The sequence below is a fragment of the Hydra vulgaris genome, chromosome 10 (assembly GCF_038396675.1).
Source record: "Hydra vulgaris chromosome 10, alternate assembly HydraT2T_AEP".
In the NCBI taxonomy this organism is placed as follows: domain Eukaryota; kingdom Metazoa; phylum Cnidaria; class Hydrozoa; order Anthoathecata; family Hydridae; genus Hydra; species Hydra vulgaris.
In genome coordinates this window covers 30,944,783-31,011,329 of record NC_088929.1, presented here as the reverse complement: position 1 = coordinate 31,011,329, position 66,547 = coordinate 30,944,783, and the positions used below count along the sequence as shown (strand labels likewise).

General features: G+C 28.3%; 3 protein-coding genes, 1 long non-coding RNA gene and 2 other non-coding genes across 10 annotated transcripts in view; 3 read left to right on the top strand and 3 right to left on the bottom strand.

The window, feature by feature from the left end:
- The first annotated feature begins 13,497 nt into the window (after nucleotides 1-13,497).
- On the top strand, nucleotides 13,498-14,184 carry LOC136086558 (uncharacterized). The gene is made up of 2 exons (XM_065808805.1): nucleotides 13,498-13,769; nucleotides 13,930-14,184. The coding sequence occupies exons 1-2, from the start codon at nucleotides 13,533-13,535 to the stop codon at nucleotides 14,083-14,085; spliced, it is 393 nt and encodes a 130-aa protein (XP_065664877.1). The 5' UTR covers nucleotides 13,498-13,532; the 3' UTR covers nucleotides 14,086-14,184.
- Nucleotides 14,185-28,503: 14,319 nt separating this feature from the next.
- On the bottom strand, nucleotides 28,504-31,957 carry LOC136085909 (uncharacterized). 5 transcript variants are annotated; one of them, XR_010641256.1, is made up of 6 exons: nucleotides 31,829-31,953; nucleotides 31,049-31,106; nucleotides 30,062-30,160; nucleotides 29,248-29,406; nucleotides 28,881-28,943; nucleotides 28,504-28,795 (listed from the first exon to the last, which is right to left on the bottom strand). It is a non-coding gene; the product is annotated as an uncharacterized LOC136085909 (long non-coding RNA). The 5 variants fall into 5 exon arrangements; XR_010641253.1 differs by having other exon boundaries at nucleotides 30,062-31,106; nucleotides 31,829-31,957; XR_010641257.1 differs by lacking the exon at nucleotides 31,049-31,106 and having other exon boundaries at nucleotides 31,829-31,949.
- Nucleotides 31,958-34,043: 2,086 nt separating this feature from the next.
- Nucleotides 34,044-34,610, top strand: LOC136086273 (uncharacterized). Its single transcript, XM_065808564.1, has one exon. It carries the CDS (start codon nucleotides 34,044-34,046, stop codon nucleotides 34,608-34,610), a length of 567 nt encoding a protein of 188 aa, XP_065664636.1.
- A 7,123-nt stretch (nucleotides 34,611-41,733) lies between these two features.
- The window catches only part of LOC101238411 (kinase suppressor of Ras 1), a 111,639-nt gene continuing 86,825 nt past the window's right edge, over nucleotides 41,734-66,547 (bottom strand). The window contains exons 15-19 of the mRNA XM_065807764.1: nucleotides 61,029-61,125; nucleotides 60,813-60,952; nucleotides 53,140-53,271; nucleotides 43,048-43,180; nucleotides 41,734-42,813 (exon numbers count right to left, since the gene is read on the bottom strand). Coding sequence (XP_065663836.1) covers nucleotides 42,658-42,813; nucleotides 43,048-43,180; nucleotides 53,140-53,271; nucleotides 60,813-60,952; nucleotides 61,029-61,125 — 658 coding nt within the window. The 3' untranslated portion in view covers nucleotides 41,734-42,657. The remainder of the gene's footprint in view (nucleotides 42,814-43,047; nucleotides 43,181-53,139; nucleotides 53,272-60,812; nucleotides 60,953-61,028; nucleotides 61,126-66,547) is intronic.
- Nucleotides 45,109-45,181, top strand: trnar-ucg (transfer RNA arginine (anticodon UCG)). The gene has a single exon. It is a non-coding gene; the product is annotated as a tRNA-Arg (tRNA).
- trnar-ucg (transfer RNA arginine (anticodon UCG)) lies at nucleotides 45,636-45,708 on the bottom strand. Its single transcript has one exon. It is a non-coding gene; the product is annotated as a tRNA-Arg (tRNA).

Below are 66,547 nucleotides of genomic sequence, written 5' to 3'. Positions count from 1 at the left end.
TTGTAGTTTATTTTTTAATCTTATCAGTCTTTTATTATATCAATTAGGATTATTGATATATAGTTAATAGCTATTGTTATTAAACTCTTTACTTACAAGCGTTTGTTTTTGTAGCAGTAACCTATAAGTTCTTCTACTACGACAAGAGTAATATTTAAAAATATGGGTATTTTATTTTTAATTTTAATGAGATATTTGATCAATTTATTATAGAATATTGTAATAGTTTAGACTATTCTGGCTTGTAAATGGCGTGACTGTTTTAGCATTTTTAACATTCATACATTTCAAAGATTCAAATTTTTCTGGTACAAATTTAGAGTTCATTTTATAAATAAATTCATTAACATAAATTGATCAATGCAGTTGTTAAATACTTTTCTGGCACAAAAGTAGGTATTTATTATTTAAATTTTTTTTACTGCATTTTTATTATACAATTTAAGTTATACTATATTTCTATATTATATAGGCTTGTAATTCCATGTGGAAAATCGAATTTCTTCCAAAAATGTTCAAGTTTCAACCAAGTTAAGTTTTTTCAAAAAGACACAGAAACCATGTTATTTTATTTTGTTATTTATATTGTGTAAGAATTTTTTGATCTTATTCACAAAATAAAGCTTTAGTTTAGCATGAAGTGTGTCGTTTCTTTAATGTCTTTTTAATATAACATAACACCGCTAAAATCATTATTCAACAGTAGTGCAATAGTGGTGTAGTGGTAGAACGCTCGCCTCTTAATCGAGAAGTTCCAAGTTCCACGCTCAACTTGTTTCTCCGCAAAACAGCCTTGTCCGTCATGGTTTGTGTTTCGGTGTTATAGAGTTCAGAGAGGGTTGTAACCTTAACTTAAGTTGCCTCCTCGACTGTAGTGGCTTTCTCGGCCTTGGAAAGGTAAATTAACACACACAAAAAGCTAGACACTAATTAATAAATCCTCTTCTTTTCTTCTGTGAAAATATCAGAATACTTTTCTTACTATTTATGTGCGTGCGATCAAGTAACAATTACTTTTAATCGAAAAACTTAATTGTTAGTGTGAACTTTTCTTTAATTAAACATTAAATTTAAAATAAATACAGTTGTTAGATAGATAACACACTTTTGTTTTACTGAGTAAACGCGTTCTAAATTTTACATTCTAAAATAATGGCAATAAAAAATAAAACAATAGATTTTGAAACGATGCGCTTTAATGTCTTTGAAACCGCGAATAATATTCTCAATGACGCTGATACGCAAATTTTTCAAACGTATAATTTTAACTCTCGATATTTTGAAACAGAAACTTTCAAAACTGAACTTGAAGCTTATAAAAATAATTTTACGATAATTCACATAAATATAAGAAGCATAAATAAAAATTTTGACAAACTTAAACATTTCCTAATTGATTGCAATTATTCATTCAGTATGATTTGCCTAACAGAAACTTGGTGTTCTGATGAATCAATCCAAAATAACTCTAACTTTCAAATTCCAAATTATAAATTATTATCTTCTGAAAGGAAAGCATACAAAAAAGGAGGAGGGATTGCAACTTATGTTCGGAATGATCAAGTGATAAAAGTGAGAAAAGATCACTCCATTTCTAACCCAGATAGTGAGGTCTTTGCAATAGAGATCATCAACTCCAAATTTAAAAATATTATAGTCTCTACCTGTTATAGGCCACCTGAAGGTAATATTAAAAAATGTTCTAATTATCTAGAAGAAATTTTTCTTAAAATCAATAAAGAGCAAAAAAAGTTGTTCTGTATCGGGGACTTAAACATAGATTGTTTAAAATACAATGAGTGTCCGATCACTAAATTATTTTTTGATAACATGTTTCAACATTGTATTTTACCAATTATTAATAAACCCACACGGGTAACCTCGAATACTATTTCTGCTATAGATAACATACTAACAAACTCATTTCTAGATACCTCCTTAAAAGCAGGAATAATAAAAATTGATATAACAGATCATTTTCCAGTTTACTTTACAATAAAACATGATACAAAAATAAATAATAACTCGAAAAAAAAAATTTATAAAAGAAAAATAAATAAAAATTCTATTAAATGTTTTAAAGACGCACTATCGGCAGTAGATTGGGTTAAAGTGTATCAAGAATGTAACCTTGGGAACACAAACTCTGCATATAATACTTTCACAGATATTTTTCTAAAACACTATAATAATCATTTTCCAATCAAAGAAAAAGAAATAAAAGTAAAACATTTGAGCTGTCCATGGATCACCAGCGGAATCAAAAAATCTTCAAAAACTAAACAAAGACTATATGTTAAATATTTGAAAAACAGAAATGAAGAAAACCTATCTACTTATAAACAATATAAAAATCTTTTCGAAAAAATCAGAAAACATTCTAAAAAAGTTTATTATTCCAAATTACTTCAAAAAACTAATGGAGATACCAAAAAAACATGGAACATCATGAAAGAAATAATCGGAAAAAAGTATATAAAAACAAACAGCTTACCAGATAGAATTATTATAAATGAAATAGAACACAACGATCAGAACTCTATTGCCGAACAATTCAACAATTTCTTTGCAAATATTGGCCCTAACATGGCGTCTAAAATTCAAACCGCAAATAACTCCTTTGAAAATTATTTTACTGATCTAAATTGCGAACTAACTTTCAACGGATTAAGCTATGAAGAACTCGAAAATGCAAAAAACTCTTTAAAAATCAACAAAGCACCAGGAATTGATGAAATTTGTAGCAATATTGTAATGAGTATCTTTCCGATAATAAAGAAACCCCTCTTCGAAATATTTAAATCTTCAATTACAACAGCAACCGTTCCAGAGAAATTGAAAATTGCTAAAATTGTACCAATATATAAAACTGGAGAACCATACTTACTAAACAATTATAGACCAATCTCAATTCTTCCTGTATTCTCAAAACTCCTCGAACGAATAATTTATAATAAATTATACCAATATATAACAAACAACAATATCTTAAATACAAAACAATTCGGCTTTCAAAAGCAACATGCAACCGAACATGCAATCGTAGATCTTGTAAATAGCATCAACTACTCATTTGTTAATAAAGAATTTGTTTTAGGAATCTTTATAGATTTATCGAAAGCATTCGATACTGTTGATCATGCTATCCTGCTAAAAAAATTGGAAAAATATGGCGTAAAAAATGTTGCATTACTCTGGTTTAAAATTTTTTTGCTAAACAGACAGCAATGTGTTAATACTGATGAAAATATCTGTTCAAAATTGCTTAAGATTAAATGTGGCGTTCCCCAAGGTTCCATTCTAGCTCCCTTATTGTTCTTAATATAAATTAACGATCTTCCAAAAGTCTTAAACAAACTTGATGTGATAATGTTTGCAGATGATACTAATTTATTTTATTCATCTCAGTCTATTGAAGAACTCTTTGAAACAACGAATATCGAACTTGAAAAACTTAATATCTGGCTAAAATCTAATAAATTATCTTTAAACACAGAAAAAACCAATTACATTTTATTCCATCCCAACCAAAAAAGAAAAAAAATACCTAATATATTACCATTGCTAAAAATAGAAAACAAAAATATTGAAAGAACCTCAATAACAAAATTTCTAGGTTTACTAATTGACGAAAATATTTCATGGAAAGCACACATTGACTATTTAAATACAAAAATAACCAAAAACATTGACGTGCTATACAAAGCTAGACCAATGTTATCCCAAGAAAATCTAAAACATCTTTATTTCTCATTTATACAGACCTATTATACATATGGTAATATAGCATGGGCAAGTACCAATAAATCCAATTTGAAATCACTTTATCGACGTCAAAAACATGCCGTTAGAATTGTCTATAAAAAAGACAAATTCACTCATGCTGAACCTTTGTTAAAACTCCTTAATGCACTAAACGTCTATAGAATAAACATTTATCAAAACTTATTGTTTATGCTGAAATATAAACTCGGGCTTGTCCCATCACATTTCTCAAATGATTTCTTTAAAAGCAATAGAAATAGATATGACACTCGAGAAGTAGGAAACTTTAATATACCGTTTAGAAAAACAAAACTATCGCGTTTCACAATTTCATATCGCGGTCCCTATCTCTATAATAAACTGATATCCAGAAATGCCATAATTACAAAATTAGATAACCAAAATTGTTTGAAAATCTTACTAAAAAAATTCGTTTTAAATATAAACAATTATATGAACTTACACTAAACTAATACTGAAACTAGAGCCAAAATTAACGTTGAAGCGAAAATCCCAAAAAACTTCAATAACAGATATTAATATAAAAAATATATAAATCAAAAATAATTTTATTTATGCCTAATCATATATTTATGTGTGCAAAATCTAGCATTTATCAATTATTTTTTATCTTACATTTTATTATATGTGAATCCAATATAAAATGAACTACCATTATATTTTGTGAAACTAGAAACATGTAAAAACAAAAATACAAAAAATATTACTAGTACAAGCGGTTTCTTGATGACAAGACCATCTGGTCTTCTGCAAGTTTCCCGCGTTCTTTTAATAATAATGATACCCTGCAGTTATATTCTTTGTATTCTATAAAGTTGTGAGATTTTATTTTTTCTCCTACCATCATATATTTTATAAAAATTGTAAATTTGTATCAGTTATATAGATAGAATCACAATATTGTAAATAAAAAATAAAAAAAAAAAAAAAAAAAAAAAAAAAAAAAGATAATTTAACTTGAAACATTTTGCTAAAATGCGCAGTTAAATTATTTAGTAATTACAGTTAATTTGCTCGTGAGATGACTATTTTATTTGATATCATTAAAGTATGTCTTTTATTTGATATCATTAAAGTATACTTATCCAGTATGCAGTTATCCAGTGACCTAAGAAAAGAAAAAAGCTTTTCTTAAAAATATATGTCTTGCCATACTATACTAAAAAGATATAAATTTCGACTAAAATATTTTTCGTGAGTTAAATATTAAAAGTAGTAAACTATCACTATAAAAATGCTGGGAAATAACAATTCGCTTGACTTAAAGTTCGTCGTTTAACGTATGTTTTTTTAAATTTGTTTGTCTGGGTTAACATAAAATGCCTCGACTGTTCAATTTGTCTACTTATTTAACGGTCTACTTATTTTACGTGACTTGATACGTTAAATAAGTATCCGTGAACTAACGCATGCGCAGAATATCATTTTGTATACTTATTTAACGATCTACTTATTTAACGTGACACCGAGTATTTCAAAAAATGTTACCAAATACCGAAAACAGTTTTTTGAATGGGGCTAAAAGTTATAATTATTTATGCAAAAGCGACTTTAGTAGAAAAATTAACACTACAATAATTTATCTGAATCTAACGTGACATTAAGACATAATTAAGACAAAAGCAGTTTCCAATCCGTGGATGGATAAATCACTGATACAATAATAAATAAAAATAAATACTACAGTAATCAAATCATTAAATGCAAATCTGATAATAAGAAAACGTGGTCCACCATTAATGAGATAATGGGAAGGAAAATAATAAATTCAACTTCTTTACCAAAAAGAATTAATATTAACAACACTGACATATTCTGTTAAAAACAATTCTTGGAAGAATTTAACAAATATTTTATAAATATTGGTCCTAATCTCGCTAATAAAATAAGATCTGATTCATTTAAAAACTACCTAAAACCCGCAAATAACGCTATCATGTATGATAATGAATTCAACTATAAAGAATTCGAAGAAGCCTTTTCCTCTTTAGAAAAAAAGAAAGCATCAGGGTTTGATGAAATAACTAGCGATTTAGTTATCTTCAATAAAATTAGTCTAAGCAGACCTCTGATCCATATTATTAAGCTCTTAATAACATCGGGGATCCCTGATGTACTTAAATTAGCAAAAGTAATTCCTATTTTTAAATGCAATGAACATTCAGACATAACCAATTATAGACCTATATCAATACTTTCTGTATTTTCAAAACTTTTTGAACGTGTAATTTATAATAGAATCTATAATCACTTCACTAAAAACAAGTTATTTTACCCAAACCAGTTTGGACTTCAAAAAAACCTCTCAACAGAACATGCAATCATTGAATTAGTTAATCAAATAACTGATGGTTTTAAATAAAACAAATTTACTCTAGAAGTATTTGTTGACTTATCAAAAGCTTTTGACACAGTTGACCATTGCATCCTATTAGATAAACTAAAGCACTATGGTATAATTAATAAAACTTACAATTGGATTAAAAGTTATCTTACCAATAGAAAACAATACGTGTGTAATATACAATCTGGAGTTTTAAAAGTTTTATGTGGAGTCCCCCAAGGATCTATCCTTGGTCCACTCCTATTTTTAATTTATATAAATGATTTTTGCAATGCATTTTTAAAACTTAATTCGGCCATGTTTGCTGATGATACAAATCTATTTCTAACGAACAATGATATCAAGAAATTATACTCAGATATGAATATTGAACTAAATAAAGTAAATAATTGGTTTAGGGCTAACAAACTCTCACTTAACTCAGAGAAAACAAACTATATATTATTCCATAAAGAAACACAAGAAGAAAACCTTCCTCTTAAGTTGCCTGACCTTATCTTAAATGATAACTTAATTAAAAAACAAGCCACTATTAGATTCTTAGGAGTTTTTGTTGATGAGAATTTATCCTGGCTTCCTCAAATAAGATATATTCAATCTAAAATCATTAATATAATTGGTATGATGTATCGAGTTCGCTCATATATCAATAAACAAAGTCTCAAACTAATATATTTTGGACTAATTCATTGCTTCATCAGCTATGCAAACATAACATGGGCGAGTACGCAACCATCAAAACTTAAAAAAGTTTATAGTCTACAAAAATATGCTAGCAGAATCATTTACCCTAAAAATAAGCGTGAACACGCCAAACCTATAATGAAAGATACGAAAATGATGGATATTTATGAAATAAATATCTATCAGCATTTAATTTTTATGCATCGATTCAATAAAAATCTCTCTCCTGCAAACTTTAATAACAAGTTTAAAATAAACATAAATGAAAACTATTATCTAGGAGCAAATATTAGTAACTCATATGAACTGCCTCAAATCTTTAATAAATATGCTGAATATAGCATTGCATATCGAGGACCAAATATATGGAATAGTTATCAAAAAGGATTCAAATGTATGACAAAGTCTTTAAGTTTAAGTTCATTTAAGTTTCTAATAAAAAAGGAAATTTTTAAAATTTGAGAACCATTTGTGCTTAAAGGGATCACCAAGTAATTTTAATTATTTTAGTATTTATTTTATTTGATCTTTTTTTGATTTACTGATTAGCGCAGCAGTTTTATGCCCATTAGGGTTTTTAATTTAATATCTATATTCTATTAAAAATGTATAAAGGGGCTCTATGAAAAGATTGCGATGATGTATTGTCATTTTCATCTTCTTTGAGCCCCTGTCTGTTTAACTCTTTATTTTATAAGAATCATTTTAAAAAAGAACAGTTTTTATTTTTTATTGTATATACAAAAACGGTTGTTGACAAAATTTTGCTGTTTTCTTTGTTTCTACGGACATATTTTTATTTTTTTCTTGTATATATATGTTGATTATTTATTGTTAAACAGCAAAAAAAAATAATAATAAAAAATAAAAAAACATTATTGTAAAAATACTCATTTAGGTGTTGTATTAAAATAATAACTTTAATTTTCATTTAAAAAAATGTTTTTTTATGGATAATTTTCCCAAATAATGCTGAATTTAAATGTCAAGTTATATTCATTGAAAAAAACGCTAATACGTGCTTTTATGAAAAAATCAAATCCATAGGCTTATCTATAGCCAATCTCCAAGGTACTTTACGTCGAAAACTACATCTTTTCTAAATAAAACTACGCTCAACGATTTGATATAGTCACATAACTTTACATTACAGATTATAATAGTGGTTAAAATAATTTTTCCACACAAACCAAATATGTCATACTCTTTGATGAAAAAATTTTCATACATTGTAATTAAAAAAACTAATATTTTAGTTCGAAAAAACGTGTACCATGCCTTAGTTGCATTGAGTACGGATATCAAAAGTTTTAAAAATAATTATTTTTGCGGATTGCTGATTTTTTTTTATATATATTTTTTTAACAGATTTATCCTTAATATAAATTTAAAAAAATTATATTTGATTATTAAGATCATTATTAATTATTAAGAGTATAGATATTTTTTTTTGTCCATGTACTTTATCCAAAGTCTCGATGTCCTTCATCTAAATTTTTCCTATCATAGGACAGAAAAAATTTGACATTGGACATTTATATACTTTAATACTAATATACTATAATTTTAATATTATTATATTAAACATAATACTAATAGTATTAGTAATACGAAGCTCTAATTTTTTTCTAATGTTATAATTATAAGTGGATGAGAGATTTATAACACTCGAATATGAAACTGAGCTCAGTTTCATATTCGAGTGTTATAAATCTCTCATCCACTTATGCCTTCAATTAAATTAATTTCTAACTTTAAATATTAAAGTATAGATTTAATTATAGTATATTATGAATTAACTTATAAAATTAATTTTGTATGTTGTCTCGTATTTTATGCTTACTTTTTTTTTTTTTATAAATAAGTTAAAAGTTATAAATATAAATAAGTTAAAAAAGGAGATTTAGAAATAAAAAAAACTATTCTTTATTCCCACCCCTTTAAATCTCTTTCTTTAAGTTTAAAATAAATTAAAAAGCGTTATAATGTTTGATAAAGGACCCCAATTGCAGGCCGGTGCACAGTGAACCGACTCATACAATCTAGCTGGACCAAAGTCAATTTAAGGAATCAATTAGTAGATATTCCCATGATACTACTGAATACTCCCTAGAGAAAATTTCAAAATATTAATTAGTTCACGCGTTTTTAAGTATTAAATAATTAGCGCTCAAGTGTCACTTAAAGATAAACATAATTTTGTAAAAAAAATAGCTGCAATTTTGCTGTGTAACAATAACTTATAACTAATTTATTGTGAATAATAATGAACTCTGCTGTGATGAATTTTACATTAGAGTGTGTGTACTTTGTATTTTATCGAAAACTTATTTAAAATAATTGGCATATGATATTCTGTAGATTTAATATGGCAAATGATATTCTGTAGATTTAAAAAAACTATGTTAAAATTGCAATTTCTTTTTCGTTTTTTAATTTTCAAAGCATATAACTAATTTTATCCAAATATATCCAGGCTGATTTTTTTATATATTATAACCACAACAATAAGGCGTCTAAATATAAAAATTTGGCTGCCCGCCTCTGCCCGTTTCATTTTTTATTTAATTTTTTTCAGACCGAGTGTATTCTATCACAAAATTGGAGTTATTTGAAGAATGGCAAAAACATATATAGGAAGAACGAAATTCTCTTTTGTGTTAGTTTTTGAAGGATTATACTAAAGAAGATTAAAAAGTTGATTAAAAGTTGGTTAGAGGGCAATAATTTAGAATTTAAAACAAGATTTCATTGGTCCTGTGCTTCCACAACATCTGAAGGAAGTCGGCTTCAAGGTCGGCCAAAGAAAAACTTTGAACGTTTGTCGGGTCAAAGAAACGTACCTACTTCTATTAGAAAAAGTACAGAAACCTTAGAGCGAAGAATATCTACTGATGTTATTTGTGGTAGCAGGCAGTTGAGTAGCGATGAGGCACTTGCTTATTATAAAGATTCTAAGTGTACTTGTCACTCATAAACAAACAAGAAAGTGGTCGATTAAAGCAGGGCATGAAGTGTTTCCGTCTTACTATAATTTATGTAAATCCAAAAGGTTGTGTTAGCCTCCAGAAGAATTTATTTCTCAGAAACACGAGCTGAAATTAAACTTCAAGCCATATTGAACAAAACAACTGAACGTTTAATTGAAACACTAAGTCAATTTCCCAAAAATGCATCCTCTAATTTGTCGCTTACGTTAATAAGCAAATGGAGATATGACGAAGTTCTGGCCACAGTACTTATAAACAAAGATTTGGGAACTCTGATGCTAATGATGAGTTTCTGTTTGTGTTAGAGTTTGTCCCGTTGAGATTTAGATGATGACTGTAATACTATTATTTGGCAAAATCCTCGGCCATCGTCAACACTTTATTGCCGGCCAATTAAATTCATATTTTCAAAAGAAACACAGGAATTTACTGTAATAGAAACTGACAAAGTTTTAAAAGAAACATCTGAACTTCTTTCAACACTGTGTACTGTTAGTGAGTTTAAATTTATTGTGAAACACAATCTGTTACCTACAATGACAGACGGAAAAGTATGCAATGCTTTAACCGATACGCGCCCTACACAAAAATGTTTTATTTATGGCGCTACTCCAAAAATGATGAATGGTGAATTAAAAGGTATGGTTGATAAAAAAGAAAATTACAATTTTGGTCTGTCCACCTTGCATGCTTGGATACGTACTTTCGAATGCTTGCTACACATTAGCTACCGTTTAGACATTAAAAAGTGGCAAGTTAGAGGCAATGAGGGTAAATGCTGTATTAGAGAACGTTCGGAAGAGATTAGACAAAAGTTTAGAAAACAATTGGGACTTATTGTGGATACACGGTGGTTTAATTTTAGGCATTTGCGGACATTTATTATGCGCATGCGTTACTTTAAAAACAACAACAACATCGTAATTTTGATTTTTTTTTGTAATCGTCTTTTACCGTAACCTAATAAAAAAGGTCACATCATTGCTTTGAAGATGTATAAATCAGATATAAACTATAAACTGATAAAATGTGTGGCCAAGGAAAACATATTTTATTTGAAATACTTAATTTATTAATTTTTATGTGATAAAATACGCAGGAAAGTCGAAAATTATTTTATGGTCATCCTTACTACTAAAACTTAATAATTAAGCATTTATTAGAATTTTTATGCTTTAAAGATATATATATTTAAAAAAAAGATGGTTTTAACTTTATAATAAAAAAAAATCAGAGTCCGGTTACTTTTTTAAGTTTAAAAATTTTGTACATCAAATCTTATATTTTAGCAATAAAAAAACACATAAAAATGTCACATGAAACAAAACTAAAAACATTATGCAGAATATGTGGAGAAAGTCTAGATAATGATAGTGTTCTTTTAACAAAACATATTGTTAGAATAGAATTTTGTTTTTTTATCCGAATCGATAAGGACCACCCAAATAAGCATCCTCAAAAAATGTGTTATAGATGCTTTTCAATATTAAGAAATATTGAAAAAGGTTCAAACACTGAATTAAAATTACGATCTTGGCCTGAAAATTGCAATGTAACTGAATGTGTTTGCTTTAAAGCCAATAAAGGAAGAAAAAAAAAGAAAAAGATAAGTGGAAGACCTTTAAGTATTAGTTATAGTGAAAATATTTAAACTAGACACAAAATAAATAACATACAATCTGAACTTTTACCTCAAACAAAATTTAATCTTAAACTGCAAGATATTAACTTCACTTTAAACCCTCATGTGCATCTTTGTGTGTGTACTATTTGCAACGAAATTATGCATAAACCAATTATTATAAAAAACTGTCTTCATTCATTCTGTGCACCATGTCTATTACCACTAATAATTGGCAAACTAATAACAAAAACAAAATGCCCTAAATGTTCCTTTTCAATTCCAAGTGATGGGTTAATTTCATTAACCAATGTCATTGAAGTGATAGAAAATTTGCAAGAAGTATGCAAGCAAGGTTGTGGTAGATTGTTTAAAGTCAAACAACTGTCAGAACGAAAGAAACATCAAAAAACTTGTCAGACAACTCCGATATCAAGTTCAACAACATTATCAATATCATCTTCATCAACTTCACAAATAAACTTTTCAGATATATTTGCATTGCATTCAACAAGTGTTATACCAAGAAATATTGAAGATGCTGCTCTGCATGTAATAAAACAAAAAATGTCTCAAACAAAATCCAATGTAATTGAATTTCCGACAGGAGGATCAAGGGTAAGACTATCTTTACAAAAAAAGGAACTGTAAAATTACTATAACAAAACAAAAATGCTTTTAATTTTATAATAGGAAACTATAGTATGATTTTTTGAATATTTTAAATAAATTACACAACATTTTAGCCCTTATGCTTCACATCAACACCAAGAGCCTACAAAGAAAGCTCAGATGTATGTTTACGCACAATTCGCAGACGACAATTACATCTAAAACATAATATGAGCAAAACATGTGGAGAAGGCATCAGTTCTACAATCAAGCAAACTGCTACTCTTTTGAAATCTTTCAATGAAAATGAAAAAGAAAATATTCTGAGCAAATCAAATATTTCAAAAGCCAAAATATCTGCTGAAGAAATGATCAGTTTAAAAGCAAACATGAGCAGTACTTATGTCAACATGAAAATATTATCTAGGTACACAAGATTGCAATTATTATATAGAAATCTTGAAAAGACAAATTCAATAATTTTAATAGTTATTGATAATAAAAAAAACATTATCATTTTAGGTGGTTGAAAAACAACAATGTAATTTGTGCTTCTAATGCAAAACAAAGAAATGTGGCTAAGAAATGGTCATGTGATGATCTTATTGTTAAAAACGCTCCATTTATGGTTGAAAAAAAAGAGGTTCTTATGAAATCAAGGAATTGCCATGCATATATCGAAAATCTACAAGGACATATAACAAATGTACTAGATAGACTAGATAGGTACAAACAAATCTTTTTAAAAAAATTCAAAAACATCCAACCAATATTTGACATAAACAAAATCATCAACTATTGGTTTCTTACCACAATTGTCAGGATTATGATAGGTTACAGTTTCTTTTTAAAGAAATGTATAATAATTTAATTGTGTTCAATTTTAGAGAAAAGCGGATTCGTGTATTTGTATTCGGTGATTATGAATTCTTATGTGCAATTTATAGAATAACTGGTGCAAATGGTAAGTACATATTTAATACAGATTTCTTTAAAAAAACTCATCTGGGCCAGATACATGCAACATGATTTATTTTGCTTTCTTAACACAAACTTGTTCAACTACTTTAGGTAGACACTCATGCCTGTTTTGCAACATAACAAGTCAAGAAATGTCAAATCCAATTAACGATAACATTGAAATGCGATCACTAAAGAAACTAGATTTATCTCTAGCAAAATTTAACAACCATGGTGCAGATCCCAAGTTTGCCAAGTTATGTGACAATGTTATTGACCAACGGTTGTTCAATGTGCCACTTGATCAGGTGCCTTGCTTTTATTTATTATTCACATTATTTTGATTTTATTTATTAGGAATTCTTCGCAAATTCACATAATCGTTTATTCAATAGAATACAATACAAGTTATTGGTGGGGTAAATGTATATGGTGGTGTATGCAATTGTAAATAATAATATAAACTTTCTTGTACTATTAGATAAGAGTTCCTGCTTTACATATCTCACTTGGTATATGCTTAAAGTTTTTCAACATGTTAGAAGACTCTTGTCACACAATTGACATAAAAATTGCAGGTCGAATGGCAGTAACCAACCAAACACTTGACTGTGAGGAATTTAATGCATATATAGAGCACCAGCGCCAAATAAATCAACTTCAAATAAGTATTCAAGCACTTGAAGATAAAACACGTGTTATAACAGAAGAAAAAATTAAATTAGTATTTGAACGTCACCTGATTCACTTTGAAAAGAAAAAGAAAGAACAGGTAACAACTTTAAATTTTATTATTTACTAAAAATATTTAATTTAGATTGGTAATTAAACCCGGAATAATACAGTTGAGAATCTTATACATTGGAATATCTAAGTTTTGTTTCATTGGTTATATTTTTTTAAATTTATCTCAAGAACATATTTAATCATAGATCTCAGAACTGAAAATACTGCTTGAAGCAGACCATATAAAGAAATCATTTGGGCTACTTGTAAACAAACTTGATAAGGTACTTAACTCATTAGGAGTACAAAGACAAGCATATCACGGGAAAAGTTTTGTTGGTAATCATGTTAACAAAATGTGAAAGGTAAAATAATATCTAATATATATTTCCTAAATTTATAAAATCTACTCTTTACTAAAAACAAAGTTTACGTAAATTTAAATGTATATTACAGTATAAATATATTTGTGTGCGTGTCTGTGTGCGTGTCTCTGTGTGTCTCGGTGTGTGTGTAAGTGGAATAGATGGCTAATACTAACATCATTAGACATAACTAGATACATAATTAACAACAGTTACTACATATAATACATATTTCACAATTATTTTATATATTAAATTAGGAGAAAAGTATCCTTTAACTTTGCAACTCTATACCAAACCTTGTAGTTGAACTTGGGTTCAACGACACTGATATACACAGATAAATAGAACACAATAAATAGAGAAAATTATTTTTGTTATTTGATCTTTACCTTTGTTTTTTTAAATCATTGTGTTATATATATATATATATATATATATATATATATATATATATATATATATATATATATATATATATATATATATATATATATATATATATATATATATATATATATAATGTTAGTGTATTTTACAAATAGAGTGCTCAATGTTCTTAAAGAACAGAACAATAAATTAGTAAAAAACACTTATCTAACTTTTTTCTTCAACTTTAAGTTTCACCATTGCTTGATCATCAGGAAGAGTAGGACTCTTCACGATGATCCAGCAATGGTAAAACTTAAAATTGAAGAAAAAAGTTAGATAAGTGTTTTTTTACTAATTTATTGTTCTGTTCTTTAAGAACATTTAGCACTCTATTTGTAAAATATATATATATATAAATATATATATATATATATATGCATATATATATATATATATATATATATATATATATATATATATATATATATATATATATATATATATATATATATATATATATATATATATATATATATATATACAGATTATTGGTTACAGAAAATCGAATCAAAGATTTCATGAAGTACTTCCATGAAAACTGGCCAAATGCTTCAATCACACCCAAGCTTCATTTGCTGGAGTACCATGAATTACCTTTCATTAGAAAATGAGGAGTAGGACTAGGTACTTATGGAGAGCAAGGTGGAGAAAGTCTTCATGCTGAATTCAACCGCATGAAAAGTACCTACTGCCATATGAAAGGAGTACGTAGATTAAAAAGCATGATGAATGAGCATTTCATAAAAAACAACCCAACTGTAAAAAAATATCAAAAAAAAGCTCAGCCAAGAAAAAGAAAAATTGTAGATACTAAAAATAATACGATAAAATACTGCAAAATGATTTAAAGAAAATAAATGGCAGTATTAAAGCCTATATAAAATTTCTGTCAGTATTTTTAACCTTTCAAATAAAAAGAAAACTTACTAATCTTTAAAAGCATTATATTATCACAAAAAAAAGTAACCGGTTTTTGATTTTTGCTTTAAACAATTCACGAACTTTTATATTAAAAAAAAAAAATCAAGGTAGTCAGTAAAAAATTTAAAACTTTAGAATATAGACTACAATGTAAGCACAAGTTAAACTTCGCCTAAAAAACAGCTTAGTTTCACTTTAGTTCCACTTCTCTCTCTTTGTAAAATTATTTAAATGATAGCTTTGATGACACAGACCATACCTAAAGTATTGTTTTGATATCATTTCTTATAGACTATTTAGAAATATCTACAAATAAATCTAATGTGAAGTTTAGCAACTTTATTAGTAATTCTTTGTTTACTTGCGGACATTATTGTTTACCAACATTTGAGCAGAATACAACGCATGCGCATAATAAATGTCCATTACTAAACCACCGTGGATAGACCGAAACCTCATTATGGCAATACAAATGATGGCAACACAGCTTGCAGGTTTTTTTTAAATCCAGAAAAGAGCGGAGAGATTACAGGATTAGAAGTCGAATTAATTAAAAAATTTAGTGTTTTATTAAGAGCGCTACCTTCTGGCCATGACATTGACTGTGTCAAATTTGAAAAACTTTGTTCTGAAATAAGAACTTTATATTTACATTTATATTCGTGGTATTACATGCCTGTTACAGTGCATAAAATTTTAATGCATAGTACGGAAGTTATAAAGTCGTGTATTCTTCCGATTGGCCAGCTCTCAGAAGAATCTCAAGAGGCACGAAAAAGATTGTAGGAAATTTTGAGAACATCATACTAGGAAAAAGTCACTTCTTTCTACAAATATGGATTTGCTGAATATGCTCTTAATAATCTCTGACCCTGTTATCTCACATAGAGAACTGCCTAGAAAAAGAAGCAAAAAACTGCCAGTAGAGGTTTTGAATTTGATTGATCCGGCTCCAATAAGAAATTGTAACTTGTCCGATGAATCAAATAATGAGTCATCTGAAGATTCAAGTGATGAGTGTTTGGTGGATACAAACGACGAGTTTTCTGATAACTAAATATAAAATTTATAGGATAATATTATGTATCCTTGTTTTATAAATATATTTCTTCTTTTTTACTTCATTTTTTTTATTATAACAGTGGTTGTTGCAAAGAGGGGGATGGGGGGGGTTCCTCCTATTCTCCGTAAAAGAACTTCTAAGTTATTAAAACCAAGGTAATTATTCAATAAAACAACAAAATATTATATATTTCAACCTTTCATGACTAGAACAATGGAATTCGTGAACAAAATATTTTTGTCCAGCTAGATTGTATGAAACGGTTCACTGTGCGGTGTAGCGTTTTTAATTTACTTCCGTTAAAATTTTACTGCGCAGCAAAATTCCAACGTTGGAATTTTACTGCTATCGTTATTATTTTACTGACTTTTTTAGTATACAGTTTTTGGCGTTTATTTTTTCGGCGTTTTCAAGATGTACAAAAATTAACTTTCATGATATCAGGAAATATTTGAATTACAAAAAGTTTCCTGAAGATGTAAACGAGAGAGGAAAAAAGGCAAACTTGAAAAGGCAATGTAAAAACTTTGCAATTTTAGACAACAAACTGATGTATTGCATGGTGAGAAAACCATTTTATTGGATGGTGAGAAAAACTTTTTAACTAATTCAAAATTTCAAAAAAAATTTCGACATTTAAAACTTTTTTTTTTGGTTCTAATTATTATTTTTAATTAAATGTCAACAAATAAACTTTTGTTTCTCATGGTGATTGTGGATTGTAAGAAGAGCAACTAAGCATAGTTAAAGAAGCTCATGAGGGTCTAGGAACTTCAGAGAAAGCTGTTGCATTAGCCAGTCACCTTGGCATTAATGCTGTTAGAAAGCAAATATCTTCAAGATTTTTTTGGCATTCAAAAGTGGGGGATATCACAAAGCATATAAATCAATTTGAGCGGTGTCAGAAATCTTAAAGTCTCTCCTGCTTTAAAACCTGTTAAAGTGTAGTAGTAATGAAGCAAGTAATAAAGCACAAGTTGGTGTGAAGCACAAATTGGTGTGAAAATGAAAACAAGTAATGAAGCAAGTTGGTGTGGATTTAGTTCAGTTACCTGAATCGAATGGATTCAAATTTGTGATTGTTCTTATTGATTATTTTTCTAAATGGACTGAAGCTGAACTTCTATGCAACAAAACAGCAGTACCAGTAGCATCCTTTCTCAATAAGGTTATATGCAGACATGATTGTTTTAAAATACAAACCAATGACCACGGTCGGGAGTTTGTAAACTCTATAACCATTGCATTACATGACATGACAGGTACTCAGCAGCATGTTACCTTGGCTTCCCATCCACAAGCCAATGGTCTTGTAGAGAAACAGAACCAAACAGTTAAGAAAGCAATCAGTAAGGTCTTAAAGGAAAATGTTCATAATTGGGTGTCAGTTTTAGATGGAATCCTTTTTGCTCTACGTGTTAAAGTGCATAGTTCAACTGGGTACTCACCATTTTTCCTTATGTATAACCGATAGCCCTGCCTTCCAATCGATGTAAAATACATAGATACACTCAATGATGATAAATATAATCTTGTATATGATAAAAAGGTTTTACAAAAAGCTTTAGAAATGAAAAGAGGAATGGAAGAAAAATATTGTTTGTTCACAAAAGTAAATATCGTTTGTTCACAAAAGAAAAAAAAAATTGACTATGACAGAAAATATGCAACAGCATCAAAGTATTGTGTTGGTCAGAAAGTACTTTTAAGAAATTTTAAAAGAGATTTTCTCGTGGCTGGGTCCATATGAGATTCTTGATGTTTTATCAAATTCTACATGCTTATTAAGTAACAGTAAAGGGAATAACACATTGCAAAAAAAATACTCTCTACATCATCTTCAACCATTTATTGAAAAAGAAAGTAATTCAAAAATGTCTGAATTATCTTCAGAATATGGTGATAAAGATGAATTTCAACGTCACCTCAACCTAATGAAACATCCCTCCAGAGATATTCGCCAGAAAATTGCTGAAAAACTTGCTCTCAAAATACTTGTTTTGCCAGATCTTATTGATGAAAAAGAAAATGATGTACCTTTGAAAATGCATGCATGCAAAGCTGATGGAAATTGTTTTTTTCGAGCAACTTAGTTTTTGCTGTCAGGTTCTGAATGTCAACATGTATGTGTTCGCGATCTGGTTATGAAACACATGACAACAGAACCTTGCTCTAGTCTCTTATCGTGGTATTTAGGTGAAGACGCGGAAAGTTATCTCACCAAAAGTGGTATGGCCGCAGATGGTATATGAGCTACAGATGAAGAGATTCTTGGTACTGTAAATCTTATTGAAATTGATATAGCGGTATGTTCATTCACAGGACAAAAACTAACATGGTCTATTTTATGCCCCAAAAGTCTTAATTTGATCTGCAAGATGCAATCTCAATACTTCCTTAAATATCTGTTTGTGTTGAATACTCTCTACCGTTCCTATGTCAGTGTCAACAGATCTTATAGCAAATTAAAATTAATATAAATTGACTTAAATAAATAAGCAAAAACGAAAATATTCTAGTCCTAATAGCAAGAATATAGGTACAGTGTTGATTATCTTGGCTATTTATATACTATTTATATATTATTATATATATTAATCTATTATTAATTACTAGCTGAAAGGACCAGTAAAAATATGGGTCTTTTTAAGTCTATTCACAGACCTTTTCCATTCCTTATCCTAGCTTTCCTGATACGTAAACACAGGTCTTTTCTGCACTGACTATTTTTATACTTATCTATTCTACGCCGATCGTTTTTATACTTGTTCTTTATTTACTTTATTATTTTTTAGTAATAGCTAAAAAAAATAATTAATTTAAAAAAATTGCTTTATGAGTAAAAAAAACTTAACGTACGCACCTTTTCCGCATACGTAGAGAGCTTATTAAAACACTTACCCCCGTTTATATATTTTGAAAGAAATATTCTGAACTTAACTACTTCCCGCAAATAAAAAGTTTCAGATTACATAAACAATATGTTAATAAACTTATCATAAATAATAAACTTATCATAAATAATAAACTTATAATATATAATTTAATCATAGATGACAATTGCAAGACATTTCTCATGATGTTTTTCAAAAATTAAGTCTATAATAAAATTTCAACCCTCTCATTAAGGTTATATTTACTTTCAAAGCAAATGAGGACTTGTAAAACGGGTCATGTATCAAATAAGTTAATTTGATCTGTTTTTCTGCAATAAAATTAACAGGAAAAGAAAAATTCAAAGCCAAGCAGTTTAAGCAAAAAAGACTTGACATTATTAGAAAAGTTTTCTTATATTACACACATTCCTGTATATAACGTTATTTAAATGGTTTTTTACATTTGCATATAACATATTTGTTTTTATATATTGTTTATATATAATCGCAACATTATTGTTATGCAGTAAAACCGTGCTTATTTAGAGAACCCACTTAAAAAGTGTAGATTAATTGCAATCGTTGTAAGAGTTTTATAAAGTTATTTGTTTTTCTATGAAATGCATAACTTCGATAACTCAGTGGTTTAATGCGCTGACGTCGGTCATTTTGCGAGGGTTCAAATCCACCCCATAACACAATACATTTTCAATTTTTTCAATCTAGCCGTATGTATTTATAGTAAAAAATTAAATATAGCAAAAATAGAGTTTTAAAGTTTTTGCTAACTATGGGCTATTTTTTTAATTTTCTTTTGCCTCCACAGCAGCACCTTCTGGAGTAGCAGGGTGGCCTTATTAATTTTTTTCCTTATTAAGTTTACATAATTTTTTTTTTCAAACAATTTGCATATGTGGGGGATATCACAAAGCATATAAATCAATTTTCAAATTGATTTATATCCTTTGTGATATCCCCCACTTTTGAACAAATATATAAATACATGGCTGGGGCAAGAAGAAGACAAGTTCTGTCTTATCACCATGCCCCTTTAAATAAAAATGTCAATAATAAAAATACAAAACAAAGTAACTCGTAAAATAAACGTTAAACAAAACGTTGCGTTAAAATAAAATAACGATGAATTAAAAACTAAAAAACATTTTACGCTATATTACAGTGTAATATATCCAAAAGTATACGAAGATTTTTTAATTAATTATTTTAATTAAATTATTTTTTTCCTAACTGGTTTTAGATTTATAAAGCTTTTGAATTTAAATCATAAAATAACAGATAATACACGAACAACAAACAAACTAACAAAAAAAAAAAAACATTTTTTAAAAACATTTTTAGTATGTAATGTGTCTTTTATATATGTAAAGTTTATTATATCAGATAAAAAACAACGTCATAATGTACAAATTGAACTGTATATGGAATATATATTTAAACCATATTTATAAAGAAATAGACAAACGTGATTACTCCTAATCAAAGGCTTCAGAAAAATTTTAATTCGTTGTCATTTATTAAAAGCTTTTGCTTAAGTTTGTTTTTAAATTGTTTGATAGAAGAAATAGTTTTTAACTCATTATTTAATAGCATGTTCCATAGTTTAGGACCTCTGTTAGCAATTGAGAACTTAGTAACAGAGTAATAGGTTTTAGGTTGAACATAATTGTTTTCTGAAAATCGTGTTGGGTATCGATGATATATTTTTTCCAAAAAAGAGTTAAATAAAATAGGTGCTATTTTTTTATTAACTTTGAACATAAAAATAAGAATTTGATAAAGATTTAGTTGAAATACGTTGAGAATATTAAATTTAATGAATAGAGGTTTAGTGTGTGAGAAACGATCTACATTTCCAATAATTCTTAAAGCATGCTTTTGTTTAATTAATAGTTTATTTATTTTAGTCACGTTAGTGCTACACCAGGCAACGTTTGCATAACTTAGGTAGCTATGATAAATGAAAAAATGAAAAAATTACCTGAATAATTGAAAAAATTACCTGAATACATTAATACCACAAGTATTTCGCAACAAAGTTCTCTAGGTGCTTTGATATGTTTAAAAATTTCAAGTTTTTTAAATCTTTATATATGTTATGTATATAATATCTATAGAATTTCAAAAATATTTAATATTTATTTTTAAAAACAGAAAAACATTGTATATATAAAAAAAAATGGTGCAAGTGGTAGGATTTGAACCACAGCAATGTACTTCAGAAACGCTGCGGGCTAACCACTTTGGCCACATAGCCACGTTTTCTGACGAAAGTTTTAAAACGATTTAATAAACAAAAAACTTTATAAAACGGCTAATAAATTCTATAAATCAAAGTTAAGAATTTCGCTTCAATGCATTTTTCAAGTAAAATTAAAACTGTAAAACTTGATATGTGCTTTAACATTACATAATTTGAAGTTTACATAAGTTAGGCATTGTATTTGGGGTTTATTTTATACGAATACGTTTTGATTAAATCAAATATAACATATGTTACAGCAAGAAAAAGTATAGCTATGCCACCAAAAAAAAAAGATTTTTAAGGAGCAATTTTTTAATTCGTATATCTAATTAAATATCAGCGAAAACGTTCAATATTTAATCGAATTATTATCCAAGTTTATTAATAATTATCATAGTCGCTGATTTCCTCATAACGTAACACTACAATAATGTATAACTCATTACACCTTAGAGATTGATTATGATAATTATTAGAACACATCACTCCTTAGCGATTAACTATGATAATAAAAATAAATTATTTTACATTTATTTATATTTTACCCGTTTTAAGTGATTAATCAATACTCGGATTTATAGTCTCAGTTCCGTTCCGCAAATTAATTCTCTTAATTATTAATCAATTAGTTTAGTAGTCATCGTGCGGTGAAACATATTGATATCAACTTAGCCATTAAATTAAAAAAAAGCAAAAACTTTATAAGTAATTTTTATTTATTAAATTACAAATATACCGTAAAATAGCTTAAGTTCGGGTAATATTGCGATGTGTTGATTGGAATGTATACAGCATTTATATAAACTTTTCCTGGCTCATGGTCGATCGAAGAAAAGTTTTTAGTCTACGCAGACTACTAAATGATCGTTCTGCTGTACAAGTTGACACTAGCTAGGCCAGAACTATTATAATAAAACGAACAATTTTCGAGGCAATGCTTCTCTATAGCGCGGATGAAATCTAGAGCTGATCATTTAGCGCGGATGAAATCTAGAGCTGATTGAAAATTTTCTAATTAAACTTTTTTTCTATTAGCTTCGTCAATGAAAAGGTCCTGGTGAAGCTGCATTCTTTAATAATTAGGAAAATCTTCCTTGTAGAAGTTTTTTATGTAGTCGATACTACATTCAGTGTTTTTTAACCCTATCACAAACTCTTCAACTCATGTTAAATGACAAGTGGTTTCAGTTGATTCAAATCTGTTGGTGAGACCAACTAAAACTGCATCTAAACTGGTAAAGTATAACTGCTTGTAGACCTCATTTGGGTCCTTTTTGTTGGTAATAAATATCCCTGAAGTCGAATTCAAATCTTGCAGGTACTTTACTCTTCCTGGGCAGAGCTGCTTTGTCTAAATCCATCGTTTTAGCAGATTCAGTTGCCGCATCAAAAAGTGTTTTGAAACAAGACTTAGCCAAGGCCATCCCGAGAGGGGGGGGGGCGGGTGGTGTCTAGCCTACAAATTTTATTAGTCGGCAAATTGGACACTGGAGTTAGCAAAAATGGATCTATAGTTTGCAGTCGGCAAATGTTGGGAAACGAGAACTTTTTTCTTTTTTTAGTCGGTTAAAATTTTTTTTTTGATTAAGTCGGCAAAAAACAGATACATCACCCCCCCCCAATAAAATCTCTTCGGGACGGGCCAGGACTCAGTACGCAAAGATCTTAAAATTTGTTTCAGGGTCTGATTGATGGGTTCAGCTTTATTTAAGTTGAGTTGGCTTCCCTGAAGTTAAATGCTTGAGTCTTCGAAGATGGCAAAAATGATTCGAAGAAATTCCAATTTAAAAAAGGTTTCATTAAACTGAAAAGAAGACAAAAAGGCCATTGCTTCCACTCGGCATTTGGTAAAGTCAGGGTTGGTGGTAAGATCTTCCTGCCAAACCAGAAGTGATCTGTAATTACTGGTAATAGATACTAGAGATGGCTAGCGCATTATCCATCTGGTTGGGCAAAAAGATCTAAATGATGTTCCATTTTGGTGACCATCTTCGCTTTCATTTTGGTCTTTTAGGCTTGAAAACCAAGCGAGTCTCTTTGGTGAGCCTCTGGTAAAAGCGATGAACTTTCGAACGAGGGACATGATATTTTCTATATCAGTTATGTTTCTTATATCATCTTGTACAACCAAATTTAAATTGTGAGCTCTGCAATTAACATAAAGGGCTTTCTTGTTGAAGAACAAGCCAGCAATTTCAGAACACATGGCAGCAGCTCCGTCGTAGCATTGTCCCTGACAGTTTGCGAGTCTTAAGTTGGAATAAAAAAGCACTTCTTTCATAATCAAAAACAGATCCTTGATTTTAGTAGTGGCTGTCTCATAAAATCCACAAAAATCCTAATTAGTTTGGAACTCATGGTCCACAGTACGGAAGGATATCGATACCGATACAATTTAAAAAATTATAAAAACTATTAAAGTGAAATACAAGGTTTAATGAATTGTTGGTTTAGCTAATAATACCTCCTTTTATATCCAACAAACTAAAAAAATTCAACAAAATTTCATTTGTGACATCTGACATTCACTTACTTTGCTGGTTGATTTATCCATTTTTTCAAAACCAGTACATCCATAGACCTCAGTTCTAAGAGCTGGAATAGGTTCGAAGACTCCTTTGTCTTGCCTCTGATGGCTAAGCCTTGACAGCCGAGAAAAATCAGACTAGAAAAAGTATGGTTGAGTGCTTTTCTTGCTTTCTCGTAGATGTTAAATAGGAAGTTTACTGGAAACTGTAGAATCTAACGAGCTTGTCAAAATCATTTTGTTAACGTAACTTTTGGAACATCGCTTCCTTTTTACTTTACAAAGAAAATAGTGAGTCACATGAAAAAAAAATTATTGTAAAAGCTCCAGTCACAATTGGTTTACTATTTCCAGACTGACTTTTATTCAAAGTTGCTGCTTTTCAGGGTCTATAGACTGTTTATTGAAAAAAAGGCTTTCGGGGTAAGTTGGCAAAGTTTTCACGAGGTAAGTTGGCTCATAGCATTTACTATGGAGAAAAGTATATATTTTTATAAAACTAATTTTTTCTTTTAATTTCTAACAATATTGAAAAAATTTATTCTTACAAAAAAATGAAAAAAATTTTTTTTAGTTTTTTTTTTCACAGACAAAAAGTGGGCTACTGTTTTGGCTGTTATACTTACTAATATTTAGTACCAGCTTAAAGTAATATTAAATTTTTGTCTTAAATTTGTTGCCAAAATTAATAGTAAAAACGTTTTTATTGATTTTGCACTTAATAGTACATTAATAATCATTTTTATAGTTTGCACCAACCTACCCCGTGGTGGGGTAAGTTAGCGCAATTTCTTTTTTTTTTTTTTTTTGAGGGCCTGGGAAGGCCCGGAACTTGTTTTTGGAAATGAATGCAAATTTACAAATTACCCGAATTCATACTTTTTAAGACTATACTTAAATATTTTCAAATAAATGTGCTTTTAGGGTTATAGAGCTCATAGAGTAAATACCGAGCCAACTAGCCGCGGTTTACTTTAAAGCACTAGTATACAGCGTGAAAAAAATCTTAAATTGAAATCAAAAGACTATCTGAAGTTTTATTTTATCAAAAAAACGTATTTTTTATCTGAAAAAAAGATTCCCTCGTTCGTCAAGTTTTCCAAGTTTTTATCTTAACGATTTTTTTGAGTATGTTTATAGCAAAGGATTATTTATTTCTTCGTTTTTTACGGAAAAAGCTTAATTTCTTCCTCTGATTTCTTCCTCTATTTAAAAATAAAAAATCGATATAATATTTATTATAAGATTAGATAAAATTTCAAGGATGGCAAACTAATTTTCAAGGGGGGCAGCCTGGCCCCGTTGTATCCCATACTCTACCCCTATGATGAATATTCATCCTTTTTTTTTTTTTTTTTCTTTTTTTTTTTTTTTTTTTTTTGCCGTTAAATAATACATACAGTTTCGAAGCACATAAATAAAAATAAATATTGGCAGGGCAAGAAGAAGACTAATTTAGCCTTATCACCGAGCCCTATTCTCACGTATTTACAAAAACCGTAATATTTAAATATCTATAGTTAACAAACTATTTATTAAAAAAAAAAAAAAATGAAAGTAAAAAAGTAAAATAGATAACAATTCCTTATCATTTAAAGAAAAACTTAAAGAATAAAACTTTAAGGAAAGAGTAAGATCATTTTTTCAGAATAAGAAAAAATAAATAAGATATTATCAGTTATTTAAGAATTAAAAATTTAAAGTAAGATTTAAAAATAAAAAGTAAATAAATTAATATACACCATAGAAATAACAAAAATAAATTAGTCAACTTCATAGAAATGCAAGTCAACTTCATAAATATGCAAGCAATTTGGTATTAATATGTTGCAATGTATGATCGAGGGCAATAAAATTAAAACTGCACGCCCTAAGGAAGTGTTAGATGCCAATGTCGCCGCAATTTTAAAACAATCTGTCCAATTATGGAATTTAAAGGAACAAAGACTTATATTTAGAACTTTGATGGAAGAAAACATTCCAAGAACAGTACAAGAACACACATAGCATTTTCTTTATTTGTTTTTTTTTTTTATCTATAATTTATGTAATTATTGGGTGTTTAATAGAATATATATATATATATATATATATATATATATATATATATAGAAATAACGTAAATAAATTAGCAAACGTCATAGAGGTAATACCATAATTAAGATAATAAAAAAAAAAAAAAAAAATGTTGATACACTCAGTGACATAATTTTGTATTAATTATTTTATGTATTTGAGTTTTAATTAAAAAAAACATTTAAAATCGGATATATTAAAATCCATAAGTAAGAATGCTTGTTTTGATTCATTTTTAAACTGCTCTATACTAGTTTTATGTGTATTTACAATTTTGGGAAACATTTTCCACAAGTAGGGTCCACGATAAAGAACTGAATATGAAGTTAGTTTTGAATTATATTTTGGGACAACAAAGTTGTTACTTGAAAATTTTGTTGGATATTTATGAACTATTTTGTCAAAATATAATTAAAATATTTTAGGAGATAATCCTAAATTTGTTTTATACATGAACATTAAAACTTGGTGTAAGTTGATTTTATATATATTTAATGCTCCAAGTATACGCAGAAGAGGCTCACAAGGTAGTGTTCTATTAGCTCCAAAAATTATTCTGCACGCGTGTTTTTGTTTACAGTACAATTTTTTTTAATTTTGTATGGTTTGTACTTGCCCATGCAATATTGCAGTAAGTTAAATAACAATGAATAAAAGAGAAATATAAACTTTTCAAAGAACTACTGCTTAAAAATGGTTTAGCCCTATATATCATTGCTAAATTTTTTGTTATTTTATTTTCAATACTTTTTATATGTAAACTCCAGCGTAAATGTTCGTCTAAGATTACGCCTAGAAAGTTTACTGAGTTTTCTCTTTTAATGTTAGTGTTATTTATTATTAGATTAGGCAATTTGATGGGAATATTTTTTGATTTATTAACTTTGTGGAACAAAATAAATTTGGTTTTATCCACATTTAGAGAAAAGCATCCTTTAAGCATTGAACATTCATATCTCAGGCATAAACAAACTTTTTTTCAAACTTTTTAATGAATTTTACTGACAATCATTCTCAATTTATTTTGTAAAAATAAAATAATGAAAATAAAAACTAGCATTAAATACTTTTTAATCCTACAGTTAAATACTTGGTTGTACTTCCTACAGTTAAAGGCCTAAAATAATTTAATTTTTCATTATTTAAAAAACGAGGTTGTAAAAATGCATATCAGAAAAATAAAAGTAACAAATAATAATAATATTTATTTGTATATTTATAATAATTATAGTTATTATTAATCTAAAGTATTTACAACAATGATTATAAAATTTAAAATGAATATTTTTAAAGTCTCTACGAACGAAAGCGCAAAAATAGAATTATTTTAGACTGCTTAAATGATCGTCCATAAAATACGTACGCTCGGATGAGGAAAAGGGGGTCTGCATGACGTATATGAGATAGGGGGCAGGGGTCAATTAAAAAAGTAAAGAGACACTAAATTTAAAATGATGCTATAAAATGTCGGAAGTTTTTTGTCGATTTCATGTAGTTATTTTTATGAAAATAAATTGCTTGTGAGTATTTCAATTGAAATATTATATCTCTGCAACTCATATTTAATATATTTTCAATGAGAAATAGCAGTAATCAAATATTTCTAGATAGTGTTTTGAAAACTATTGTATATTTTTCAAACTATTGACATTATCAATATTATCATACTTTTAACGTTAACACACATACACACACACACACACAAAATGATAAAAATATACATATTTAAACGTTCAGATAACCTAAATTTGAAAAAAATATTTTTGTTATAATTGTTTTTTAAGAAAATCATAATAGCATGCATATAAGTCCCAGCTTCTAATTGTAAAAACAAAGAAAAGTTTACGCACAGAAATGGAAATGCCCTATTGCTAAATTTAATCCTTTCCCAGTAGGCACAGCGACGTGACAAAAACGTGAATTTCACGTTATTTTGGCACGTGACAATTAGGTGACTTTTTGGTCCCCATGAAATGACCAATTCACGTGATTTATGGACGTGTTTTTCACGTTACTTTTGGCACGTGATATTTAGGTGACTTTTTGGTCCTCATGAAATGACCAATTCACGTGATTTATGGACGTGTTTTTCACGTTACTTTTGGCACGTGATATTTAGGTGACTTTTTGGTCCCCATAAACTGTCCAAAAGACGTGCTTTTTACGTTAATTTTGGCACGTAATATTTAAGCAATAATTATGCTTTATAATTACAATTATAAGTGTTTGGATTCGTGTAAAGAAAAGAAACTCATCGTCGAGGAAATATTTAATACGTATTAAAATACATGGTTTTATTAGTCAGTATATTAGTTCTTGACATAAAAATTTTTAATTTGTAATAAAAGCTGCACTTTTGTTAAAATATCCTCCTTATATCCAATAAGTAATAAGTACGAAGTCGTAGATCTGCAACTTACGAAGAGCACGCTTCAAACTTATATATCTATTCTCCCATAAAAGCACGCTTCAAACATAATCTAACGAATCAGTCGATATTTTCTTCTATAAGAGCACGCATCAAACTTTATCTAATGAATCAGATTTAGCTAAAAAGAAATGAATAAAATCTTAAATAATAATATGATTATTTAATAATTATATTAAATCACAAACTTTTATAACAAATCTTACTTTGAGAGTTGCTAACTACTTTTGGCAACAAGATTTTCTAGTGTGTTATTTGTTTTCTTTTATCTAAATCATTAAATAATTTTAAGAAAACAATATTACATACAGTGTAAAAAAATAAAAGTCATTTGCCTTCTAATTTTATACTCTGATTGCTAAAAAAGTAAATAAGTATTTAATAAAAAAGATGTAACAAAAAAGTCGACAGATGATTAAAAAAAAAGAAGTACATAATAAAAAATACAAGTTTAAAAAAATATTTGTTATCTATATATATCTATATCTAATATCTATCTATAGATTTATCTATATCTATATCTATATAAAGTTAATAACTGATGGGCGTGATTAGAAAAAGACCTGTACTCACCTTATGTGATAACATCTGTGTACTATGTGATAACATGATAATTTGTTTACTTTGTTTTCCATCTTCTTATATTTGCATCTGTTTCTGCATTAACTTGTTCATACATTAACTCACTAGATGCAAAGGTGACAGCCCACGAAGTTGCTTTAAATGAGTAATCTACAAAGTTTTGAACAGCATTAAATGTCATTTTAGAATGCACACAAAAATTAAAACAATTTATAAAAATGTAATAGTTATCACATAACCACAAAGCATTATAGTGGGGATTTTATATCATGATTTTCCTTATCCATGGTCAGATTTTCACCTTGAGGCTCCTTTTGTTGTGGAAAGATTCACCATGGCTAAGGAGCCTTATCTACCCCTAATTATATATAATATATTAAGTATAAAACTAAAAATATGTATAATAAAGTATTATCAAATTAGGTCACCAATAAATACAGAGTGCTGAAAATTCAACTCAGAATCAAGTTGCATTCTCCAACAAGATATGAATTAAATCAAATTCTTACTACAGAGTGCGATCAAAAAAGAAGACAAAGAGAGGGAAAAGTGAAATTTAAAGTCAAACTTTAAAAGTTAAAAGGTTATTGGGTCTTACTAAAGAATGATATTCCTAGGCAATAACATAACAATACCATTGGGTCTTCCTTGTCAATAATATTTTATGCAGAACTTATCATTTGTCATGTAGCTTAACAAATTTAATATTAAATAAGTTATAATAACTTATTTATTATCAAATTAATTACATTGACAAATTTGACAGTCTAAAATAATATACAATATGGTAGAAAAAAAAGTATACCTTGTAGTAGGGTTTGATCTTTTGCGTGTTGCAATATGATAATTATCTGCCATAACGTTACACAATTTTGAACTAAGCTTTATAATATATTTATTAAACCTAAATTGATAAAACTTAGTTATAAGATAATATGTTTGGATAAAATATTATATATGTGACATTTTATTTTTGTCAAAAATGCATTGCGGAGTTATAAGATATCTTACGCCCTACTTTTTAAATTATTATAAAATTACAATGCAAAATAATTACATTATTATAAAAGTAAAATAAAAAGTAATTACAATAATGATTATATAAACTACATATTTCATGTAATCATTATATTTAAAATATCCTGAAAAAATTCAGAACATTTCCCCCCTCATTTTTCCCATAATTTTGCATTCAGCCAAGTTGTTTCTCAATTTTTTAAAAACTTTTCTTAGTTTTTGTATGAATGATGACTAAAACAACATAAAAACAAATAGATGAATAATATATACTTGTTATATGTTGTAATATAAGTTGTATGTATGGAACTTGTAATATAAGTTGTATGTATGGAAAATTTTTCGGATATTTGGAAAAAGATAAATTTCAGAAAAATATCTGGTATTCCGGGAATATCCCGAATGAGATAATCCCGGAAACTAAATTATAAAAAAATAGTAAATAAAGAATATCTTTCCAAGTTTCTAATCACAGGTTTTTATTATGAATAAAAAAAGTTCCAAAATACACAATATTTTGGCAACGTAACATTCACGTTTTAATCAAGTAAAATTGTCACCTGGACAAGGTCACCTTAAATATACATGATTGAAACATGAAGAAGGAAACGGGGTAAGAGCAGGCATTAAACTTTATCTAATGAATAAGTCTATATTTTCTCCAATAATAACTCACAACACCAAATTTAGCTCAAAAGAAACAAATAAAAACTTAAATAATAATATGAATATTAAATAATCATCTTAAATCACAAATTTTTAACACAAATCTTACATGGTGAGTCACCAACTGTTTTGGCAACAAGATTTTCTGGTGTTGCTATTTCTTTGATCTAAATCATTAAACAATTTTTAAAAAAGCAATGCTATACTTGAGAGAAACTTGCTTTACATATTGGAAGGTTGTTAACATTGAAAGATAGGTAAAATGCAGTTTCAAATACAATAGCATCATAATTATCTTTTTGTGGGGAAAACATCGAACAAATCCGTGTTAATAACCTGTTTTATATTGTACATAATAACAATAGTAATAAAAGTCATATAATATATATATAATAATAATTTCATATAACTCGAATATATATATAATATTCATATAATATTCAAATAATATAAAAAAAGGAAATAAATAAGTATTAACCCTTTTTAACAAGTAAAGCACGAGATCAAGATGTCATATATTATAAAAAGATAAAGTATTTAATAATAATATATACATATATCAATAATAAATAACATAACACATTTATTTATTGATATTATCTTGGATAAATTCTTTAACCTTGTTGATAAAAACCAAATAAAGAAAATCTATTTTGGGTTTTTATCTAAACGACTCTTGAGTAATAATGTATACAGAAGTTCTAGAGACATTATTATTGCTCAAGAATCAAGAATAAGTTCTGCTACAACTCATAATTTGTCCATGTAGCTTACTTAATTTAATATTAAATTCGTTATAACATAACTTATTTCGTACTAAATTAAGTAAGCAAAATAGACAAATTCGCCAGTCTAAAATATTATATCATAAAGTAGAAAAAAAGCATACCTTGTATTTGAGCTTAATCTTATTTGTGTGGCAAATAGGGACGGCAAACAGGGTACTAATTTATTTAACTTAATTTGATATAATTTAGATATTAGATATTACAACTTAGAATATTTTGTTCTTTTTAGTTCTGTTTTAAATGCATTGCGTTAAAAGATATTATATAGACCAATTTTTTTTTTTTTAATTATGATAATACTACAATAAAAATTAATTATATTATCATAGAAGTGAATAATTATAACTAATATAATGAATACAAAAACTATACTATAAAAAAATAATTAATATAATAAAAAATATTATTTCACATTTCTTATGCCAGTTTTTTTTGAGAATAAAAAAAGTTCCGAAAGACGAGATATTTTGGCACGTAACTTTCACGTGACTTTCACGTAAAATAGTAACCTGGACGAAGTCACCTAAAATACACGTGATTGAAACGTGAATAAAACGTTGCGTGCCTACTGGGTTTGTTCAATGCTTTGGTTATTTTAAATTTCAATCGTATTCATAATTTCAAAACTCTTGTTTTTTAGTCGAATTATTTCAGCAGATTTTAAGTAAACATAGTTTTTTATGATTCTTACACGAAAAGTGACAAAAAATTGGTAAAGTAATCGTATACCGCCGTAAAGTAGCCAAATACCGCCGGTGGCTTTATCGCCATTTCATTTTTTAAAGTTGGCTTAAAGAATATGGCGCTATTTAGAAAACATTGTCTGAACTTCTTAGATAAATCATTATTTAGTTATAAAACATCATATTTTTTGAACTTTCGCCCATTTTATTGTCGTTTTGAGTCATTCGCAATTATTCAGTGTAGAGAGCGTGATTTTAGACCATTCTTTTTTTTATCATTGATCAAAAAAGTATCGTTTCTATTTATACTATATAAACAAAAAAAAAACCGTTTTACATAAAACATTGATATCTGGCCAATATCGCCAGGCTGGAATGGGCTAATAACGCCACATGTTTATTTTGATTTTCGATATTGAGATTTTGTCTATATTGTTGTAATTGCACTCGAAGCTTGTAATTTAACTTTTTTGCTCTCAAATTTATTTTAAACTACTGTTTGTATATTTAATGTTGAAATTTAAAAAAATGAAACAAAAAACGTAAATTTTAAAATTCTTTAAAAATACTGTTTAAGTTGCTGCGCTAATTGCATCAGTTAACACAAAAATGACTGTTTAGGGAATACCTTTTCCTTTTAAATGTACTTTTGTTATTGTTATCTTTTCACAACCTCATTATTTTATTGTTTTAAACTTAAAGATGTTTATAAATGCTTTTGTTGTCACTTAACTAATGCAATGTTGATTTTTCGATTAATTTACAAAATTTTGTTAGAAAATTTGTCAAATATTATTTTTGTTATTTTTAGAATGACTAAACCTAAAAAAATAACTATTAGGGTAAAATGGAAAACAAAGGATTTAAAAAAGACATTATATTCTGTTAGAACTGAAAATCCAGTAGCGGCAGCATCGCGAAATTATAACATTCCTTAAAGAACTCTCAGAGACTGGTTAACGAGTAAGGATAGATCACTAAATCGTAAACTAGGTTGAACGTGCATTATTCCCAAAATAGTAGAATCTGAAATTAAGCAAAGAGTATTTCGTCTTGAAGAAATAGGATTTGGCATAATAAGAATACAACTTGGAAAACATGCATATGAAATATGTACTCAAAAAAATCTGCCACATCGTTTCAAGAATGAAATTGCTGGTACTTATTTTAATAGTTTTTAATTTTTATTTTATAATCGAGTTTAAAAAAATTAATTAAAATCAATTTTGTCCATACATTTAAATGAAATATTAAGAATAAAAAAACTATACTAATGAAATAAATAATTTCAGACAAAGATTGGCTCGCAGAATTTCTCAGGCGCCATCCTGAAGTTGCTTCTAGGAAATGTAGAAGTTTCAGTTATGGTAGGCTAATGCGATTCAATGCTAAAACTGTTCAAAACTTTTACAATCTTGGTGATAAAGTCTACTAAAAACTAAACTTTGCCACACCATCTTGAATTGATTTACAACGCCGATGAACCTGGATTGCAATTAACAATGACTGGCACTCATGTAGTAATGGCAAAAAAGGAGCAAAGCGTGTACACACAGCTACTCATGCAGATAGAGGAGAAACTGTTACTGTAGTTGCATGTATAAATGCTACTGGAACCAATTGGATTTCACCTATGATTTTGTATAAAGGAAAAAATTCGAAACATGAGTACGGGGATAATTTGCCACCTGGAAGTATTTTTCGTATGACTCCAAAAGGGTATATAACTAAGGAAGAATTTTGTACTATTTTGCGTCATTTTAACCAGCACCGATTACCAGATAAAGCTTTGTTCATTTTCGACGGATATCGTAGTCACTTGGAAATTGCTGTAATAAAGGAAGCCGAAAAGTTAAACATCCATATGATTTGTCTTCCAGCGCATTGTAGTCACGAACTTCAACTTCTAGACAAAAGCGTTTTCAAACCTTTAAAAACTTACTGGAATGTTTCCATTGATAATTTCAGAAGAAACTTTCCTGGACTATCACTGTCAAAACTGGAATTTCCACTATTATTTACTGAAGCATGGTTGCGTACCGCTACACCAGCAAATGCCATATCAGGATTCAGATCAACAGGAATCTATCCTTTCAACCCTAATATTATCCCCCAAGTAGCTTTTGGACGCAGTGTAATTTCTAGTTGCATAAACGGCAAAAATTCTGATGTTGGCATGTTTATTACTTTGGAACCTTGATCTTCAGACCCTTGCATCTAGTATCCGTTCAATAATTCCTAAATAATTGCATCACCTAAAATAATTAGAAAAGTAAAAACTAGAAGATTATTAAATATGCAAGTTGTTGTTGTTGTTGTTGCTGTTGTTGTTGTTGTTGTTGTTGTTGTTGTTGTTGTTGTCGATCGAAATTTAGTTGCGGATAAAATAACTGAAACGCCCAGGCCAAGTCAAAGAAAAATGGCCAAAAAACATAATTTGAAAAAATACTCGAAAATCATCGAAAAAGAGAAGTAAGAATGACGAAGATATGTTTCGTGGTTAGAGCTAAATAATCATACTACCTAATCAAAAAAGACTTTTTAAAAAATATAGAGTTTACATAATAATAATTAACTAAATATAAAAAGGTCGCGTTATTAAACTACTTTACCCTATTATTGGAGAAAAGAAGTTTGTAAAAATTGAAAAACGCTTGCTTTTTTATTATTTCTTCTTAAATGACCAAACTTAAATGACGACCAAACTCAGGGGATTTTACGATATTAGAAATTATATATTTGTATGATTTCGAAAGAATATAATTAATCTTGATACTAAAGAAATTCTTTTTTTAAAAAGTTATTATTTTATAATCTCAAAATAAAAAAAATGTATACATGTAAATGGTTGCTAAAAACGGGTGTCCTTGAATTAACTTGTTTAAATTAATCTTTTAATTTAGAATTATACTTAATAAACTTGAAAAAGTTGTAAAAAAAATGTTATAAAAAACATATGTTTTATATATTATATATATACACATATAAAATATTTTACTAAGTGATAAAATAATTTACTAAATAAAATAAAAAAAGTTTCGTTTCTTAAATTTTTATAAAAAAAAAATTCTTAAATTATTACGTTTTTGTAATAAATGTTTTTTATAAATCATAATATAGTTACAAAAAATTGTTCATTATTTTTTATAATTATTATAAAAACATTGTTTAAAAAGATTTTGATCTTTAAAATGGGGTGAGTCTGATAATTTTTGTGAGTTGTTGATAAGTCTGATTTTGTTATTTTTATAAAAACAACATAAACAGTATGTGTTCGTGTGTGTGTGTGTGAGTGTGTGTGTGTGTGTGTGTGTGTGTGTGTGTGTGTGTGTGTGTGTGTGTGTGTGCGAAGTAAATTAAATGGGATCCTAATCCAAACCCTGACCTTCTAAACAGATTGGGATATCACCGACAGTGATATTTAAACAAGGATATTATCCTGGTTTATCCAATTTACCTAGTGTGGGCTGATGCTGGGATGCACCCAGAGTGTGTAATTTTAATACAGACTATGTTCTCTGGAGAAGGTAGATAGGTTGTTCCTGCTGATTTCACTGGCGGAAATTCAGTAAGCTGATGATCCTCTACCTTATATGTTAAGCAATATAATATAGAAATTATTTAATTTTTTTATATTTTATAGAAAAATTAAATAAAAATTATTACTTAATCTTTCTATATAATAAAGAAAAATTTAAATACAAATTCAATTTTTCTATATTATCTTTTTTATATTATTACTTTAGAAATTTTATAGTTAGATTGTTAATAAAAAAATTATAAACAACTTCGTTTTACTATGAACAAAGAAATTTAATTTACAACAACATCTTTACTCCTATTACTAACAATTTTTTGTTCAATTTTGTCTAAATACTAGACACTTACAGTTGTTTGAATTTTTTATATATTTCCTTGTCTTTAGTCTACAAGCCTATTTTAGACTACACACAGATTCTGACCCTGTATGACGATCAAGTAACGTACTAAAATTAACATATAACCCTACTCAACACGTCTTAAATAAAGTCAATGTCTTAGTCACCTATATTTACAGCCAACACATCATCATTGAAAAATTATCCACAAATCTTAGATAAATAACCCATGTTGCTGTCCAATTTTTTATGAAGTACTAAAGGTACACAAATAAGGCATTCTTCTCTGATCAATCGTCTCAGGTTGTGAAGAACCAATAGATTACCTACTGGAATTTTACTGAAATTATCCGACCCATTGCAAAACTATTACCAGGCTTCTTTAAGGATAGTACAAATTTTTCATGGTTTCTAAAATATCAAGATACAGCCTCAGAAGAGTATTGGCTAGCCATGGCTGATGTAACATATCTGTATACGAATATCTTACACAAAGGCGAGATGGAAGCCGTGGCGCAATACCTGCACCTCCATTCAAATTTCATATCAGTACACCTCTATTTAGATATTAAATCAGAAAGCTGTATCTTTGAATTTGGAAATATATACTATCATCAAATTTCAGGAACCTCTAAAAACACTAGAGTGACCCCTCCATATCCCAAAATGAATAGAATTAACACAGCGGGCATTCCCAGCAAGCACACAACGTTGAAACAACGTTGAAATAACGTTGATCGACGTTGATCAACGTTGTTTCAACGTTGTGTGCTTGCTGGGTTTGTTTTAAAAGTTATGTTCTAAATGTATTTTAAATGTTTTTTAAACGTCTTCTAAACATTCTTTCTCTTAAAGAACGTTTAAAAGACATTTTGAACGTAACTTTCAAAAACAAATGCCTGAAGGGAAAGAAACTATCACAAACAAATTTTCTGAATCCATCAAAAATCATAAAAGATTTATCAATGACTTTTTCTTTACGTTTCATGGTCCAAAAGAAGATCTAAACAGTGTTATAAAATTCATGAATGGACTATCAAATTCACCATTCATACATTGACCGAATCCTTTACATTCGTGGATCATTGCGATAAAGGATTGAAATCCAACCTTCTTTAAAAACCCACTGATACCAAAAATCTCCTCCAATTTCAATTACATCACCCACGTCTCTAAAAGTAAGGGAGTATCTGTGGTCAAACTCAACAGGTTGATTAACAACATGACCAATTTGGAAACATAAATAAAAAACCTAGTTAGGTTACTCATTTTCAAAATATATCCATTCAATCTATTTAACAGATTAGATGCAAAAAAACGAGAACTCAAACCGGTCTATTAAAACCGCTAATAAAATAGGCAAAAAAAAAAAAAAAAATAATAATAATAATGATTACTTTCTACCATTAAATATGTTATACACACAAACCGGATCGGAGATCACTAATGTCATTGGTATTATTTATTTTTTTAAAACTTAATTTATAAAAAATTTTCGAAAAAAAAAACTTTAGTTTTTTAAAACACTAATCATTAAAAGAAATTGTAATTCAAACCAAGTTCCTGCAACAGTCAAACAAGCAGCTCTAATAGAAAATTAAACGAACGGAATTTGATATGAAATTTTTTGTAAGTTATTTATTATTTGTAATTTAATAATTTTATAAATTTAATTAAATACTAGCAGCCTTATTAAAAAAATAAATTAGCGGAAGTTTGATATAAATATTAGATTACAAATTTAAGCGCAATTTGATTATAGGTTTGTAATCCATTATAATCCAATTTATAATGATAACTTACGTTAGTTTGTTTAGCCAGGGAGGTTAATGCAAGCTGTTCTACATCGAAAGCCTCCGTGATCGAATCACAGTTATAATTTATATCTTATTTTTGAAAAAATTTGTTTTAATGGCAAATTAAATAAAAACTTTATTTAGGGCAGACGTTTTTTTCAAGTACCCTTTTTATAAAGTCTGTAAAAAACGAGTCTTACGAGAGATGAGTAATATTGAAAACAAAGCCTAAAACCTGTTTCTTGCGGACTCAAAAATTGGTTTGGCTGTAATACATGTCCGTCTGCATAGAAGGACACTACACCCTACCTCTCTTATACTATACATCCGTTTATGTTGGCAAACTAGAACCTTTAGTGAGAAAATTAACTTTTCTATTGGTTTGTTGGCGAATTATGGACAATGAGACGGATGGTTTTATTTTTTAAAAAATAATTGTTATTTATTCAAAAACAGAGTTGATAATGTCGCCCGGCGGCAAAGTAACTTTCTGCCGAAAGGCCGACTTTTTAGGGAGACGGAAGCTGTTGGCGGCGGCCTCCCGATCAATTTTTAACGGGAAAATGTTCTTTCTTCCGCCTCCAGTGGCTTCCACCTTTCTATTAGCGGCCGCAGCCAGAGTTCTTTTTTGGAGGCAAAATGTTTTGGAGGCCGACGCCAATAGAGAGGCGGAAGCAAATGGTAGCCGCCTCGAGAAGAAATTTTGGAGTCAAAGCCATTTGGAGACCGCCTCCAATGGCTTCTGTCTCCTTAATGGCTGCGGCCGTCAAATTGCAGGTGGAAATATTTGCCTCCCGCCGGCGGATGTAATCAAAAATAATTGCTCGTTTGCTTTAAAGCAGTTAAATATGAACTAGAAACAAATGTTAAATACTTGACATCAAGTTTCATTTTATATGATAGTTTGCAAAAGTTTTGAGTATTTAAAAAAATTCTATTCTTTTTTTAAATTAATTTTTTTTTTAAAACTAATTAATCAACTAGAATAAATTATTATTTTAATCATAAAAAACAAAAGTTAAAAGTTGGAAATTTTACTCCTTTGCAATTGGCGAATAAATTTTTTTGACAGAAAAAATTATAATAAGTTATTAAACTGACAGATTTTGGTAAAAGTTTTTTAGAAGTCAACATGCTAAAATTTTTATCTCTTTTATCATTTACCATAACGTTAAATACTTATTTTTAATAATTGGATATTGTAAAAGTTATTAAAAAATATCTGCGAATGTTTATCAAAAATTTGCGACCACGCTGTATTACGCTAATAGTTTTGCCAAATTACAATAACAACAACAACAAAAATTAATAACTGACTCTAATAAAATTCATAAATTGACTTTATTCTTTTAAAACGTATGAAAATTTAAAACGTTTAAATGTCACAGAGAATGGTTTTTTTCTGAAACAATCAAATAAACTCGCATTTTTACATTTACACCAAACTTTAATGAACATTTATTTAAGTATAAATGAATTTTATAATTAAAAAATTTTAGAATTCTCATTCGTAACTTTTTTCATTTTTTTTTTACATTAAATTAATTAAAAATCAATTTAATTAACAATAAAAAAGTTAATTTCACTGGATTTGAAATTAACTTCCGTTAATTAAAGACAAGACTTGTTTTATCATTTAGACAAAGTAATTGTTTGCTTTACATTTTAAATTAAATAGCGTTACGTACATTCATTTTTTATAAGTTTAACGTTGTTAAAAGAAATTTACTTTGACAAGCAAACCCAAATTTTGTCTCACGACTAATATCGCGTTTCGTGTTTCATCCGAAAGTCGAGTTCTCAAATGAATGTAGACTGTTGCAAAACTACTAAAATCTCGTTCAATTTTTACCTGAGAAAATGCAGCACCAAAAACAACTTGAGAAACCTTATAGAGTTTCTTCCAATTATGATCATCACGTTTTAAATGCCAATATTCAAGAATCTTAAAATTTTCAAATTAAAATTTTTTTAATAATTTCTAACTTAATTTCTAATTTAATGGTCCAAAAATAAAAGTTTCAGCGTGACGTAAGGGCGACAAAACATCAAACATTCATCAAAAACTGACAATTTAATTATTTGTCATAAACCTTTTTTTTTAACTTTTTGCTAAAGGCATGTAAAAAAAATTTTAATTTTCAACATTTGTTTTGAAATAAAAATTAATAATTTATTCAAAATTTATTAAAATTATAATTTTTTTTCAAAATTCTTTTTAAATAGTTAATAAATTATATAAAACAAATTATGATGTTAAGTATTTAACATTTGTTTCTAGTTAATATTTAATAGCTTTAAAGCAAACGAGCAATTATTTTCATTACATCCGCCGGCGGGAGGCAAATATTTCTGCCTCCAATTTGACGGCCGCAGTCAGTTAGGAGGCAGAAGCCATTAGAGGCGGCCTCTAAATGGCTTTAGAGGCGGCCTCCAAAATTTCTTCTAGAGGCAACCACCATTGGCTTCCGCCTCTCTATCAGCGTCGGTCTCCAAAACATTTTGCCTCCAAAAAAGAACTCTTGCTGCGGCCGCCAATAGATATGCGGAAGCCACTGGAGGTGGAAGAAAGAACATTTTGCCGCTAAAAATTGATCGGGAGGCAGCAGCCGTCTGCTGCGGAAGAAAAGTGGAGGCGAGAAGATTTACACCGTTTATCAACACTGTTGAAAAACATTTAGTTATTAACAAGTACTTGTTAACTGTGATAATTTAGAAAAACAAACATTACTAAGTATTTTTTTTTAATTAGTGCGTACGTACTTTTATATTAAATTTACCCCTCTTACGCTTTTGTACGCTATTTGAAGACCCCCCTACCCCTATGAGGGTACGTATTTTATGAACGACCCCAAATTAGTTAATTACTAAATTACTTTATCGTATATACCAAACCCCTACACATGCAATTATGAGGAATTCGTTGCCTCATTTAATTTCTGTCACTTTCTTTTGATATCAAATTCATTTGTCTGATAATTATGTTTCCTCGAAGTACATCTTACGCACAAACATCATTTTAAATATTACACTAAGTTGTTATAAAATATGGCCTAAATATTTAAATATTACACTAAGTTTCTTATAAAATATGGCCTGAAACAATAACCTACCCTTATCTAGTTGTATTTTTTTTCTTCAAAACGTTTTTCAAAGCTCCAAACGGTTATATCAAACTACACGGTATTTTTATTTTCCTTATTTATTTATATTTTTATCCTTAGTTCTATGTGACTATTATTGATTTGGTCCTTATTTATTTTTTATTCATATTTGGTCCGTGTTAAATTTTTAATTTTTCCTGAGTCTATATATAGGATATAATAGCATAAAACTATATTAATTTAGAAGGACTCGACGTGGAGATGAGTTGTAAATTTCAAGCATGGCCCCGACGGGATTTTTAAGACTGGGCGTTAAAACATTTAAAACGTTATATATCAGAGTATAGATACTCCTTAAAGGAATCTATACAAAAACGATTCCTAATAAGAATATTTTATTAAACTACTAAATTCCCGAGTTTATTTAATACTGATGTATTTCTCACCATACTTTCATATTAGTTTACGAGTAACACTCTCCATATCTTTATTATTAAGATTACTACTAGTTTGTTTTATTACTAATTCAAAAAAGTAAATCAAAGTGATTATTATATCATTAGTTGTCTTGTATAAATAAAAAACCTCAGGATTAATACAACAAAAACTAATTGAAAAAACAACAAAAATATATAAATGATAAGAAATACAGACAGTCCCCAGAAAAAACTATTTTGACTAAAATTTCTGAAAATTCATTAAATAATCAGCAGTTATATTTTCATGAACTTTTTTAATTAAATAAATAAAAAATAATTAAAAAAAAACACTGACACAGAAAGTAAAAAAAAGCTAATAAATAAAACAAAACAAAAAAAAAAAACAAAAAAAAAAATATATATATATATAAAAATCCAAAAACTTAACAATCGTTCAATAGTTACCATGGTGATAAAACCTGTCTGTCGTTATTTCAATCATTACCATTAAATGAAATAATACACTGCGTGCCAAACATCAATATAAATATTACTTTGCATTTTTTCAGTAAAGAAATAAGAATTTAAAAGAAAAATAATAAATTTGATTTCTTTTCCTTCTTCAAAATGAAAAAGAAAATTTGTAAACCAATAAAAAACATATATTACAAAATTTCAAGTGACTAAAACACCGATGAACAAAAAAATAAGTTCACCTCTGTAAGTAATAAGATATTTAACAGGCCCAAAACTTTTGTGAAAAAGTTTATAGAAAAAAATAACTAGAACGAATTTGTTTTTAAAGTAAAAATTTTCGTTTTGAATTACGATTGAGCAATTCCAAAAAATGTATACCAGTTACATTTCCCAAATAAAATAATAGTCTAAATTCTTTTTCAAATGACATATAAAAATAAAATCAAAATAGAAAAAATAAAATACAATTTATAATATCGATGATAAAATTTTCTATGGGGATGGTTGCACAGCCAATGATGAGAAAATCTACAATGGGGATTTGTGACTAACGATGAGAAAAGGATGGAAACGCTATAGTATAAGAGCGTTTGCTGACCGAGTTAAATAAGTCGGTTGGCTGGGTGAACGAATTAATTTTCTTTTTGGTAGCCTTTCAAAGGCCTTAAGTATTTTCTCAAAAGAAGGTCTGTTTAATGGATCATATGCCCACATCATCAACAAAATATCCTACAAAGAAATAATACATAAAAAGTATATTTGAGATTAATGCGATTGAAAGGATTTTTAATTGCACTATTACTTATTGGTATTTAATTATTAATAATACAAAATTATCAATATCTCTATCATAATTTATATTGTTATTTTTTAATTATTTAATTAGACTAAAACTAGATTTATACTTACTTTTTTCACAAAATATAATAGAACTCGATACAAAATTTTATATTTATAAATTACCTTGGCTTCTCTAGAAATTTCAATTATTCCGCTTAGAGCTTGCTTATAGCCTTTTCCAATTTTCCATATAATTGTTTCACTATGCTCATCCTGGAATGGCCACATACCTGAGAGGAGTTCAAACCAAACAACACTGAAAATCAAAAATTATTTTTTTAAATAATTATTAAAACAGAGTTGTTAATATGGCCAGATGTAGCAAGTCCAAAGGCCACATGTTACAAGGCCAAGGCCAAGACCAAGCCCCCTCCTTGGTGAGTGACAAAACCTGCCCCTTACAAGGCCAAGAATATGAGTTTCAAGGCCAACGCCTATGCAAACATTTTTAAGACCAAAGACTAAAATTTTTGCTTAAGTTAATAAAGTAATTACGTACAATAAAGAATGATTAATTACTTAAAATAAAGAATGAAAACTTTTATTTCTTTAATTTTATGTATTTTTTAATGAAGGTCAAAACAATCAGGATCAAGGCCAAAACTTTCAAGGCCAAGTCCAAAGCCAAGAGTTTCAAGGCCAAGACCTTTATTTCTGGCCTTAAGGCAAGGCCAAGGACTAACAACTCTGTATTAAAATAACTTGTTTTACTAACAAATTATGTTGAAACAAGATTTTTTGTTAGGTTGCTTTAAACAAAATGATTTAGACTTAATTGAAATTTTCACAAAAGTATAGATAATAATAATAACTATATATATATATATATATATATATATATATATATATATATATATATATATATATATATATATATATATATATATATATATATATATATATATATATTTATAAATATATAATATAAACATTATTATTATTTATACTTTTGAAGGTTGTTAACAAATGAAAAGTAACAAACAACAAATGGTGTATATACACACACTAATGGATGCACCATTTTCAATAACGGTCAAACATATTTGGTAATCTAGTACAAGATTCATATGCAAAGGTTTGTAAATTATATAAATATAAAAAAAATATTTTATATAATAATTACAAATCTAATTAAAAACAGCATATTTTATATAACATAAAATATTTTTTATTTATTTATATATTTTCCAAACCTTTGCGCACGAGTCTTAAATTTGAGTAAATAGTAAAAAATATCAATTTGATAATAAACTTCACAACGTCTTGGTTGGATGTGGACTGTATTGATGTAATGAAACACTTGTTGTATTTCACTTCTTGTATTGATGTTCTTTGATAAACTTCTGTTTCTTTATTATTATTATTATTTTTCATAAATACATTTAGAAATTATGATTTTCAGTTTTTTTGACATAATTTTAATAGGTTTTATTCTTTTTTACCATGTTTGTTTAACATTGCGATTTTCTTCGCGTTTTAAGTACGCGCAAAAACTCAGCGTAATAAAAACTTTTTTTTCAGTTGTAACGAAATAGCATATCACCAAAAAAAGCTCACAACTCCTTATTGAATCTTGAACCACTAGGTTATGAGCCAGAACTCTAACCACTGCTCCACGGGTGGATAAATTGTAAACATCTTTTTTGTTTGTTTCTTTAAAAAAATTTATTAGTAGCTTAAGTAATATTATAGGAGGAGGGAAAAGGGCGAGGCAGGGGTGCACTGGACTTTTTTTAGAAATTGACGATTGTGCGCTCCACTTCGAAACCCGTGTCGTCGGACAGTTATGGCAACAAATCAAATTTTCAAACTCTTCTCCTGCAAAATGTCATATTTGCACTTATCATAAATTGTCTAATGGCCACAGATATATATACAGACATATATACAAAAAAAAACTTAAAAAATACAAAATATTTTTCTTATAATCATATCAAGTATAAAAAATACTGGACAAGTTTCTCGCCGCATACGTTTTTATTACTTAGTTTCTATTATTATTAAAAAAAATCTTTTAGACTTTTAGTCAATAAAAGTTTGTTTTTTTTTTAGAAAATAAAAGCGAATGTTTAAATGTGTTTGTTTTTCATATTTAACTTTATTTTAAAGTTATAAGGTTTTATGCCAACATGCGTATTTGCAAATAGATTTGATTGCTATAAATGTTTTTCCGCAACTACGTATGGCCGCGTGGCCCAATGGATAAGGCGTCTGACTTCGAATCAGAAGATTGTGGGTTCGATCCCCACCGTGGTCAATATTTTGCGCGTACAAATTTTTTTTTATTAAACTTGCGGAAATTCAACAGCTTTTATTGTTGAATTTTAATATCATCAAACATTACTTAATTAGTAAAGGAAGTTAGTTGGCGAATTGTACTTGATGCAGCGGGTAAAGGGAGCGTGGTACATCTTAGTTAATTTCAATTAATAAACGACTAAAATGAATCATGGTTTTAATCACCCGGGAATCAAGTACACCTTTGCCGTAAAGTTAACAGTCGACGGGAAGTTGTCAGGAAAAAGTACATAAAATCAAAAAAATAAAAACAAGATAAAATTATTAAAACTCGCACGCCAAACTTCTTTATTATATAAAAAAAAACTTATTAAATATTAGAAAAATTTTTATTATCATAACGCCTTCAGGTGCAAATATTTAAATTTTAAAACTTGAAAAAAAAAACGTTCACTTCTAATAAGAAAAAATATTGACCACGATGGGGATCGAACCCACAATCTTCTGATTCGAAGTCAGACGCCTTATCCATTGGGCCACGCGGCCATGTATATAGACAAAATCATATATTTTATATATTGTTATTTGCAATAAAAAGATGTGCTTTAAATTTAATTGTAAAAAAGTAAAATAACGTTGCTGTATTCGCCGCGCACGGAGTCACAAAAAAATTTAAAATATTTTAATTTGTTAAGCCTATATTTTTAAACTCGATGCATTTTAAGTTACCAGAAGTTTATTACCAAAATATTTGTAAAATATTTTAAACTTAAAACAAAACAAAAGTTGGTTAAATTTTAAAGGATAAACACTGAATATTTCAACACGGACTAACGTTAGTTGTATAATTTCTATAGACTAAATATGTGCACCACAGTCTCACAGTGCTTGCAACTGTGGCAGTTTAAAGACTCGGCATTTTCAATTATAAAATATTTAGAAAACCATAACACTGTCCAACAATGTACCATTTAGAAAACATAACACTGTCCAAATATTAATCCAACAAATAACAAGCGATTATCAGCCTTCTGTTATTGCCTTTTGCTATATCCACACTGTGGCACTTTTAGATCTAGCTCTTTCAAATAATTTCCTATTTTTAAGGAGCTTATGAAACCTACACTTAGTTACTTACCTGATAACCAGTGGCGGATTAAAGTTTACATTGGTTAGTAATTATCGTTAAAAAAAAGAAACATTTAATATGATTGCAATGGTTTGGTTTTTCAAAAATTACACTCTACATATTACTGAAAACAAGCATTCAGAAAGAAATTTACTTTCTGCAAGATTTAATTTCCAGTGGGTACAGAACGTTTGTTGGACGTCTTAAGAACAGATTTGTGGCGTCGATAAGGCGTTGTATAATCGTCTTATGGACGTCTGCCTTCAAAGTCAATGCTCTCAGCAAGCTCAAATTCGATTAAATCAATTTCAATTCAAAAAGAAATTGTTTTGCTGATCACAGATAATATTTGATAATCTTTAGTCTACTGAAACTTCTCGCACCACACGCAGATGTAAAAAAAAAAAAAAAGAGTCAAGTTGTAAAGTATAGACATGTTAGGAAAACACGATGTTATCTAATTCTCTATTAAGAATGAAGGTACGTTTTTCATTTGTAGTTAAGTCGACATAGCTGGATGTATTGATGCATACACTTTGAAAGTAGGGCCGAGGCGAGTAGGTTTCAAGTAAGGAGGAGGTGCTTCACGGTTTTTTTCCGAAAACATTTTCAACACATAAAAGCACGAACCTTGACGAACAAGGCCACTGCGCGGAGAAACGAGTTGAGCGCGGTACTACCATGGACATGGTGGGAATCGAACTCCGAACCTCTCGCTCGTAAAGCGATCGCTCGTGATGTTTTGTGGATATGATTTAGGAGAAGTTTTGCCACCATACAGTTTTTAAATTATTTATTTAAAAGACTCATATAAAACATTTTCCAAAGAACTCTCGATTTAATAGAATCAAACCTGGGTGGTTTGATGAAGTTAGTTTTGAGGATTAATAAATTTGGGGGTTATTACCATATGTAATGAAACAAACTAAAAAAAGTATTAATGGACAATTTTTTTTCCCATTTGAACAATAGTGTTATTAATGTTTGTAAAAAAATATAAATGGAGGCGGTGATAAGAAAAAATGACTCAAAATTGAACCAGGAGAATCTATTCGAGTATATTATATCAGTGAAACAGAAACAGCCTCTGAAAGATAAAGTAAAGTTGACTTAATGTTAGACTTAAAGGATGTTACTATTTATATTAATTTTTGCCGTTTATTTTTTTTCAAACAAATAAACGGCAAAAAAACTATACTTTATTGCTTGTATCTATATTTTAAATTATGTTAGATTTTGGAAAACTCCTAATTTTTCTCCCTTAGACATGAAATATATGTATCAGTAAGTTTTTAAAACGATGACGATAAATTAAATACATATGTAAAAAATATATTCAAATTACATTAAAAGCTTTATAAGTTGCATTAGTATTGTTTATATCTTTTTAATGTCCTTATTTAAGTCCATTTAGTTATTTTAAGTTCTTCTTATGAAATAAGTTCTAAGTATAAATTTAAATTACATTAAATATAGATAATAACATCTTATTTATAAGCTTCATTAAAACTCAAATTACTATGACAAAAAAACCGCATTACCGGGTAATTTTGGTCATTGCATTAATTCCATAAAATCTTGGATCTAATGAGAACAGTGAATTATTTATTTTTTACTTCAAAATAATATCTTTTAATCAAAATATTACATTCTTTATCAAAATTGTTACAAAGTTTTACAGTATGAATCTTAGATCTCATAGAAATTTGTTTATTCAAGGATATAATAAATGGAAAGCCACGAAAGATTGAACTTCCGATCAATACCAATTTAGAGAAAGAGATCTTCCTATTGAGATATCGGATGTCAGCATAATTTCAAGTAAATGAAAAAGTAACTTTACTTAAAATAGTTTTTTTTTTTTTTTAATAAAGACTTTTATTAAAAGCCTTAAACTTTGAAACAAAATATCTAAAATAAGCTTTAATTATAGAAAGTTGTTTATGTGGAATAAAAATTTTCTAACAATTAGGTTCAGATTTTGATCTTTACCAAAAGACTTTTATATAAACATAAAATATCTGTCAGAAAATAGATATCAATTAATTAATCTATATAATATAATACAAAAACTTTTGGTCTATTAATATTTAAGTTTATGCTTCAAATTCTTCATTCTACAAATTTTTATTTTGCTAAAACTTTTTATAAACACTTGGCCTTTCAAATTTGAATATCATATGAGGCTGTCCATTATTTACGTCAACAAAAGTAGGTGGTCTTCATTATATTGCTTAAGCGTTTGTACCAGGGGTCAGAAACCTGCTGACCCCTGGCATAAATGGAAAAATAAATATGGAAAATTCTAACTTAAAAAATATTTAGAGAAAAAGTGGGAGGAAAAAAAAACTGAACCGCAAGAAAAGTTGTCAGAAAAGGAGGAAATGTCAGTCATAAAGCAAAACAAACAAACAAAAAAAAACAACAACCCTAGGAATTCGAAAAAAGGTCAGCAAAATTTTGAAACAGGGTTCGAGAAGTTCAGGAACGTGTGAATGTTTTAGCATAAAATTGACGGAAAAACAAACGCCGAGTTTAAAAACTTTGATTAAAACTTTGAAAAACAAACACAACATTTTACCATTTTATTATTTGAACATTTTCATTTTATTTTTAAATAAAACTTTTATTAGAACTTAAATATTTTATTAGAACTTAAATATTTTATTAGAACTTTAAAAATTTTTGCCGAGTTAATTTTAACTATTTTATTTAGAATTAATAAAAATTTTGTTTTTCAGTTTTGATTTTAATTATTTTGTTTACAATTTAAATAAAAAGTTTGTACTTAAACTTAAAAAGAATGTTTACCGTTTAATTTTAATTATTTTAATTTAAAATTTAAATATTAGAGCTTAAAAAGTTTTTTGTTCTGTTTTTGTTTTGATTATTTTATTTAGAATTTCAATAAAACGTTTGTTTTATTGAAATTCTAAATAAAATAATCGTTTTATCAGGCCCATATCGTTATATTTTATAAGGGGGTCGTTTTTGAAAAAAAAAAGAAGCAGTTTAGAATAGCAAATAAAAATCTTTCTCGATAAAACTTGTGTGAAGCAAGGAGAATTTGGTAAAAAGGGGGTCGATTGCACTTAACAACCACCCCTCCCTTCACGGTACGGTCATGCGTATATTTATATATATGTATATTAGGGCTGGGCAAATTAACGCTTTTTATCGCGTTAACCAGGGGTGGCCACAATTAGGCCCGCGGGACAACTCCGGCCCTCAGCAATCATTTATCCGGCCCGTCAGTTAATTGTAAAGATAATAAAAAAAAAGCATAAACATATAATAATAATAAATTATATAATACTTAAATTTATAAATTAATAAATTTTAAAATATTTTTTGTAATAGAACAATCGCTTTAAATAATTAAAAATATATTAAAAAAATCCTGCTGGCAATTAATCGCAGGATTAATTTCCGGCACTGCCGGCAATTACCATTTGCGTTTTTTAATTGTAAATGGCACCTTCAAAATCAAAACAACGAAAAATCGACAAGAAATGTCGTTTATTTAATGATGAATGGCAAACTGAATACTTTTTTGTTGAATATAATTCAGTGCTAGTATGTTTAATATGTAATGAATCGGTTTCAGTGTGCAAAGAATATAATTTAAGGAGTCACTATGATACAAAACATTCAAAAACTTATAATCAGTTTGTCAACGAGGTGCGGAAAGAAAAATCAATTAAATTGAAAAATAAGTTATTTGAACAACAAGATTTGTTAAAACGGGGCAGCACTGAAACAGAAAATGCTGCTATTGCAAGTTATGAAGTGAGTCTTCTTTTAGCTAAAAATTGTAAACCATTCAGTGATGGGGAAATTATTAAGGAATCTCTTGAAATTGTGTTCTTTCTTGCCATGAAGAAAGTTTTTAAAAAGTTCAACTTGACTTACAACAGATTAATTTCAATTACATTAGATGGTGGCAGCTCAATGATTGGAAAAAAAATGGGTGTTGTTTCCAGACTGGAAAATGAAATAGCAAAGACTATGGATGTGGAAAATGTAATGTCTGTAGTAGTTAAAGCAATAAACAGCATTGAGTCCAGTGCATTACGAAGTAGGCAATTTGAGGCTTTTCTTGCTGAAAATGACTCTGAATATGGTGGTCTGCTTTATTTTACTGAAGTGAGATGGCTTTCTAGAGGTAATATGCTGGTCACAAGGCTATTAGGTATAATACAAATTATAGTTTATTGGTAATCACGAACCTGCCTTTTTTTCACAATATTTTTAATGTCAATTGGCAACTGACTGGTTGCGATTCTTAATGTATTCTGCAAGTTAGTATCTGTCAGTACAGATCTTGTTTTGGATTTTGCAAATTTCATACGAGAAAAACACTTTCACACAAATATGTGCTACCAAACAAGACAGCCACTTTTTTTGCATTGTTGACTAAGTTGGTGTACTTATTTTGGTCAAGATTTTTGTAAAATAACAATAAATTTTGATTATTATATGCTTCTCTCAAAGCATCACTGCATTGAAGATCAATTAACTCCATTTGGAATTTATCTGGTACAGTTTCAATATCAGCAGAGAATGGCAATTGGATTTTGTCTGCATGATTCTTAACATCTGCAAACCTTTTTGAAAATCTTGTTTTCAATTCAGCAATACAGGTAACAAATTGTGCTGTGTTTCCAGGATTCAGCTCACCCAAAGTTGGAAAATGACTGAAATTTCCAGTTCTTAACTGCTGCTTCCACAAAGTTAATTTAAACTGAGAAGCTAGAATGTTGTACATTTTTCCAATTAATTGATCTTTTCCTTGGCGTTCTTTGTTAAGTATATTGTAATGTTGGGTCAAGTCAACTAGAAAGGCAAATTTTTCAATAAATTCTTTTTTTTCTAGCTCTGGTGGATAATCTTTGTTAATAATTTTGAAAAAATCCAACATATTTTGTCGCAAATCATAAGTTCTTTTCAGCATATTACCTCTAGAAAGCCATCTCACTTCAGTAAAATAAAGCAGACCACCATATTCAGAGTCATTTTCAGCAAGAAAAGCCTCAAATTGCCTACTTCGTAATGCACTGGACTCAATGCTGTTTATTGCTTTAACTACTACAGACATTACATTTTCCAGATCCATAGTCTTTGCTGTTAAATTTTGCTGATGAATAATACAATGCAGTTTAATTAATAACAAGTTGTTTTCTGCCATTTCATTTTCCAGTCTGGAAACAACACCCATTTTTTTTCCAATCATTGAGCTGCCACTATCTGATGTAATTGAAATTAATCTGTTGTAAGTCAAGTTGAACTTTTTAAAAACTTTCTTCATGGCAAGAAAAATGTCTTCTCCTGTTGTTCTGCATTGCATAGGATAGATGTCAAGTAGCTCTTCAGTAACAAGAAAATCATTGTCAATACCACGAATAAAAATAGCTAATTGAGAAGTTTGTGATATATCAGTTGATTCATCAATAGCTATTGAATGATACTGAAATGATTTTATTTTTTCAGTCAATGACAAACTCAGATCATCAGCAATATCACGTGTTCTTCGTGTAATTGTTTGTCTTGAGAGGGAGATATTATTTAAAATTTTCAATTTTTCAGGACAAATGTTTTTGAACACAATTTCAAGAGATTCCTTAATAATTTCCCCATCACTGAATGGTTTACAATTTTTAGCTAAAAGAAGACTCACTTCATAACTTGCAATAGCAGCATTTTCTGTTTCAGTGTTGCCCCTTTTTAACAAATCTTGTTGTTCAAATAACTTATTTTTCAATTTAATTGATTTTTCTTTCCGCACCTCGTTGACAAACTGATTATAAGTTTTTGAATGTTTTGTATCATAGTGACTCCTTAAATTATATTCTTTGCACACTGAAACCGATTCATTACATATTAAACATACTAGCACTGAATTATATTCAACAAAAAAGTATTCAGTTTGCCATTCATCATTAAATAAACGACATTTCTTGTCGATTTTTCGTTGTTTTGATTTTGAAGGTGCTATTTACAATTAAAAAACGCAAATGGTAATTGCCGGCAGTGCCGGAAATTAATCCTGCGATTAATTGCCAGCAGGATTTTTTTAATATATTTTTAATTATTTAAAGCGATTGTTCTATTACAAAAAATATTTTAAAATTTATTAATTTATAAATTTAAGTATTATATAATTTATTATTATTATATGTTTATGCTTTTTTTTTATTATCTTTACAATTAACTGACGGGCCGGATAAATGATTGCTGAGGGCCGGAGTTGTCCCACGGGCCTTATTGTGGCCACTACTGTTTTAAAATGGTAAGAAAAAAAATTATTAGCAAAAGTTTTTGTTAAATTTTATTTTCGACATTTTAGTCTTTACAATGATTTCGTTATAAGTTTCAGCTGCTTGTTTTTTTTTTAAGTTTCACAATACTTACTTAATTTTTTTTTTATCTGTAAAAGTTTTTGTTTCTCATTATATATTTTTACATACTTTACTTGAAATATACAATACTTGAGATTTCATTAATGAACTTTTCGTATTTCTGTGATTAATCGCAATTAATCACAGAAATTCATGCAATTAATCGCAATTAAAATATTTAATCGTTGCCCAGCACTAATATCATCTGTAATGCTTAAAACGCGTGGTGTTCTTTAAATTAAGTTTTATGTTACTTAATTATAACGACATATTTAATTACTTAGTTATAATGATGTACTTAACTATAATAGTGCATTTAATCATTTAACTATGATGTATTTAATTATTTTATCATAATAATTACTTAATTATTAAATAAGTTTTAATTTTCAACTCAAATTCCAACTCAAATATAATAAAAAGTTGTAAAACCCAATGTTGCATACTTACCCAAATGCATACACATCTGTTTCCTTTGTGTAATAAGCAACTTCACAACCAGGATCAAAAGGATTTAATAAACGTATTATTTCAGGAGCTTGGTAACAAAGCCAGCGCTGTGGTATCAACAATTTGTCTGGCCTGAATTCAAACAATGTTGAAGTTAATATGATTTTATGAATTTTTTTTTTTAAAGTTAATTTTGAGTTAGTTAAAGAAATTCACTTTTCATAAAATACAAAATATACTTAAAGGATTTTTTTTTGTAGTTAAAAATTATAAACATATTTTTTGAGATAATACAATGTATTGCAGTTGAAATATCATTTTTCTATAAATTATAAAATAAAGAAAAACTAATTCGAAAATTTTGAAAATTTGTATAGAGAAAATGTATATGCTTTTTTAGAATGGTAAAATTTTTTTTGTTCAAAGAGAGGTTTAACCAATGTTCAATAATGCTAGATACACGGATACATGAATGAATTATTCAAAAACAAATTAACAACAATAAAAAGAGATTTAACATTTTTAATTGGTTAAGTCCCAATAAGTACATTATAGCTTTATTTCAGTTGGATTTTTCACAAATTTTATTTGCCTTTTCTATTTCAGTTGGATCTTTCACTATTTTTATTTGCCTAATCGAGAAAATGTTTACTAGTTGAACCTCTTTTGTTTGGTGGATGATAAAACACTGCAATATCTAGCAATATCATCAGAGTGTCTTTCTAACCATGTACTACTGAAGCAAAATTAAATTTCCCTAATGTTACTGTACTATTTCAGCTTATATATGCAGCTTATATACATACAGCCCAATCATAAAGCTGATTAAATTTTTTTTGTTCCTCAAAATGCAAATCATTTAAGAAATAACTTTTATTGACTTAGTTTGGAAATTCTAAAATAATAGCACTTGGATGTTTTACCAAAGTTTATTTCACAACCAACATTGTTTAAGTCATTAATGGTGTTTGTTTCACAACAATATTTGTTTAAAACATTAATTATAACAATAGCCTTATAATTTATTATAATAATTATAAATATTACTTATAATAATACGCTAAATTTGGACTAAACTGCTTGTTGTACTGTTTTATTTTATGTTTAAAAGTGAAATTAAAAGCTGTTACCTTATTTTCTTGAAATTTTTTTAACAGCATTAATTGTTAAATTTATAAGGTCAAATGCCTCTTTGTCAATATATTAATTGTCAAACTTTAATGAATATGCTATAACTTGCAATAAAACTTTATTTTTATATTACATTAAAAAGTCTTATGAAAGATAATACCATTTTTGGTTTTTGACCAAACAAAAAACTGTAAACTGGATTCATTTTAATAGTTTCACTCATCATTGAACAATTCAAAGTATAACACAAAAAGTCGAAAGAGGTGCAACCTTATGTCAATAGAATAGAGCCTTAAAACTAACAATGCGTTTTTAGACATTGTTTAAAAGATAGCATAATAAAGATAGAAAACCTTAGCAGATGCAAAGTTTTTAATGGATTCTATACACAATTTTCATGAGAGATCAGTTGTGAGAGATAATTATGAAGAAGAAGACATAAAGTAGAGGACTCAATAAGAGTGTTGCCATCTATCAATATGGAAATATTAGTAATAATGCAATAATTACAAACAGTAAGCAACTGTGTTAGTTTAAAGCAAATAGTTCTGCTTTATCCTTGGGAAAGGTAATAAGATAACCATGCATATTAGACTTTATTAATGACACTTTTAGAGATTTTTTAAAAGTCTTTAGAACCTAACTTCTGACCTAACTTCTGAGATAAATTACAATATTTAGAACCAAACTTCTAAGATAAATTACATGATTTAGAACCTAACTTCTGAGATAAATTACAATATTTAGAACCTAACTTCTGAGATAAAATACAAGATTTAGATCATAACCTTCTGAGATAAAATACAAGATTTAGCTGAGAATAATCAGATTAGTCATTTCTTTCAATGATGAAAAGATGTTCATTCTCCTGAGAGTTATTCTTGCAGAAAGATGAAAAAAAAATGTTTAAAAATAGCACCAGTACAAGAAAGAAAAAACTAGATGGGGTAAAGTAAGGCTTAACTCAAATAAATAGGAAGGAATAAAAGCTTCTATGCCTGCCTAAATTCAGGAGATAATATTTTTAGCGAAGAGTTGACAAAAGATTTTAGCCCAAGAATCATTACAAAAAAATCACAAAATAAATTCAGGTGAGCTTTAAGGTAATAATAAGAAATACAATGATAAGATAAATTTGATGCAGAAAAAATACAAGGTAAATGTTTTAGTGAGTTCAGAGCTCAAAATGTTTGTATTTCTTTTACTCAGATAATTAAATTTGTGATTCATTTTCCAAACAACTCTAATCACATACTTTACCTCTTGATTGACATTTTTTTTACAAGGTTCTTCTTTTTTCTTCTGCTTTTTTTTTTGCTCTCCTTGAAGTTTCTTCTTGTTATCCTTTAAGTACTTTAGATCCTGCTTTTGAGCTAGAAGGTCAGTGGTACTAGAACCAAGCAGCATACTAAGTAGGGCATCCAATACCGATATACAAAAAACCGGTATCCCGGCCATTTTTCCAATACCGATACCGAGCTGTCAATACCGGTATATACAGGTGTTTCAGTTATTTTTCTCATCAGACAGAAATTGTTCAATGAGACTTCGTGCGAGTTTGGACACAGAGATTTTTAGAGAGTTATTAGCACGAAAATATCAAATAAAATTTCAACTTATTTTACGAAAAGTGAAGAAAAATGTTTTAGCTAAAATGATGGCCATCGATGGCTTGACATTCAGGGTTTTTACAACACCCAAATGAGCTAAGAAAATTACTGATTGTTTGAGGTTTCGACATGCCAAAGCATCCAAATTGATTTGTTAAATAGTTATGAAATTTGCTACTAAAATTCCAAACTCGATAATAAAAGAATTATCTGAACTTCAACAGCAAGGAAACCGATTTAGTCTTACATTTGACAAGTGAACTTCTATAAAAGATTGGCGTTATTTGTACATTAATGCTCATTCTCAAAACAAATTTTGGAATTTGGGTTTAGCGCGATTTAACGGACATTTCTCAGAAGAAATGTGTGTTAAGTTAATTGACAACCTACTGAAAAAACACAACTTAAAAATTGATTACGATATCGTATATATTACCACGCATGGTGCATTGGTTATGAAGAAAGTAGGATGATTAATGTCCATCAACCAACAACTTTGTCTAACCCATGGAATCCAATTGGCTGTGGTTATTGTCTTGTATAAAACAACAGTCGTGGACTCGACAGATGATTATTTTGAATCTGATGAAGATAGTGCTGATGAGATTTCAAATGAATATAATTAAGACCATTTAGATGGATTAAGGATTTTTCAGAGTTCATCAAGTTCAAATAAATTTGCAAATAATTTGGTTCCATTGATAAGCAAAGTTAGAAAAGTTGTAAAGCTGTTCAGATGATCACCAACAAATAATGAAATCCTTCAAGTTTATGTAAAAACTAAACATGGTAAGGAACTGTCAGTAATATTAGGGAATAAGACCAAATTGAACAGCTTACTTTTTATGCTAGAGCGTTTTTATAAATTAAAAATACCATTTAAAAAGCCCTGATTAACTTAAATTCAGCTATTAACTTTACGGAATCTGAATTAGAATTGATATTATCAACAATTTCTATGTTACTACCAGTGAAATTGGCTGTAGAGGCTTTATGTCGAAGAGATGGTAAATTTTCAATCAGCTGATACTACCTTGGCATTTATGCTGCAAAATTTGGGTAAAGGATCATTAAGTAACAATATAAAGGCCTCCTTAATTAAAAGAATAAAAGAAAGACGCACAAATTTATCTTATCTCATACAATATCTTTATAAAGGTGATCAAGCCCAAAATAATTTTTGTTCAGATATCATATTTGATCAGCTAACTAAAACTGCTTTGGTAAATTTAATTGTGCATCTTATCCAGCGGCTCTCACCCATCCAAGCTGAAACTACAGAATTGCCATTTGAAACAGACAACATACCATCAAGATACCATAATGTGCGAAGATGAACCTTTGAGCTTGACATTACTAAAGTAGCTGGACATGGCCATAAATAATGAGATGAAAATGAAAACAGTACAAAAGCAAAGCAAAGTTTTTTAACCATTTTTTTGTTACTTTTGGTTTTAATTGTTTTTTTTTAGTATTTGTAAATACCGGTATATCGGTTTTCACTAAATCTAATACAGAAAAACCGGTATTTAATACAGAAAAACCGGTATTGGAAGCCCTAATACTAAGCATTAAAAAATAACAACATCAGCATTGGCCAAGGGATAGAGAGGCTAGACAGGGCTAGGGCAAAATGATTAGAAACAACATCAAAAAGCATGCAGTCATAGGAAGAAGAACGATAAAGAACAAAAAGAAAGATGATTAAGTAAATAGGTGCAAAAAATAAAAGCACATAAAAGAATAGCCAAAAAATCTGATTTTAAAACAAATAATTGGTAACTAAGTATACGCCCAGGCCAAGTATGTGACTATTGGATATTGAATCAAAGGATAATAGTCATCAACAGATGAAAAGATAAAACAACTTAATTACCACCAAATGCAAGCAGGTATTGTGAACTTTGTGAAGATTCAACAAATGACAAGATACTTCAAAGACCACATTGTTTCAATTTATACTTTATAAATATTTGTAAAGTATAAAGTGAAATAACTTGGTTGTAATAATGTTTTTTTTGATTAATATTTTTAGGTACTTTTAAAATTTTTATTCACGTTTTTAATTATTAAAGAACTTGACTCAATTGTAGATTGTGCATGTAACTTTAAGCAATAAACAATGCAGTTTCCTCACTTCTACCCAAAGTAGTAACAAAGAACTCCTTATACAATTTTGGCAATGCACACCAAAAGCACTAACAAGGACATTTTTCATACGTAGCATGATACTATTAACAAGAATTGAATTGACTCATATTTGATTGATTGCCAATATATTTTTTTTCAAATAACACAAGATTACCTGTTGTTTCTACCTCCCCCCTCTCCCATAAAGTAATGAACAGTAGAACCCCTTTTTAAATGAATAAAAAAGGTTTATAAAAACATAAACAAAATTTTAACTTGCTACTGTATAGCGAAATGTCTTTAAGAAATAAAGAGACATTTTTCAGTTTGCTAGATGAATACTACTATTGCGGCAAGTTTTTTTTATAACATTGGTAAAACTCTAAATTCTCAGAATTTAGAATTTTAGAAATTACTGCAAAGTTTTTTGACATCAAGTTGTATCATTATCTTTTAAATACCATCAAAATCGGAAAAGCAGTTTATAAAAAACTGTTAAAAAAATTATAAAATTCTAACAAACCAAGACATTTCTGCATGAATTTTGAAAACTTAAATATTAAGGTTTCCAGAGCATAAAGATATTGGTACAAAAAGAAAAAAATATTATATTTGAAGTTATAAAACCCAAAAATTTTTGAAGCTGGTTAGAATCCAGACCTAAATACCCACTTCTTTAGATTCTTTAGATTTTTAAAAATTTAAAAGCTAGAGTATCCAGGGTTGAAATTTGAAAAAAAAATTTAAAACTAGAGTATCCATCAATTTGCATATAAGTGATCCAGCTCATGATTGGGTACATCTCTAGACTTTTTTTTTGATGCTTCTTTATGGTTAAAATTTTATGTTGATTAAGAACCATATAAAAAAAATTGACGTAAAAATCAATGGAAATTGATTTAATCCAAAGTTCAAAAAATACTACTATTTAGAAGTACTTTTTTAAATTTATTTAAATTAAAAAAAAAATAAAAACACTAACATCTTTTGTAACTTTTTTATCATTGCTTTTTACTATTTTTGTAACTAAAATTTTTTTAGCATTATGCTAGAAAATTAAAAAAAAAACTTTTATCAGCATTAACATTACTGTGTCAAATAGAGTGTGAGAATGTTGAACGATCAATGAAAACTTTATTGCCCAATGTTTATTAATTTAAAAGACAACATTCTGTATTAAAAAATATTTTTATTTTACCTAACTAAAAAATAGATGCAGGCATTATCAATACTTTATCAAAATAACAGTTAAAAAATACAAAGTTGTTTTGAAGTAAATGAGTCCAATTTACCGAGGCAAATTAGTTTAATACTGCTTCAGGACTATAAAACTATTGAAAACTTCAAAACTATTGGAAGCATTTCTTATACTGTTGCTTAAAATTACTGTTGCTTAAAAATTTCTTATACTCTTGCATATGTTCTCAAAAAAAAGAAAAAAGAAAAAGTCAAACAATAAAATTATTAACAATAAAAATTATGCATAAATTTTTCTTCTGTTTAAAATAACAATTATTCTTTTAAAATTTTTTTTTTTAAAACAACGTTTTACTTTAAAATTTCAAAAAACAAAAAAAAACTAAACTTTAATTACTATGACTGCAAACTTGTTTACAAGAAACTTTATTATTTTATTATTTGGAGATATTTTACAAGAAACTTTATTATTTGGAGATATTTTACAAGAAACTTTATTACTCTATTATTTGGAGATATTTCATTATTAGTTTAATCCTCGTTTGTTTTTTGAATAGAATAAGTCATTACTTTTGTATTTTCTACAAATTTTTAATAAGAAATTAAATACCAAATTTTTTATTTAATATATTAAAAAAACATCCAAAATGATAGAACTAACTAAATTTATTAAGAATCAGAAAGTTGTGCTTCATCGAGAATAGTTATCATCAAGAATAGTATCAAAGCCTGACATATCGTTAAAAAAATTTGCCGAAATTTTTTTAACGATATGTCAGGCTTTGATACTATTTTCTGCTTAATTCTAAGAAGTCTTTTAGGTCTTACCCTAAGAAATATTTTACAAGACAGTAGACAAATGCAGCTAACATCTGCTCAGAATGAGTATTTTTACTGTGAAATTATCTTTAGCCTTTAGTTAACCAAAAACCTCAAGATGCCTGAGGTCTTGAGGTTCTTGGTTAAGTAAAGGCTAGAGATTTTTTCCTATAGTTAAGTAGAGGCTAGTTAATTTTTCCCTAGTCTAATAGTTATTTTCTCTTAATTTATCTTCTCCTAGTCTTTGCCTAGAAAAATGAATCCTGCAATAGAACATAAATCAGGTTGTGCTGGATTATATGTTACCAGCAGAGAGGTTATTGTGATGATCCTACTCCTGACTTGGCTAAAGAAATCCATTACTTAGATTACTATTACTACATTTATTTTAATTTTTGAAATTTGACAATAATACTTGTTAGCTTGGGTATATATTTGCATCTTAGTGCAAATATATACCCAAGGTAGTGATGTAGTGGCAGAGCGCTTGCCTCATAAGTGAGAAGCTTCGAGTTCAATCCTCGCCATGTCCCTGGTAGTACCGTGCTCAACTTGTTTCTCTGTGCAGCAACCTTGTTTGTCAAGGAGTTTGTGTTTCGGAGTTATAGAGTTAAGAAAGGGTTGTAACCAATATTAAAGTAGTCATCTCAACTGTAGTGATCTTCATGGCTCTGGGGAGGTGAATTAACATTAAAAACAAATATATGTGATAATTGGGATAATTGGAATGGATATAATTGTAAAGTCTACACAAATAAAAATTTAAAAAAATGTTTTGTAAAATACCTGTTACTGTTGGCAATTTTAATGTCAGCAATACTGATCAGACCAAAGTCAGTGATGACAATCTTGTTATGCTCAAGAAAAATATTTTTTGTTTTTAAATCTCTGTGAACAATTCCTCTTGCATGAAGATAGCTCATAGCCTTTTAAAAAAAAAGAAGCAACAAATAAATATGAAAACTATGAATCCATAAAACAAATAAATATAACTAAAATGACCTCTGCTGCTTGCTGGATAATAGAAATAAGCTTATTGTCATCAAACTTGTCACCACGAATATGAATGTGCTGATGTAGAGTAAAACCTTTGCATAATCTTAAGAAAAAAAACGCAAATGCATACAAACACCTTTGTGTACTTTTATTTGCATAAAGCATCATTAATGACATAAATTTAATAGAACAATGCCAACCAAATTTGAAAAAATAGACATATGTATGTATGAATATATATATATATATATATATATATATATATATATATATATATATATATATATATATATTTTTCATTATTAATGAATTTTTAAAACAAGTGTTGGAGTAAAAATAATTTCCTGCATATTTTCATATACAATTAAACAAAAATAAATTATTTTTTAATTTTAACAACATTTTAGACATGTTTGGATCCTGTAAAAATGGATAGTTGAAAAATTTATTAAAAAAATATGGTTTTAAATGTTGCAACTTATTTGGGGTTAGACAGTTAACTAAAAGAAACTTCAGATATTTTTGTTTTTAAGTTTTTAGCTTGAAAACATTAACTTAACCTAGAAAAATAAATAAATTAATAGCTGGAAAGTTTTAGTTTTGTTTATGTTTTCTAATTTTTAATGATGCATTTCTTTTAATGATGCATTTCAATTCTACAATATATATATATATATATATATATATATATATATATATATATATATATATATATATATATATATATATATATATATATATATATATATATATATATATATATATATATATATATATATAAATAAATATATATATATATATGTATGTATATGTATATATATATATTAGGCTGGGGTGAAAATAAACAAAAGTCTGAATTTCATCACAACAAACCATACTTATTTGCCAATTCATGTATGAAACCAGAAGCATTTGAAAAAAATAAAAATGCTTTACTGGAAGTGCCTCATTTTGACCCTTAAACATCACACAGGTCCCTAATATTATAGAAAAAAAATTTCTATAATATTAGGGACCTGTCAAAAAAGTGTCATGTCATGTTGGGTCTCAAATGAAGCCAAATTTTATAAAAATTTCAAAAATAATAATTATTTTGTATTTAGATTATTAATTAACATTTTAATGCATAAAAACTGCCATTTTTTAATATTATTAAAAAAATCAATTTTTTTCACAGTGTTTTTGAGTCAATTTTTTTTTAGAGATGTTTTTATAAAACATGATTATTATTTTTTAAATTTTTATAAAATTTCGCTTCATTTGAGACCCAACATGACATACTTTTGAAGAAATTTTTTTTCTATAATATTAGGGACTTGTCTGATGTTTAAGGGTCAGGTGCCCATGTCTTATATTAATATTTTAAATATTTTTTGTTCATTTATAGTTAGACGCAACAAAGTATTCTTTGATATACCAAACTTTTATTTTCACCCCAGCCTAATATATATATATATATATATATATATATATATATATATATATATATATATATATATATATATATATATATATATATATATATATATATATATTATATATATACAGTGGCGACAAAATAAATAGCACAGATTGATGTTCAATATGTAATGATATACTTTCAAGAGATCTGAGTTTTTGAGATCTAAACTTTTTCAGCCAAATAAAATATTATTTTTAGAAGATAACATTACTGAGTAAGAAAAGAGAGTAACCTCGTTAAAAAAAAAGTACAATCGTATAAATGATTAAGAAGTACAGAATAAGGGGGCAATTTAAATAGCACACCCTGTACAAAACTATCATTTCGTCTTTTACCCAAATCATGGAGGTTCTTTGTACAAATAGTTTAGAAAACTTTATTAGAGGTAAATTATTATTTAGTGGGGTATCCTTTTGAGTCAATAACTGCTTGACAACGACAGCCCATTGACAAGATCAATTTTTGGCATCATTCAGGCATAATGGCGTCCCAAGCAGCCTTTATTTCGATCCAAAGTCGGTCTAAATTTGTTGCAGTTGAGCGGTTTATGTTTCTGTCAACTTCCTCCTACAAATTTTTTATCGGATTTAGGTCTGGTGACTGTGCGGGCCACTCCAATATATTAATCTACTATGCATTAAACCACATTTCAACACTTTTGGCGGTGTGCTTAGGGTTGTTGTCTTGTTGGAATTTCCAAACCCGAGGGAGATTTTCCTCAGCATATGGCAACATGATGTTTTCAAGTATTTCTTTGTACATGTGTTGATCAATTGTCCCTTGAATTCTATGCAACGGGCCCACACCACACCATGAAAAACTGCCCCAAACTATCACATTGCCACCACCATGTTTTACGGTCTTAAGAGTATAGCAAGGGCTGAGTTCTTGGTTTTGGGGACGATGAACATATTGTTTTCCATCGGATCCAAAGTGATTAAACTTAGACTTGTCAGTCCAAAGCACATTTTGCCAAAAACTTAAATCTTTGTGTACGTGCTGTTTTGCAAACTTCAAATGGCTGGCGAGATTACTTTTAAAGTCCAATGGTTTTTTTCGGGCAACCCTTCTAAATAGCTTATTTTCGCAAAAGCGACTTTTAACAGTGCTGACAGACAGATCTAGTTTTAAATTTTGAGCAATTTGTTCTTTAATTTTTGGTGCGCCAACAAAAGGATTCAGTTTAGCAATACGGGCAATGGCTGCGTCTTCTCTGGGGGTTGTCTTTTGTTCGCGAGACTTGCGTTTTTTGTTGCTTAATGAATCAGTATCGTTAAATAAATTAATAGCATTGATAACTTTCTTACGAGAACAACCCAATCTTCAAGCTATTTCAGAATTGTTCAATCCTAGATCTCGAAATGCCTGTACTTGTCCTCGAAAGACATCTGTTGCATGTTTACCTCATCCCATAGTTGATGGATAATGAATTTTTTTTTTGCCAAATGAATTACAAGAATATTCTTTAAATACTGAATAAAATGAATATCTTTTGATATAATAAAAGAATTTAAGTTTTTTTAAAATAAAAAGTAAATGTGTGCTATTTAAAATGACCGTCAAAAGGTAAACACGACCGCTTAAATGCTCAAAACAAGCAATTTTGACAGCTATATATGTCAAATGAGTATTTTCGTTCCAAAAGGTGAACATTGTTGATGCTATAAAAAATAACAGCAATTGCTATAAATACAAAAAAGTTAGCATCAAAAAGTAAAACCAACTGGTCATGAGAGTGTACTATTTATATTGTCGCCACTGTATATATATATATATATATATATATATATATATATATATATATATATATATATAAATATATATATGCTTATGTATATGTATATGTATATATATATGTATATATATATATATACATATACAATTATATATATATATATATATATATATATATATATATATATATATATATATATATGATATATATATGATATATATATGATATTTTTATATATATGATATGTATATAAGTTTTTTTTCTAATTTGATCATAATGGTCCAAATATTTTTTAGATTGTTGTGTATTCTGTTTTTTTCATAATTGTTGTTTAAATTAAAAAAAGATTTTGCAAAAAAATAATTTTGCACAAATATGTAAAAAAATAATTTTGCGCAAATTCGCAAATAAGTTTTTTTTTAAATTATGAAAAAACTAGGATACACAACAATCTAAAAAAAAATTTGGACCATTATGATCACATATGAAAAAACATATGTGATCATAATGGTTTTTTTGGGGTATTTTGCTGCTTGAGCACAAGGTAAATTCAATATTTTTATAATTTTTTTTTTTGTAAATGTATTTTTTTAATATTTGACCCAAATTTGGTTTCTTGTGTATTCGCATTTAAAAAAAAATATATATATAAATATATATATATATATATATATATATATATATATATATATATATATATATATATATATATATATATATATATGGTATATTCCAGTTAACTCAAACCTCCAAGGGACCAAGGAAAACTGTTTGACTAAACTAAGTGTTAGACCTAAACAAAGTAAAATAATTGTTTTTGCTTTCAAGGGACTAAAGAAAATATTTCAGGATAACCAAAGTTTAAGTTAACTAGTGTTCGACTCACCAGGAATTAATTGTACAGTGCTGGCCAAAAAGATCCGACCACTAAGGTTTTCAGACAGAAACGTAATACCACTTCAATTTAATGATATGATTGAATTAAACGCAACAAACAACATTCACATAAGTCAATGACACACTTTCAAAGAAACCAACAAGTAGTTCACATCAGAAAAGAGTTTCTAGTACCTCGAATGTCTTCCTCCAGCTTTGAGGACAGCTTCTATTCTTCGAGGCATAGAGGCAACAAGAGTCACAGTAATCAGGTGTTACTTTTTGGGACCACGCCTTCAGTATAGCCTTCTTCACCGACGCCGAGTTTGCATTTGCCACTTCTGCTTTCAATTTTACCCAGCAATTTTCAATCGGGTTTAAATCTGGTGACGAGCCAGGCCACGGAGCAAGAACATTGATGGAATTCTCTTGAAACCACGCCTTGACGATCTTTGCCTGATGACATTGTGTGCCGTCATGCATAAAGATGTCACAGTTGCAAGTTCTGAGCCAAACAGGAACATTTTCTTTTATTATTTGCAAATAATTAACAGCTTTGATAGTTTCACCTGGCGGCATGAGATGGATTCCCGCTCGACCTCTGGCAGTAATTGCTCCCCAAATCATAATTGCAGGGCAATGTTTTACTGTTGGAGCAACATAATGGGCATTGTAGCGTGTGTTTAGTGGCCGTTGAACATTCACTTTATGCGTAGCAAATTGTTTCACCTGCGATTCGACTGAGAACATTACATGTTGCCACATTGCCACGGTCCAATTTTTATGTGCTTTACAATATTTGAGGCGGACCCACTGGCATCATCTTCAAAAATTCATTGAGAATTTTTGAAGATGATGCCAGTGGGTCCTTTGTGGCTGCATGGCAGATTATAGCATCAGTTTTTGATGTGGTACATCTTGGTCTGCCACTGGATCTTCCTGCAGTGCTGGTGCCTGTTGACTTGATGTGCTGAATGACGTCATGAACAGTTGTCTTAGGCATTTGTAAACATGCGGCAATCGCACGCTCAGATTTCTTGTTTTCCATCCAAAGTTGTATTTTAGCACGTTTTTCAGGTGATGTTGTCGCCATAGTCAAATGCAAATAGTAAGTCACAGCCACGCATGCGATGGTATATATAACAATGGTACAACTGTTTTGATTGGCTGATAACTAGCCAATCACGCATGCAAAGCGTGATGGTGAAATTCCGAGGAAAGCGCCTACACTACAATGTACATAGATAAACAATGTGTGGTCAGATCTTTTTGGCCAGCACTGCATGTATGTATATATGTATGTATCTATATAATTAGGTTGTTTGATTTTTTTTCTTCATACTTTTCAAAATGAATTTATTTATATTAATTTAATTAATTGATATTTATATTTAAATATTTCTTGGTTTTTAGAAGTGAAAATCTGGTCTGACTCAATTTTAAGAGCCTGAC

Excerpts from the sequence above, each read along its gene's own strand:
- LOC136086558 (XM_065808805.1), top strand. The coding sequence starts at position 13,533 with ATGTTAGAAGACTCTTGTCACACAATTGACATAAAAATTGCAGGTCGA. Across the intron at positions 13,770-13,929 it reads AAAAGAAAAAGAAAGAACAG|ATCTCAGAACTGAAAATACT; the intron begins GTAACAACTTTA and ends ATTTAATCATAG.
- LOC136086273 (XM_065808564.1), top strand. The coding sequence starts at position 34,044 with ATGATTTTGTATAAAGGAAAAAATTCGAAACATGAGTACGGGGATAAT.